Source organism: Passer montanus, unplaced genomic scaffold, assembly GCF_014805655.1.
Source record: "Passer montanus isolate IOZ18808 unplaced genomic scaffold, ASM1480565v1 scaffold82, whole genome shotgun sequence".
NCBI lineage: Eukaryota > Metazoa > Chordata > Aves > Passeriformes > Passeridae > Passer > Passer montanus.
The window spans coordinates 2,701,694-2,762,809 of record NW_024373479.1 but is presented as its reverse complement, the minus strand read 5'-3'; the positions used below and the strand labels follow the sequence as shown (position 1 = coordinate 2,762,809).

The 61,116-nt window shown below is 41.1% G+C and overlaps 1 protein-coding gene across 2 annotated transcripts; it reads left to right on the top strand.

The window, feature by feature from the left end:
- Positions 1 to 24,644: 24,644 nt before the first annotated feature.
- PPM1A (protein phosphatase, Mg2+/Mn2+ dependent 1A) lies at positions 24,645 to 45,177 on the top strand. 2 transcript variants are annotated; one of them, XM_039733082.1, is made up of 5 exons: positions 24,645 to 25,496; positions 27,226 to 27,343; positions 32,328 to 32,436; positions 35,170 to 35,227; positions 37,551 to 45,177. In XM_039733082.1, the coding sequence occupies exons 1-5, from the start codon at positions 24,663 to 24,665 to the stop codon at positions 37,578 to 37,580; spliced, it is 1,149 nt and encodes a 382-aa protein (XP_039589016.1). In that variant the 5' UTR covers positions 24,645 to 24,662; the 3' UTR covers positions 37,581 to 45,177. The 2 variants fall into 2 exon arrangements, with proteins under 2 accessions (XP_039589016.1, XP_039589015.1); XM_039733081.1 differs by having other exon boundaries at positions 37,479 to 45,177.
- Positions 45,178 to 61,116: the final 15,939 nt, after the last annotated feature.

The following is a 61,116-nucleotide window of genomic DNA, read 5'->3' as shown; positions in this document are numbered from 1 at the left end:
AAAACTTTCTCTCTTGCAACATTGAATATTGAGAGTGAGGGGCAGGAGGAGAAAAAGGAGTATTTCCAACAGGCTGATTCTTCAGAGTGTTGACTCACTGGCCACCTGCAATAGTCAGCAGAAAAAAACTCCATCGTGGAGTTCCCCGGGGTGGCCAGGGAACATAATCTGGGAGCCTCCTCTGAATCCTGCACTGAAAGAAGTTTTCTTCCTCCATCTCCTGACACGGTGATGGAGTAACTTAAGGAGTTGCTTGTGGAGAGAATGTCTTCCAAAAAAAGATACTTCAAGGAATCAGTCCTTTAGTAGCTCTTAGCCAATGACAGAATCATATAATTAAAATTTCTTTCCTGACTGCCATTTTTTTTTCCTTAATAATTAGTACTACTTTTTGGACAGCCTCTTAATAGTTCCTAAGACAGTTACTGTCCCTTCCTTTTCATAGGTGTATTCTGCTTCGGTTTTAATAGATAAGTAAAATAAAGTGGGCTGTTTTGGGTTTTTTATACTGATATTGTTCACAACTCCAGCACAAATCTGGGACGGGGTTTGCTCTCTGGCTTAGGCCCCCTCTGCTGGTCTTCCCAAAGCAAAACACAAAATACCAGGGATTTTTCATTACCAATGAACCTTTTTAAGAGAAAATTCCAGATTTCTCTTTCTTAACCTTTTACTATCAGAGATTAAATCACAAAGAAGATCAGCTTTGGGGCTGTGAACTCAGCATAGGGGCAGTTTTTAAAATTAATTCAAGAAAATAATTGCATAATCAAGCATGTGAACCTGTGGAATTTCTCAGTCAAAAAGTCCAAAAGTGAACATGGCCTAAAAAGCTGATCCCAGCCTGATCTGGCTCTTAGCAGCACCCTGTGATTGGCATTTTAATGAAGATATTATGTAAGGAGCTCAAGAAGCATAGGCTGCTGGGGATGGGGTTTTGCTGTGCACCTCAGCTAACAAAATCCAGAGGCTGCAGTCCTGCTTGGACAGCAATATTTGAAGGAGATAAACAGGTAAGGAGGTGGCAAAATATTAGCACCCACTCCAGCAGCACTGTAAAACAGAGATGTGATTATCTGGGGAAATCCCTGGATCTCAGAGAAGTGAATTGAAGCTCAGTGCTTTCTTAACCAGGTGAAGGGCAGGACACGCTGGCACTGGGACAAGGGAAGTTTGGTGCACCTGGTGTTCTAGGAGTTCCTTTCTGCTACCCAAAACTAAGAAAAAGAAGCTCCAAGACTGCTGTAACTAGTACCAACACCTAAAAATGTTTCCTGCATTGCCCAGGATCAGGCAGAAAAGGGTGGTAGCACAGGTGTCAACCCAAAGATGTTCAGAAGAGTCACAAAAGACAGTAAGGTTTATTTTGCATGGGTTTGCAGGATTTTTAATTATGTTTAAAAGCATTTCACATGTCACAGCAACAGCCAAGACCCTGGCCACGGGTATTTAAATCAAAGCTCTTTAAGCAGCCTCCTGTTACCTGCCCTGGGTAAGTAAATTCATTAAAGTATTGGAGAAAGTGCAGTGGAGGCCAGCCAAGGTGGAGAGACTTAGAGAGCTGTCGTTGCTCAGCTGTAAGGGCAGAGGGACAAGGCAAGGTTTTATTGCTGCCTTCAATCACAGACTCTTGTCAGAGATACATAATGATAAGAGACAACACAAATTATAACACAGGAAATTCTGGTGGGAAACAAAAACAAATGCCCAGTCAGGTGAGATTTCCATTCTCAGAGATATTTGGGTTGGATGTTAGGAAAAGGTTCTTCATCCAGAGGGTGGCTGGCACTGAACAGGCTCCCCAGGGCAGTGGTCACAGCACCAAGACTGACAGAGATCAAGGAGGGTTTGGACAATGCTCTCAGACACCGGGTGGGATTCCTGGGGTTGTTCTGTGCAGGGTCAGGATGTGGATTCCATGATCCTCCCAACCCAGGATATGCCAAGATTCTATGGCTCAGCTGGACAAAAACCTAAGCAACTCCTCACTGGACCCGCTTTGAGCCAGGAATTGAACCAGGTGACTCCAGAAGTTCCTTCCAACCAAAAATATTCCATGATTTTATGGTAAGTGACTACTGGATCATTAATCCAGCTTAACCTGATGGAAGTTACTTTGACAGTTCTAATGAGTGAATAAGAAATTTAAACCCAATCCAGACTCGCTGAAGTCAGTGGGAATCTTGTGCTTAACTTGAAAAGCACTGGATCAACTTCAATGCTTTTAGAATTCATGTTCAGAAAAGATACTAAACTTTAGCTTTGTAGGTGACACTAGAAATTGCTGCTTTTTTTTTAACTATGAGTTTCTCAATAGGATGTCTCTGCAGTTAGATGAGAACTGCCCTCCTTTGAGAAGTCACAAATCCTGCCCAGAGGGTCACCAGCAGAGCAGGAGTTTGCTCAGTGTTCTGTGTGGGTGTAACTCCACTTTTCAGTTTTGCACTTGCAGGAAAATTCCCATTTGCCAGGTGTTATTGGTAATGAGCCTCTTGTCTAACGTGGGTTCAGCTCAGGTCAACTGCTGCTTTCATGTTGAGACACTGTCTATAATAATTGAAATTTATGTCATAGAATGGCAATCCTGTGACCTCTGTAGAGTGAGCTAATGGTTCCAATCCTTTTTTCAGCAGACTGCTGTGAATTAACATGGCCACTGCTTTCCCTTTTTCACCTCATCATTTTTCTTTGTAAGACAAGCTTTTCCACTCTTCCTTCCTTATCTTGTCTCTTACAAGAGATCCTATTATTTATCTTCAACATGAAACAGAGGAAAAAACACAAGGGAGTAATTACAACACAATAAATGTCAAGTACTAGCCAATTATTTTGATTATTCCTATGAAGGTTAAAAATTCTTATGAAAGAAAAAAAGGCCAATGACTTTGTAAAAACATAGTGAATGCCTTTACACACACAAAGATAATGGAAACATAGATTTATCTTAATAAATATGGGAGCCATATACTACAAAGACAGAAAACAAGCAAGGAAACATACTTGTTTCAAATCCTTAAAAGAAATCGCATTCACAATCCCTCAAGAAGAAGCTGTCCTAATCCCTTGGATTAACTGAAATTTCCTGAGAAGGAAGGATACTTTTCTGGTTAGGGTGGAGACTTGGATTATCTCCAAGTAGCATCCATGTTTTGAGCAATCCTCTGATATGAAGCTGCACCTCAAATGTTCTCCAAAAGAATGTATGCTAATGTGACCTGCAATACGGATCTTCCTTTCCTGATACCTCTGGGATTAAAATGCACAACAAGCACTTTCTTTTCATAATGGCCCCTGTTGTTTTGCTAATATTTTGTTATGCACCACCCCCAGCAAAACAGAACACCGTCACTGCAGGGTGAGGGTTGTCATAAAATGCTAAGAATCTAAGCTGCTGCTTGTTTTGCTTTCCTAAGAAAGCCAACACATGGAACTTGTGATCTCATATCCATTTTTACCATGTCCCTTATGCCAACAAACATGAAACAATGTCTTTACTTCTTAGTCATACCCTTTCAGCACCTATGTAATGAAACTAAATTTAAACTTTGGTTATCCTGTCAAATAAAAAAAAAAAAAAGTCATAGGTGGCAAAAATCCAGCTCCAGACCAGGATTATCCTGTCAATCTGGGACTCTCCAGAATCCTTGGCACTGCGGAAAACTTATTTTTCAAAATACTGAGTAATGTTTAGATTTTAAACATCTCCCTGCCTTGGTTATTTGACTCGGAGATGTTGCTTTTAGCTTAATTTAACTGTTTAATTGACACCAAAAAAACCCAAAACATCTGCTCAGCTGTGTCCCAGCTCCTTAAAAGAGACAACTGATTAAAGGCATTTATGTGAATGAACGTAGCAAAGCATAAATCGTGTGTGGCTGTACAAAAAAGATGGCTACATATTAAGAGAAGAAAAGGACTAGTAAGACAAAAGGGGAAAAAAGGGAGTTTACAGAATATAAATCTTATCCTTTCATCCAAACTAATCTCCCTCACATCTGGAAATTTTAATCTTTATCAAATTTCAGAGTCTCTTGCCTGGATGTTAATAATCATAAACCCCTTAAGAGCATCATAAGACTCTCGATGACTCAGGATGAAGTATTCTTACGCATCGTCAGTCTCTCATGTAATTTCAGCTGTGATTGCTAAGCTAATTCTTAGGTTAAACAACCGGCAATTGTGGGCAGGCCCATTACAACCGGCTGGCTAAGAGTGGTTTTACAACGCGCTAATGACTGGGGATTGATCCTGCGACGCCGAGGTCAGTGGCAGCTTTGTCACCCTGCACGGACCAGGAGCAAACAAAACCAGAAACTTCTCTCACATTTTGGAAAGAGAAGAGAGTCTAATAAACAGAACAGGCGAAAGCCTGGCTGATAAAGTGCTCTGGGTGTTCTCCACAACTGTAGCAAAAGAAGGTCTTGTCAAGAGAATCAGACTTTGAGAAATGGAATTCCAAGGCATAGGCATTTCTGGGTGTCCAGTGATGAAGATTAAATGAAGTGTATCCCTGCATGCTGGAAGGAACTGTGGAAGGTATCCCTGCTGGAGCCCTGGTGTGTACTAATCTGCCCCAGCCTTTTAAATACTTCAAATCAACTTATGCTGCCTCCTAATGTGGCTTTAAGCTGATTGATGGTTTCTGTGCTGCGGAGGAGCACAGATGGTCCCAGAGAGACCATATGCATTGTACTGCTGAGAAACTGGTGGAGAGCTCAGCGACAGGGGCCAGGATGGATTGGCACAGCCAGCCAAGCCATGCCAGCACTTCTTCAGACATCAAACGTGGTTATTTTGTCCCTTTCTCCATAACAAGTTCAGGACACACAGGCTTTCTAGCAAGGCTTTTCTATTTCAACTACCAAGGCAGTAGAGATTCTAAAGGGAGGGAGGGGGAAAAAGGCTTTCTAGCAAGGCTTTTCTATTTCAACTACCAAGGCAGTAGAGATTCTAAAGGTGGGGGGGGGAAGGAAATCACTGTTTAAAACTTTTTCTTCTTTCCCCCCATTTTTAATTTTCTTTAAAATTCCTGTAGACTGTCCTGATATTCTTTTTTAATTTCCCCATGTCACAGGAAAAGCAAATTTTCCTAGGCACTGGGTCTTCAGTGACATTTTGCTACAGATAGAAGGAACCATGTGAAATGCAGGTGATTTGCAGATGAGCTCTGAAAACCTCCATAAACTGCATTTCTCTTTCTGAGCTGCCTGGATTTTTGTCATCTTTGGGCTTTTGAAGAAATTGGGAGATGCCATGCTTTCCCCATATTTCATATACAAAAAAGAGAAAAATGGAGGGATGAGCCTTCCCCAATATTTTAGAATATTAATAATATTTTATATACTAATTTACATTAATGGTAAATATATTACCTTTATTCTCCTTTTAACATTTTACTAATTTATAATATAAATTTTATATGCTTGCATTTTATATTATTTATTTTGTATTATGCTTATGTTTATTATGCTTTATATTTTTATTGTGATTATTTTACAAGCTTTGTATTTTTATTATGTTTCTATATTAAATATGTTTTATACTAATTTTCAGCATAAAAGGATTTTGCTTCTGCTGATATTTTGCTCTTTACTGTACTTTGCTTTTGCTGCTTTTCTTGAATTATAGGTTACACCCATCAGCAAATTCTCCCTGGAAAAATAAAACTCATGACTGAGCATCACTTGCTTTCTCTTACAGCTAAAATAAGAAAACCACATTGTGATGCCCTAATGACTTTGTACCTAATTTTGTAGTTTGAAAATTACCAGCATTTGGCTTTTAAATGAGGTCATAACTGTTGTTTTTAAAAGCGATCAGCAGAGCATGGATCTGGTCTCAGAGGCAACAAAGTATGGCAGCTTGGGAAGCACTTTTCAAAAGCCCAGCAGAAAGAGAATTAAATCAAAAGTGCTGCATTTCAGGAATGCAAAATGTTTGTATGTGATGACCAAAATCTTTGTGACATCCTTCAGATCAGTTCAGGTTGGATGCAGGATCCACCCTAGGTGTGTGCTTTTGATGATTTAAACATCATGTGATTATTAATCATCACCACAGTGCCAGCATTTTCTGGAGTTCCCAAAGGCACAGCTGCCTGAGCAGATCCCTACGGGTGCCATCACACCAGGGTGCTGCAGGAATAGCACCAGCAAGATGGAAAGCCTGCAGGGTAATCCAAAAATAGGTGCAGCCCCCTGGAGAAGGGATGGGGAAGGTCACCAGTACTTCCCAAGCCAAACATAAAGTTATGGCAACATGCCACTATTACAGGTCACACATATCATTATTATGAAGATTTCTGTAGATGACCTCTAAGCATCTCTAAGATTGAAGGTAATTAATTAATTTTAGCTATCTAAAAATTAAGGATCAAGTCTAAGTAGTCATCTCGGCTTCTTCTGAACTCACAGAAACTACAGAAGAGAAAAAAGTTACCTTCAAAGGACTCACCCAACCTGCTCCAGGCACTGGCAAAAACATGACAGTAATGATCACCTGTCTCCTTCCACCAAACCAAGGCAACCTGGACAACAGCTTGATTATACAGCTAATATTTAGATGAGTATTACCAGGTGATACAAATCCTTGTCCAAACAAAACCCCACAGTTTACCAACTTTTTAGGCTGCAGAGTAATTTGAAATGTATTATTTCCCACCTACATCAGATATTCATGGCAGACCATAAAAGAGAGGAGGAAGGGGGATAGTAAGTAAGGGAAGCTGAAATTAAGGTTTCAGATGAGAGAAGTTCAGTTTTTTTTCTCTGAGAAAATGGTGCAATAAAACAGTTCACAGTTACAACAGTGATCCTCCACCTCTACTCTGCCTTAGTGAGGCCACATGTGGAGGATGAGTATTACCAGGTGATACAAATCCTTTTCCAAACAAAACCCCTGTGTTCAATTCTGGTCTCCCCAGTTCAAGAAAGACAAGAAGCTACTGGAGAGGGTCCAGCAGAGGCCACAAAGATGATCAAGATCCTGGAGCATCCCTCTTATGAGGAGAGATGAGGGAGCTGGGCCTGTTTAGTTCAGAGGAGACTGAGAGGGGATCTCATCAATGCATACAAATATCTCAAAGGTGGATGCCATGAGGATGGTACCAGATTCTTTTTGGTGGTGCCCAGAGACAGGATGAGGAGAAAAGACCATGAACAACAAGGCTCACCACCACATGAGGAAGAACTTCTCACACTGACAGCGGCAGAGCACTGGAGCAAGCTGCCCAGGAAGGTTGTGGAGTGTCCCTCTCTGGAGACATTCCAGCCCACCTGGATGCATTCCTGTGTCACTGCTCCAGGGGACCCTGCCTTGGCAGGAGGTTGGACTGGCTGATCTTCAGAGGTTCTTTCCAACCTGGCTGTTCCATGATTCTGTAATCCTGTGATTCTGTGATATTGGTATTTCAAGTCCCTTGTTTGAGGAAAACAGACAAAACTGTGATATTTCATTAAACACCTTACAATAAAAGAAGTTTAATCACTGGTATTAAACAAGGAAGAGTTAAAAGAAGTGTTGGGCAATGGAGCAGGCAGAGATTACAGCAGGCTCGTACAGAATACGGCCCCTGCAATGGAAGCTGATTCCAAAGTGCAGTTACACTGCCACGTGACCCCAGTAGCAACTGTGGTCCCATTTTCTCTTTTTATGGGAAATGATGTCATTGGGAACAGCTTCATTGGGCTAAGTGTGGAATTTTCTAAATCGAGTTTTAAGGAATAGACAGGACAAAGTCATCTTCCTGCCTGCAATAACTGAGTGTGCACTGGTGACAAAAAGCTGTTTATTTAGATACACAGGGGTTTATGGGTTTTTTTTTAGAAATACTCTTGGCTATTACCATCCATCTAAAGACTTTTAAAAAGCTGTAACAGGAAACAGAATTAAAATTGTCCAAAATAATATTTTCCAAAAATAGGCTGGGGAGCAGCATATCATTTTAAATATGACTATAATGCTAAAAGAATTTTCTTGTTCCAAACAGTGAAATATAATCCTTCTCAATAACTCATAAATGATTTATGATACAGAGTTGAGTTTCACAATGGTTCTTGTTACTGTGGTGCTAATGAGTGTGGTGACTACAGGTCCCAGCCATCTGTATCACAACTTGATGTACAGCTAAAGAGAAAATAAATAGTTGTATGCTGGGAGATATAGTCTTATCAACTACAAATACATTTAGTAGAGGGATATTATATACACAGATGTTTTATCCTAATTACAAGTGATGCTTGAATTTCTTGCAAATACTTATATTATCATTGGCAATGCAACTAAATAAAAGTTATGCTTTAAGACAATGTTGTAGTAATTTGACTTAGTCCAATTTCCCCTGAAAAGTGTATAAATAGCAAATGAGAGCAGCAAACTCTCTGCTGTCATTACATTCTTGCAGCTCAAAATGAGGGCATCGCCAAAAAGATACGGGTCCATGTTTTCATTCAGTTTTATTTAAAAAAAAACAAACAAACACTCAAAACGCAGATGTAGGTAACATGGAATCTAAATGAAAACCATGACTGTATATAATTTGAAGTGCTAGGAGAGCTTTATTAAAGTGGAAAAGAGGGGTGAAAAATTAAATGGAAAGGGTAAAGAAACATGGCACATGCCTGCAGGAACAATTCTGCAATCTTGGGAAGGGTTAGAGCTTGCATTTAAATGTCTCTAAAGGTCTGTTTCCACCAACAAATTTCATTTAACTATAAAGGCCTGAAATTTCTAAACTAAAGGCCCTTAATAGTTACCAGAAGACTGAGCAGTGCTTGGTATCATGATAAGGATCATGATTAGGCTGAATACATTGAGATTGGGTCCAAACATTCCATCCAGCCACAGGCAGCAATGGGAAATGGAGATTCTGCAATCATACCGAAACATGGTCAGTTTATCTGGCACAGGAAAGCCATTTGGTTGTATTTTTCACAACTCTTCTATCTCTCTTGGGAGGGTTTTGCTGTAAACTGCCCTGAGTCACTGATGAACTGCTCTAATGGTTGTCAACAGTAGGAACACAACCTGCAATTGGAGGCCTCTCCAAATTGGAGGTCCCCCCCTCCTTGCCCTCTCCAAATGTTCGGTTTAGGGAATGCTTTGGTTTGGAAAGGACCTTAAAGACCATCCAGTTCAACCTCCTGCCATGAGCAGGGACACCTTCCACTACACCAGGTTTATTCAAACCCCATCCAGCCTGGTCTGGGACACTTGCAGGAATGGGGCAGCCACAGTTTCTGTGGGCAACCTGTGCCATGGCCTCAGCACCCTCACAGTAAAGAATTTCTTCATAATTTCCGATCTGAAACTACTCTCATTTTAAAGCCATTAACATATGGCTGTTTACTGTGATTACTGTTCAAGATGGAAACTAGCTGGACAACCTTGCCAAGCACTCACTTCACCTTTCCCAGTCCTCAGCATCTCTGCCTCTGTGTTCAATTCCTCCTTCACATCCTCAGAGCTACCTAATGTGGATTCCTAATCCTCCCCTTGAAGCACTCCTCCTGGCACCCACTCCCCCTCAGAAATCCCCAGCCACAAGGTTTAACCCTGGCTTGCTGGAATCAGCCATGCCTCCCAGAATCAGCCCCTCTCATCGCAGCCTCCTCGAGGTCTTCCTCCCCTCCTTGAGACAAGAGGGGTTTGTCTAAAAGCTTCTCCTCTCCATTTGCTCCCCGCAGGCTGATGGGGGAGTCGCTTCATGAACACACTCCCGTGTTGTTCATGTCTTTTGTCCACAGGCCAGCGTTGATCAAAGGGGGCTGAAACCCGCAGGATTATTAAACCCATTATGCGTTCATTGCTGGTAATCCGCTGCTGGTTTCGACAGCAGTTGTGCTTCCAGCGGGAAATCCCGCGGGGATTCTGTGTGAGTCCCTCAGGAGCAGAGGACAGGGTCGCAGGCTCTGCCAGGTTGGACATCATGAGGGATTTCTTCACATAAAGGGTGATTAGACATTGGAACGGGCTGCCCAGGGAGGTGGTGGAATCGCCGTCCCTGGAGGTGTTTAGGGAACGACTGGACACGGCACTCAGTGGCTGACACGGTGGTGTTGGACTCGATGGTCCCAGAGAGCTTTTCCAACCGAAATGATTCTGTGATTCAGGGAGAGAAGCTGATCCCGCCAGCGCCTCGGGACCCATTGTGCGCGCCATCATCCTCAGGTGGGCTGAGCTGCTGCCGCCACCGCACCGGGATCCGGATTGGAACCGGAACAGGACCGGCATGGGGATGCGGATCGAGATGTGGATCGAGATGTGGATCGCGATTTGGATCGCGATTTGGATCGGGAGGGGAGCACTCCCCACAGCTCTCGCGCCAGCCTCTCGCCCTCAGGGGCCGGGGCGGGGCCGATGACGTCACCGCCCCGCGCGGCGCGGCGCGGGACCCGGGGCGGAGGGTGATGTAATACCCGTAACGGCCCTGCTCCGTCCGACATCCGGGTACCCTGCCGGGGTGCTGCTTTTTTTTTTTTTTTCCGCCTTATTTATTTTTTTAACTTTTTCTCTTTTTTTTAATCTGAAAAGCTCAATTTTCCGCGTTTTTGGGCTGTTTTAATTATTTGAGGGGGTTTTTTTTGCTGTCTTTTTTTTTTTTTTTTCCAAACGGGGGAGGGAGGCGGCGGGGAGGGAAAGGGCGCGGGGGCGCGCGCGCGCGCTCCCGCCTCCCCTCCCCTGCGGCGTGCGCGCCTGCGCAGAGGGGCGGCGGCTGAGGGGGCGGCGGGGCCGGGGCGCTGCGCGGCCCCGGGGGCTGTAAACAACCGGGGGCGGCGGAGCGCGGGAGCTCGGCGCCATCCCCGGCGGCACGGCTGCGAGCGGGTCGGGCGGCCGGAGGGAGGGAGATGGATGGGGAATGGGGAAGGGGACGCGGGGAGCGATCCCACTGGGATGCCGCTGCCGGGAGCCCCCCGCATTGCAGGCGCCTGCTGAGGGCGGGGGTGTCCCCGCAGCCCCCCGGGCACGGCGGGAGGAGGGTGAGCAGGGCCTGGCTCAGGTAGGAGCAGCAGCTTTCCCTTTCTCCCTGCCCCCCCCCCGCTTTCCTCGCCCAGAGTTCATTTAATAAAGGCTATAAACAGCCTCCTCTCCCATCGCCACCCTATCGCTCGGGGCACGGCGCTGCCTGGGAGGGGAAAAAAATAAAACCAAAAGAAAAAAAAAACAACAACACGCATCTATTTATAAAGCACCCCACCCTGGTGAGGGTCGGAGCATCAAGCGCTCCCCAAATAGTGACATTGTGAGGCAGCGGGCGGCTTTCCCTCGCCAACGCCTTTCGGGCGTTTAAAGTTTGTGAGAGATTTCGGTGCCTTTGAAAACAATGTCGTGAGCAAAGGTTGCGCTGACGATCTGTGATCTGTCACGGCCTGCGTGGTAAAAGTCCCTGGAAGAAAATGCTGTCCTCGGTGAGAAAGTTGTGCGGCGATGTGCTGGGTAATTGGTGTGAAATGCCAGAGGTTCTAACCTTTTTGTTACCTTAGATTGTGTTCTAGTAGCTGTGATACAACAGCTTGACGGTTTCAGGAGAATTGATTTTGCAGACATCTGTTCGATATGTGTTTGTATTTATTTGGTACGATTAAAATATTTCTTAGTGTTGCCATGTGGATGGCAAAATTTTGTGGGTTCAGAACTAATGTTTAAGTTTACAGTAGCACTTGGGCAAAGCTAAATTTTTTGGAGCTATATCTTCTGTCAAATGGAAAAGTGCTGTGCACTGGCGTGGCCTCTGTAGTAACCTTAAAGTTTCAGGTCCTTAAGGTATTTCATCCAAAGGAAATTTTTATTTTGTTAAGCAGAAGGCAGTTTTAGATCATGAGCGCAGTAGCTGGAAAGAAGGTAGGTGATATGTTTTCCTTAGACTGTGATATTTAGCATCAGGGTAAGCAGAATCAATGTATGAAGTAGAAGTTCTAACTCTTGTGATTCTAGGAAATGAATTTCCAAATAGGAGCCCTTGTAGCACTTTGCTGAGCCGTTTCAGTGATTAGGTGGCTGGAGCAGATTTTGTGAAGTACTGGTGGAATTAGGGCTGCATGGCTGCTGTTACTCAGGACCCTGAGTGCATTGCCAAATGACCAAGAATTGTGCAATTTCTACCCACATTTCTTCTCTGATAGCTTCCAATCTGTTGCTATTCATAGTTTCTTCTGTGAATAACATCAGAGAAAACGTGGGCCAGGGAAGTTTTGCACTCTACCCCTCCAGTCACAGCAGTGTTCAAAGGGAAGGTGTTACAGGACAGCAGCATTAGCTGCTCCTAAGGTTTTCACTCCCAGGCCTTTCTGGGTCTCCCTTTTGTACATAAGACTGGGCTACAAGACTTGCTGATGCATTTTGCCAGTTATTAATGTTTTCCTCACAGGGATCTTTGTTAAAATCCTGGGATGAACATGGAGGGAGTTTGTCTGTCTGGCTCTCCTCTGGCACAGCCATGTTCTTCTCATACACAAGCAAGGCCTGGCTCTGGTTTGCAGGTCTAGTCCTCTGCTCCTCGGTGGTTGTCAGGTAAATCTCTCCCCTGGAGGTACAGTAGAAAACTTTACCTGTTTTCCAAGTATTTCCTTAACTGTCTCCAGGTATGCTCAGGATACTTTTGTTGAAAGCGAGGAGAGATGGAAATGCCAAATGACTGGTGAAGCTTGCAGGTCCAAACAAGCAGAACTCACTCAGAGCAATTTGAATTAAAGCAGAATACTAAAAAGTTGGTTTTGGTTTTTGGGTTTTTTTGTTTGTTTGGTTTTTTTTCCTATAAAATCAAGCTGGTTGCTTCTTATCTGGAGTGCAGCTTATACAGTGGAGTTGAGTCATTCTTGCTGAGATAGCATTTTGAGAACTGTCGTTAAAATGCTTAGATATTTAACTCTGGCACAGTATAATTTGCAAACTTATGTAACTGGTATGTTTTTGAATGCAGCTGTCAATAAGAGATCTTGCACTTTTCGTTTTTAGTGGAACTAGGGAATCTAAAGCAGCTGCTTTTACAAGATGACCTAAATATAAATAATTCAAGAATAGCGTATTTCTTACTAAAATGTTGACATTGCTGTTGGCTTAATTTTTATGTGTTCAGGTCAATTCTGATGTACAAAATACTTACGTAATTGGCTAAGCAGAACAGCATTGCAATTAAGTGATGGAATGATGCAGGTTGTGCTAATAAATAAACAAGTTTTAGAATGGGAAGTACTGTAAAATAACTGCTTTCATTTTACCTTTGCAAACCAGAGGCATTTTAAAGACTTGAATAGTAGTAATGTTTGAAGTCAAGACAATAGTGGTTTATCATAGTTAAATCTGAGCCAAACTGCATTTATTCTTACTGTAGCATATGGACCTTTGTAATTTTTCCTCCTCTTTTCTCATAAATCGTACTTGAGTTGTAGTTTTTTATTTAAAAAGTTTATGTATCATCTGTTTCTTTCTAAATGACGCAGCTTGTAGTTTTATTTGTTATTTTGGAAATTAGTCTGGTTTTGGATAATACTTGGTTGCTGAACTCTTACTGATCTCTGTACTTTTAATCACATGATCCAAATTTCAGTTTAGAATAGTAGGATAAGAAATAAACTTCTGTTACATTTACACATGCTTAACTACAGTCCTCTTCATTCAATGAGTGGCAAATGCAAAGTATCAAGTCTGTGTATACAATATGTAATCCCTGAAAAAATGACAGCATTCTTAGGATATTTGGAAGATCTAGGGAACGTGCATAAATGTACATTTTATGGCATTTTATGTGCATTCCATTCACCAGCGCGAAAAAATATTTTTAAGGGAGGATTCATATATTTGAGCCATGATGTGGTGCAGATCACAGTGGAGATAACGTTTCCTGCTTGGAGCTTCCTTATGTTGCTCTCTGTCTGTGAAGGAACAATTTAGCATTTAATAAGATTTAGTATTTCTAGAGTAAATCACTTGACTCTTAAGACTGGGAAGAATGTTTAGGCCAAGGGAGTTGTAATCAGGGCAGGAGGAGAAAGCAAGGGTGATGCCATGGGAGTGAACAGGCTGATTTTTGTTCCTGGGTAGAGGCAGTAACCACTGGGTGTTCCTGGTGTTAAGCTACTGCTGCAAGGTCTGCTTTTCTGTATTTGTGTGCTAAACTCTGGTCTGTGTTAAGCCACATACTGAGTTACAGATTTCTGTCAAGTTGCTATCTTTTTTCTTATTTATTTTGTTTGCGTTTAAACACAAATACCAGTACAATTCACTAATGGATATTTCAGCTGCCTGTTGGAGTCTGCAGAACAGAGTGTGTTTATAAATACATGAAACAGTTGCTCAGATTTTTTTTTAACAGCTCTTCTCGAAAGGTGTTTATATGTGACTGAAACAACAGAATAAAAACTTCTTTCACTGTCAGACAGTTCCAATGAAGTACACTTCTACTGTTTGGAGTGTAAACTTTATAGCAGTTTATATGTATCTATATGTATCAAAAGAGCATCTAAGTGTGCCATGAAGGAAAAAGCAAAACTGGCTAACCATGTTTCAATACTGAAACATAGAGAAATGCAGCTTACAGAGAGAGGAAAAAGTACATTAGCCTCTTCATTGCTAGCAGGTTAATTCTCAAAAGTAAGAATATTTTAGTAGATAACAAAGTCTCTAAAGTCTTCTAAGATAATAATTTACAAACCTAACAAACTCAAGTGTGACATGACTTGTATTTTGATAGCTGCAGTTTAAATAAAGCAAAGCACTTCAGTGTGCTTGTGGTGATACACCATGTGCAGCTGAATTATGTGGGACTACTCAGATTTGTGATGTTGCTCTCATCTTCAATGCCTTGCTGGATTGTGACCTAGAGAATGAAATGTACTCTCATGTTTGGGTCTCAGCTGTAATGTGAAGGATTTTCTGTATCTATGTGTACAATTCATTTTTACTGCCAACTGTCCTTGTCATCTGAAATTCAAATGGCAGCCTGTATTCTTCTTGACCATATGTCATAGCTATTTGTCCATTAAGTTCTGTGGCATTTTTTCCTTAGAAGTGCTCTAAAATGCAGTAGCTACGAGAACTGTGTAAACTGTGCCTGAGCTCTTTGTGTTTGGAGATGAGTTTAAGGAATTCTCCAGCTGTTAAGTAAAACCCAGTCTTTGGAAAGGAGTGCAGAATGTGGAAAAATGTGGGCGGTTAAGCAGCTAGCATTAAATTGTAGGAAAATTTAATGAAGAAAGAATCAGTTGCTGTCAGTAAATAATTTTCTAGTTCCCTCAGTCAATTACAGTAAGTATTTGGACAGACCCTTGTTAAAAATCAACTGCTGCTGCTCTCTGTAAAAAGCCATTCTGAGGCTGCAGAGCAAGGCCCTGTAAGCTTAGGAAACGCTGGCATTAGCCCTGCTTTGATTTTTGAAGAGCAGGTGAATTCAACATTGTCCTCATTAAGTGACCAGGATGTTTAGAGCTGTCACGAACTCTGGTTTGGAGTGAGAGGAGCACCTTTACTCCTTGTTTATCATGGGCAAATCACCTCTCTGCTGGTAGTGATAGAAGTGAACTTGGCAATCAGTGTGCCCTCAGAGGAAAGCTTCTGTCTGCATAAGAGGCTAAGGACAAGGGTTGTTTTTTTCAGTGGTTTCTTTTTTATATTTTATGTAGTCTTGAGTGAAAAATCTATTTTATTGCAGCAGTCATCCTCTGTCCTTGTTCTTTTAATGAGATAGGAATGCTGGGGACGTGAGGGCAAAATAGCTTTGTAAATAAAAGCTCTGTGTGTGTACAAGTGAGCAAACTCCAGCTTTTCCTAAGCTTTGAGGATTTAACTTCCAGGTCTTAATGTGCTTCTGGCATAGTTTTGATGTCATTTCCTTGCAAGCAAAGCCAGGTTCCAGCTGTAACTTCAGAACATTTCCTATTTTATTGCCATTTTAGTCCCGTGTGTAGTCATCAGGTTTCAAGTCTCTGCTGTATGCTGCTTTTCCTATATCCTTACCAGAATAGTGTTAATGTTGCTGAGATTAGAACCCCACAAATGTTTTCATGTGAAGTGAAGGGTCTGGGAAATTGCTTGTGTCTTGTTTCATAATATTGAGTGCTTGACTAAACAGGAAGTTTTGGGGCCTCCATGCAAACATCATCTTCTAATTATTGGGCACACGCATACTGGTTGTGTTTTCTCAAAATCGTTTATTTTTATTTTACTCCCAAGCTCTGTCTGTATAAATTTTATTTTCACTTGGGTTTCATTCAGCCATATTGTTAAAATAAATTGCTCATAAGACAAACCATAAACAGTTGATTGGTGCTTCTTGTTGAAGTTAGGAAGATCTGAAGTTGGAAAGCTTTAAATAATTAGTTTTTAAAAGGAGCAGTGACATTGGTGAGCAACTGGAAACAGAGGAGAAATTAAGGAGTAGATAGAGGAATCATTCCATGTGTTCAGTTTTCTTGAACTCTTTAGGACTGTATTAACTAAATTGTTAAGATGTTTGTGGTGAGGTTATCAGTGAAACCATACAGCAGAGGGATGGTGGGGTTCTGTAAAAATTTGTACACATTGCCACAGGCAACAAACAATACCAACTGTTAAAAAATGGCAGTTTCCTGAACTGAGAGTGGCTGTGTGAGTATAATTTTTTCCCTATATTTCAGGAATAGTTCAGTTAATACAGTTGCTGTTTTGTTGTTTTTTAAATTATTGTTATCCGAGCCTCCCTTTGTTTTTGGAGTCTCAGACAATAATCCCACTGGGACCTTTTTCCATGGAGCATCTTTTTCCTGGATTATTTTAACACTTAGCTAAAACACTGACAAAGACAAATGGGCAGTAGCTTGACTTCAGGTGCATTTGAACAACCAGAACAATCATGGACAAAACCCATTCTGGTCTAGAGGCTTTTTACCCAATATCTTCACACTTTTGGGTGGGGGCAGGATGGGCTAGGACTCCCCAGTTGTCTTGATCTTTCTGAATAGATTTAGTTGAACTTGATAAAAAAAAGTAAATGCTTTTTGTTTGGTTAGGTTTGGTTTTTTCCTTTGACACAGAAATGGCAGTGGAATTATGTGAGCCTTCCTCTAAAGAAAACATTACTCTGTGAATCTTTAACTTTCTTTTTTGTGGCAGGTATTGTTTGATTGGTAAAACTGACAGTAAATGAAGATATTGAGGCTTCAAGCTGTAAATAAAATATTTTAAAAAAATTAGAGAAAAGGAGGATTTTAGCTATTATTTGAATAATTTGATATGTTCAGATTTGTTAAATTCTTGCACTCTGAGTGGCTTGTACTCAAATAGGAATTTTCAGTTAGGCCCACAGTGTTTAGGAGTGGGGAAATGATCTGCAGCGATGAGAAATGACAGTGGCAGGGCACTCGTGGTATTACAAATACTGGAAAAAATTGTAATTCAACTTTTATGACTTACTATAGCTCCATTCTTCTGGGTTGTCTCTTTCTGTTTCCTTCTCACCCATGTTTTCTTTGTGGTGAAACTTGCTGTGTGCAGTTCTGTTGGAATGACTGGGTAGCACTGTGTACTCCTTCTGTCATGAGCAGCTTGGTTGGAATCCTTAAATTCACTTGTTTGCCTTGGTCTTTCAAAAAATTTGAATCTTACTGCATCTCATTGATATAGGAACTGAAGCAAGGCCTTTCTTTCTCCCAAATTCTGCCTACACAGACTGCAGCTTCCTTGGATCTTCCAGTTCTTTTTTTCTGTTGTTTCAGTGGGGCTCTGAATTTTGGCTGGAGCCTGCAGGAATTTCTGCACTGTTAACAAAGCAGTTGTCTAAGCTTTTTGTCTAAAATGGGTGCCTTTTGTTTATATTCCAACACTTCTAAGTAAGAATTCTTTGGAAAATGAAGTATAACCAGAGAGGTGCTGAACTCAGCAGCAGCATGGACATGTTTTCTGCTTATTAATGCTTTCAAGCAAGGACCTTGGCGTTTTCATTCTCATGCTGTTCAGACAGCAGCACATGAATTTATGCAGAGCTACCTCATTGATTTTCATAGTTCTTGTTAGTGCCATTTTGGTTGTCTACATAGTTTTTCATAGTGATTGGGCTGCTCATACTTTGATGCTGCTGTGGTTTTTTCTCTTATGCCTTCCCACTTCTAATTTGTAGTACAGATAATTAGAAAGAAGCAAGAATTCTGTCTGGGCCAATAAATACTCACTTAATGGTGTTCTGAGGGTGCCAGTCGTGTTAGGATCCTGATGAGTGACTGGCACTCACGAGTGAAAATTGTATCTCCTCTCAGAATCAGTGTAGTGAATTTTCATTCCCAGCAGTGCTCTTGGTGATTCTGGAAAGAACATTTCTTCCATAACTGACCAGATTACAAAATTAACTCCATAAAGAATTCTTGAAATTACATCACCATCTTTCAAACTTCTGAAGGAACAATTTGTTAGAGGTGAATTATCTGTTTCAATGTCCAAGGCTTCCTTTTGCAAAAATCAGATTACACGTGTCTCTGCTGGAGAGAGTTTGAACCTCAGCCAAAATACACTCATATTGAGAAGCTTCTCATTTAACCTTGGAACAGGTTTAGTTGTCTGCAGGAAAGGTAGGTAGAAGCAGAAAATAATGTTTTAAGAAGAAGCTGAAACATGTTGTTGGAGGGAGGGTGTTAACTCAGAAATGGTTACCTTCTGTGTTCCAGAAGGCTTTAATAATCCTCTCCTAAATCCTACCTGCCCTGCCATACTCACGTGGGATAAAATATTTTGCTGCTTAGTACAGGGAGGCATTTGGAAAGGCTGTCAGCTCCTAGCAAGGAGAAGGGATTTTAAGCAGAAGTTGTGTTTAAAAAAAACAATTCTCCAAACAACTTAGCTCAGTGAAATGGCAGTGCCTGTGGACCAGCTGTTAAGAGGTCAGAGCTCATAGATGTTTGTATCAGAGGTGCAGTGATTTAGTATTTTCTGCTGCGCTGTGAAGTTGTAATAGCCATCACTGTTGCATATTAATTCCTAGAAGAGAAGGAGGGTAACTTGGGGAAATTTGGAATAGTTCATACTTTCCTTCATACACACAGTTAACTTGCTTCCCCTGTTGTTTTGGTTTTTGGTTGTTTTTTTATTTTTAGTCTGCCACAAGCCATACCTCCTACATCTGTTCTAAACCAAAAGTTCTTAATGTTATTAAAAATTTTCTTACCCATATGGGTAGTTTATGTTCTTCCTTTTGCAGTTGTCTTACTGAAATAGAACACACACTATAGGTGCATCCCCAAGAAACAAATGTTCTGGTGGGGAAATGGTGGGTTAGTCTGTGTTTATTGAAATAGCCCCAGTTCTGTATTTTATTTTACTTCTTTTACATAAACGGTTCATGTCTCCTAGCTGCCATATATTCCTGTGTCTGAAAGTACACGTTCAGAAACATCAACTGTAATTTTTTGGTGTTTTATTAATGTTTCAAAGCATGAGTGCCAGAACTCAGTCATATAGCCTCCAATAGCTTTTAAATAGTTTCATTGGCAAGAAGCTTTTTCATGACTTCATTCAGCCCATGACTGTGGTGTAATTATGTCTCCTCATCTGCGTGTTCTGTTTTATTTTAGTCATTCTTCCGATCCCTGGGATGTTCTCTGACATGTTGTTTGTTAAAATTAATTGATTTGGGGCATCCAGTATGTACTGTCAGTTTTTCATTCACCAGGCTGTAACTTCTGAAAATGTTTCCACGTTTGCACAATTACTTGCTGTCTGCTACTGCATCCAGCCTGCTTAAGGCAGAGGGAAAAGTACTGCAGATCAGGCTGGAGTTGAAGTGAACAAACACCCTTTTTCTAGTCAGCAGCAGTCTGTATAATTTGGTGACTTGCTCTGTGTCCTGTAGTTCAAGTAAAGGTTGTAATCTTTCTCTATGGTCTTCATTACAACACACAGGGTGTAGTGTCACTGAGAGAATTGTTCCAGGAAATTGGAGTGTGGGGGTATTTCTCAACTCAGAGCAAGTGCCTGTGACTTCAGTGTGGTTCATGTAAGCAGCTTATCCTAGTGGAAGGAATACAGCTTGAACATTGTTTAAAAAGGATTATTAATTTATGTATTGTTCAAGTGAAAGTTTCACATGGGGGTGGTTACTTTTCTGGGACAAAATGATCAAATCTTTGTCCAAATTCCTTGGAAAAATAAATTTGTGTTTCTGTAGGGGTATGTGGAATTGCATTAGCTGTCTTTTGTGAACAATTTAGGGCTTATCTTCGTTTGAACCTTCAGGCAAATGAACATGCAAATAGCAAACCAGTAAAATTTATTTTCCTGTGTAGCAGAAAGCATTACAGTTGTGCTGCCTGGATAGCACAATTTGAGGAACAAATGAAGGGGCAAAGAGATTTCATGCATTCCAGTGGTGTATCTGTGGTTGTCCCTGGTTGTCCATGGCCTGGTATACTAATTACCCTCTTTTTTCTTTGCCTCTCTGTTCTCCAGTTGCATCTACTTTCAAGGAGTTTAGAGTTTAGCTACTGACTCTTTGGCATGCTCCATTCATTATTTCAGTTTTGTTTCTAATGCTGCAGTCCTTTGAATTTTGGCACTCTTTGTGTTTTATCCAAGACCTTGTTATTTGTGTTGATTTTTCTAGGCTGTGTACAGTATTCTTACTTTTCTGTCTGGAAACTTAACTTGAGTTTTCTGTGCACTTGCTGGAGAGGCTGTCCTTCAGTTTGACCTCCACAAAATCAGTGCTTCAGAAATTGTGGCTAAAATGCACTTGTAGATGCAGAGATGCACCCCCTGCACATTCATTTCTGTTCACAGGGGTCCATTTTCACATCTAGTTTTGTTCAGATGCCTCTCTTCTTCAGAGCCAAAACTCAGAAACTTTGACTGCAGAAAGCTCTTGTCTTTGGGGACCTAAAACTAATGGAAGTCACTGATTTGGAAATGGTGATCCAAGAATCATCTTAGATTAAAATTGAAGCTTGCTCAGCTGATGGCTGTGCAGTTGTAGCACCAGATGATGTGTGAGAATCACCATTTATGAAAAAGATGTTGCACCTCTGACCTTTTTACAAGGCAGCACCCTTACAGTCCTGTTCAGAATGGTCCTACTTTAAGGGGAAAAAAAAGGTGGTGTATTTTGCCCCTAAACTTCATGATTAAAGTGCCTTTTCTCTTACTTTGCCTTTAATAGGAAGAATGTCTGTCTCCTTCAGTACTTACGTGCATCATTCAAGCATTCCAAAAGTTGAGGCTTCCAGGATAGAGGACTGGTTCTGTCTCCTGCCATGAGACTGCATTTTTCTGACATGGTTGTAGAAGTGTGTGACTGGATTAATTCTTTGGAGAATAAAGATCATAAAATGAGGGCTTCTCTTAAGAAAGATGAGTAAAGACATGAAGAAAGGCTGAGTTAAGCCGTGTTCAGGATCTGGTTTTTGTGTTGCACTCATTGCACGCAGTGTGTTCTGGGTCTGTGTTTTTACATAACAAAGTCATGCTGTAACTTGGGCACTTACACTGCTATAGGTTAATCAGATTTGCATACAGAGTTATGTGCTTAACCAAAGGTGTCATTCCAACTCAGTCACTGTAGTGCACAAAGCACCTCATCAAAGAATGACAAATGTGCTCATAATTTAGGTAGACACCGGTGTGTGAAAGATGTTTCCATAGATATGAACTCAAAAACAGGTCTGAAAGGTATTTTTAGCAGGAAGGAGGAAGGGCTTTCTTATGTCAGCATTTCTCTGTGTGTCCATACCTTCTTGTAAACCTTAAAATTCTTTTTGTTCATAGCTAAGACTCATGAAATTCTTTAGGTTTTAATTACACATTAAGGATATGGGGGGAGAAGTAGCAGGTAGTCTCCAATTCATCAGAATTCATAGATGGGTGAGTTGTAACTGAAACTTTCTGAATGAGAAGGGGAATTCTGGAAAAAAACCTAAAGATCTGGCACATTGATCCTATCCACAAGTAAACAATGCTTTTTCTGCAGATACAGTGAGGGTTTGGAAAACCTGGCCTATTCTCCAGGTTTACACTGCTATTCTGGTAAAAGTCTGGTTAGCTGGAATATGGCAGGGAAGACAAGTGCAGTCTGTTATTGCAGTTTTCAGAGGGGGATCACTTCCTGCTGTGATTTCTGAAGGAGTTGTTCCATGGCCACTGTGGTTTTCCTTTTGCCCAGCTGTATTCTCATCCATGGTGGGCAGCTCTCACTCCTGAAGAATCCTGGATCAACATCTCACTGCAAAGCTTAGCTTCAAAGACCTCCAGCTTCCAGGTTGCCTTCTGGGAAGGGATAAGGCAATTTGGTACTTCAATGGAGAGTGATTTGTTAACTCAGAAGGTGTGCTGGCAGTTCTGTAGTTGTTAGAACTTCACACAGATTGTCTGTACATATTTCTAATTTGCATGATAAACTACTGAGCAGTACAAACAGTTTACAAAGCACAGCTCTGAATGTTGTGTGCATACTAAGGTGAGAGATTAGGAGAAAAATGGCCCTTTTTAGTCCAGATTTCGACAGTGTTTGTGGTCAGTGTAACTGTACCCTGCTCTTAATGTTTTTCTGTTTTATTTTAAATACAGCAATAATGTCAAATATTTTACAGAAGTATATTTGCTAGGGCAGTTTCTGCTTTTTGAACTTTAAATTAAGGTGAAAAAGTTGAATATCTGCATTCTGTTTAATGATTTCCTCAACAAAAAGAACATTCACTGTTAAACTCTGCTCCTATCATAGAATGAATAAAAAGTGTTATTCAGCAAAATAATTACCCACGTAATTTATAGCAGCATTCTGTAATTATTTTGATCACTCTGACTTCACTAGAGTTGCATGTGAAGATAAAAAAGTCTTAAGTCGTATTTTTTTCCTAGCAACTGCAGTAATGTGAACCTCCTGCATATGCTTGGGACACAGGACACACGGTGCACACTCTGTTTTGTTGGTTAGTTACAGCTTGCTTGGGCATCAATATTTTGTGTTCACTTGAGAAGAGACAGAACTCCAGAGCAGGGTTTAGGGCGAGGGGAAGCAGAGGTGAATTGCTGCTGCCATCCCCCTACAGCTGAAGTATGTGTTTTGTTTTTGTTAGCAAAGCATGTGAGCCAAAGAGTGCATAACCAGTCCCCATGCCTCACATTTGAATCACTGTTGTGGTGAGATCAAATATAAACATTTCTTGACTGTTTATTTTAACACAGATGTTTCAGAAAGGTTGACAGTGGCTGGAAGAGACAGTGTGAAGAGCTTTGTTGGATATATGGTGTCACTAATGGCTGGTGCTGTACTGCAATAAAAGCATGTTATAAAAATGTGATGTTGTCACTTAGAAAACTGGTCAAATATTCCATGGTCATGCTAAACATGTCTGAAACCCCTGGTGTACTGAAACCCCTGGTGTACTGATTTTTCTGCTAGTGCAGCTGTTAGTTGGGGCCTCAGGTAAAATCTGTTTCTGAGGTTCTTTTCACAGCTGATTTTTGTTCATAGTCTTCAAACAGAAAAGCTCATAGTTTTGTTCCATTACTTTGTATTGTATAACAGTGATTTGCAGACTCTTTTGATGCTTCCCAAGGCATAATTTGCAAGTATGCAAAATGTGTGTGACCCATTTTGTATGATTTTTTAATAATGAATGCACAAATACAGTGATGTGGATTAGAAGGGTGGGTTGGATGGTTAGGGTGTGAAAGCCATGAAGATAAACCAGTCAGTTTACACCGCCTGCAAATACAACTCTTACTCTCTTAAGCATGAATATTTGCTGCATCACATCCCAAGGAGGAGGTGAAGGAGGAGAGGTGCAGTGTATGGGTCTGGCTTGAATCTTGATTCACACAAGCACATACAATACATGTGATGTTATTTCCAAACAGATTTCCTCAGACTTGTCAGGGGCAGTTGTCTTTCAGTGAAGCATGAATACATGAGGGTTTTAAGTACATCTGCAGCACAGACATCTGAGAAGCTGCTGCGTAATTTAACCGAAAAATCTAAGGATGAGCTTTCACAAGATGGCTGAGCCAAACTAATGGCTTGCTGCTGCCTAAAGGGACAGCTGCTCTGTTCCTTCCCAGTCCTGCTGCTAGTTTATCCATGTTGCTTTTTCCTTTATGCAGACTCTGGCATCCTCTTGGTCATTCTTATAATTTATCTGTGTAAAAAAAGCCAAATAACAACCGAACCCAAAAAACCCTGAAATCCTCTTCTTAAAAAAAAACCCAAACGAATCAGTTTGCTTTCATTTCCCCATCACTCCCAGAAAAGCAATGTTAGCAGGAATTTGTGGCCAGCAGGTAGGGATCTAGGGAATGCCAGTGTCCTGGAAACATTGAACTCTTTCATGGCTCAGTAGTTGCAGGGAACAGCCATTCAGATGTGTGCCAGTTAACAAGTCCTCTTTGAAACTGGTTTCATACATAGTTCTATTAGAGGCTTTTGTCAGAACCATGAATGACAGTGAACATAAATTTTTCAAGTAAAACAGCTGAAAATACAAAAATATGAAAAATGCAGTTCAGCTAGTAGTAGTGTCCTTGTTTCAGATAGATGAAAGCAATGCAAATTTGACTGGAGACACAGAAAAATCAGCTTTATAGCTGTGTATTTTGGGCATCTTAACACGACTTGTACCATTATTTAATATCTTCCAACAGGATATTTAGACTGGGCATTTAAGAAATATCTTAATAATCCTTGTTTTTTTCCTTTGTAGAACTGAAGGAAGGTCACCATGGGAGCATTTTTAGACAAGCCAAAGATGGAGAAGCATAACGCCCAGGGGCAGGGGAACGGGCTGCGTTACGGGCTGAGCAGCATGCAGGGCTGGCGCGTGGAAATGGAGGATGCACACACGGCTGTGATTGGTTTGCCAAATGGACTTGATGGATGGTCCTTTTTTGCTGTCTATGATGGGCACGCTGGATCCCAGGTTGCCAAGTACTGCTGTGAGCATTTATTAGATCACATCACGAGCAACCAGGATTTTAAAGGGCCAGATGGGCCACCATCTGTGGAAAGTGTAAAGAGCGGCATCAGAACAGGTTTTCTGCAAATTGATGAACACATGAGAGTCATCTCCGAGAAGAAGCATGGCGCAGACAGAAGTGGGTCAACAGCTGTGGGTGTCATGATTTCTCCCCAACACACGTACTTCATCAACTGTGGAGACTCGAGAGGTTTGCTCTGTCGAAACAGGAAGGTTCACTTCTTCACACAGGATCACAAACCAAGTAACCCGCTGGAGAAGGAGCGTATACAGAATGCAGGTGGCTCCGTAATGATTCAGCGTGTGAATGGCTCCCTTGCTGTTTCAAGGGCACTTGGGGACTTTGATTACAAATGTGTCCATGGGAAAGGTCCTACAGAACAGCTGGTCTCACCCGAGCCTGAAGTTTATGAAATTGAGAGATCAGAAGAAGATGATCAGTTCATCATCCTGGCGTGCGACGGTATCTGGGATGTTATGGGAAATGAAGAGCTGTGTGACTTTGTAAGATCCAGACTTGAAGTCACTGATGACCTTGAGAAAGTTTGCAATGAGATAGTTGACACCTGCTTGTACAAGGTAGCCAGACTTGAGAGAAGGAGTTTACTGTGCTTTCCCTATTAGAAGTTTATGAGCAAGCTAATAATAACTTTGCTTCCAGTCTATAAATATTCAGTGGTTTATGGTAACATGACTTTGACAGTGATGACCATGTTTCCTACAAAAATGGTGATAGAAGGGAAGGAAAACACAACAGAAACAATGCTTTTCTGGGTGGTTTTGGTTAATTAAGAGGTTATAATCATGTACAAGTACACTGTGATCAGTGGAAAACTAGAAGCTAATGGGAATTTATGGGCAAGCTAAAGACAATAAGTGCCCTTTTCTGTTTCATAATGTACTTTACAAAACCTCAGCTCTTAAGATTTAATCAGGCTAGAGAGTATATTTCCCCTTCCTAATCTTTCCCTGCTTCCTTGGGCACATAGTATTAACATTACTGTCATATTTACATCAAGATACATGCAGAATCAATGAATCTTGACTTCATATTTTGAAGACCTGGCTTCCTAAGTTAGTTTTTATTTTGGTTTAATTACTGTATTTCTTACTCACTGTTGTGTGATACAGCTCTGAAATCAGCTCTAGTAGATGAACATGAGACTATTTGGTTTTACAAAACTATGTAACTTTGTCTGCATTAACTTCTACTTTGTATTAATAAGTTGCAGTGTGATGCAGTTACTGAGTTGCAGAGCTTGATACTTATTTTGCAAAGGTAAACTGGAAGTCATAAAGCAAAAAAGCCAACTTTTTTCTAAAGAAACAAGGCAACATCCCTGCTCTTCCCACGTGGCTAACAGGATCTTTTCCCTTCTAGAAAATTGTAATTCCTTTCCAACACCTTGGCAGATTGATAATGGTTATATTTTTGTTTACTATTTTTCTTTGGCAGTCCTAAAAGCAAATACCAGGAAAGGAACAGTGGCTTGTGAATGCTGTGAGCTTTGCAGGAGCCAACTGTCAGCACCTCCCCATACCCATATACTGCTGTTTTGCACACTGGCTTGTTCTTGATCTTGCTGACATGAGTGGAGTTAATTAGTGTTAAAAGTTAAGCCTGTGGATGCATGTTTGTAGGCCAAAGCACAGGGGTATTGAAAGTAAACCAAACAGTTACTTTGCGTAAGCAGAATGTGTTTGTATTTTTAAATATTCAAGTATTGGGGTTAATTTATTTGGAGTTTTAAATGTAAACATTTTTTGCAAAGATCTGAGTACCTTACAGCTGGTTTTCTAACAAATTCTATCACTTGCAACTTTTCATGTTTTAAATGAAAAGGAGAAGAAAAAACCTAATAGCTGTGATTTTCAGTGGAATTACTGTCTGAATTAAGCACCTTCCTGATTAGTGCTTTTGTGCAGTAATGGTTTTGTTCACCCATTCAGCTGTTTTCCCAAAATGATTGGATGGCACTTAAAAAAGATGGAACACAACTTTGTAATTATATATCACTCATTAATAATGTCAGTTTTTAGATGACAATGGGGTGTCTTTAACTGGCTCCATGTAGTCTTCAGACCATAGAAGTGGAAAAAACTATGACTGAAGAGTTGTACCAAATGAATGGGCCTGGAATTCTGTAAGGGGTACAGGGAGATTAATTCTAATGATAATATTAATCCATTATAGTGAAAGTTGGATTCTGATACCATATGATTTGTGAATTTCTGTATTTCAAATGCTTTGATGTGTGTTTAACCTGGTGTGTATACATTTCTCAAATCATTTTTTCTTTTCCACCAGGGAAGTCGAGACAACATGAGTGTGATATTGATCTGTTTTCCGAATGCACCAAAGGTATCGCCAGAGGCGGTGAAAAGAGAGGCAGAGTTGGACAAGTACCTGGAAAGCAGAGTAGAAGGTGGATCATTTAAAAAAAAATAAGTAACTTTGTTTCTAAACAGACCCCTGGCCCCCTTCCCCTTCCAGCAACTAAACCCTTAACACATACAGGCTTTTTAATAGACCTTCAAGTGCCGTTGGCCATCCTGTGTAGCTCTGAGAAAGGCACTCATATATGTCCTGAAAAAGTTCTGCTACGAAAGTGCAGCAGCCTGTAGCCCTGAAAATTATTCAGGATGGCAGAGAATTCATTTATGCCCAATGTTCTTCCTGAGTCTGTTGACAGCACTAACTTCAGACCAGTGAATCCTGGTTCCTGTTACATGGAGTTAAAGAAAATAATCAGAATGTCTTACAAAGTGTCTGTGAAGATGGTAATTTGAGTGCCATTTATAGTTAAGTACAAATCAGTTAGCTGTGATACTTTATTATCCAGTAATAGTTACAACTTGATTACTTTAATCTTTAAGCACCCGCTTACATATTTACTTATTTGAAAGTACTTCAGAAATTTGTCAAAGCTAATCTTTAAGCATTCATGACAAACAAAAGCTAGGAAATCATCTTACTCTGATAGTAACTTAAAAATTTTTCTTTAAATTTGTATTTCAGGAGTTCTTAAACTTTAAATTGAAACTGCGAGTCTGGGGCTTTTTGGATTACATAAAATATATTTTAAATCAATTAGATTAAAAATAATTTCTGATTAAAACTGCATTTATAGTGCCTTTTGATATTTAAAACCAACTACATCTTGGAGTTTGTTTCTGAAATCTAAGACATGCTGTATGCATTATTTGCATAGGTTAAGTCTATTTTTGAAGTGGGCTCCTCTATGTGTTACAAGTCTAGTTATGTGTGTGTATACTCCCAAGAATCCTTAATAGCACAGGGCACGATAGGCAGAGTTCTCCACAACCATGGTAGCAGTGATTAGTAAGTTAGAGGAGTACATTATGCACTTTTTTCCTCCTTAACTTGCATGATGGTAACACAGTGCAGCTCCAGAAATTTCACAGAGAACTTGCCTGCATGGGAATTTTGGGCTCAGACAAATCCATTTTTAAAGCCCTTACAACTTGTGTAGGTGCTCCTGCAGAAAGTACCACGTTTTTCAAAGGCTTCACTCGCCAGGTCTCAGCAAACTGCATCTGTTCTGCTCCTGAGCAAATGCCCAGGCAGACATTTCTGTGTAGTAATCTCCACACTTGCTGAGAGGAGAGGTTGGTGCACAGTGAGTGCTGGTGTGAATCTCCCTGACAGCGTGGCAGGAATGTCCCAGTGCAGTCACACTGCAGGAGGGAAGTGTCAGCAGAGCAGGGAGCAGGTTTGCACCAGGCCTGTGAGGAGCTCGCTGTGTGTGCCCACCCACAGAGCTGGGGAAGAACAAGTGTGCTGTACATGCACACATTGATTCACAGCGTGGCAATTCTCCTTAGCTGGGCAAGTGCTGCCTTCTTATCTTAGATATTGTGTCTGAGCTCAGACAAACCCACGACCTAGAATATGAAAATATGATGAAGCCAAGGCTGCATCTTCAGCTGGCCTCATGGTACCCCAGGAATGTTACAGTGAGGAAAGCTGGCATTTTTGTACAGCTGCCTCATTTTGTAAAGGAACAGCCTAAACACTGGACCTGCACGTGGTTATGGTACATACAAGGAATTTGGCTGCTGGTACTTTGCATTTATACAAATAGGAAATTTTCAGGAATGATCAAAGTGTGATAATTGCATAGAGGCAGAAGGATTCTGTATGTAGTTATAAAAGACTTTAATACTAATTGAATGGGATGATGTCTGAACAACTTGAGGAAATATATTGTACTTCCTCTCAAGGGTCTTTGCTTAATATCTAGAGTTATCCTCAACCTTTTGTCTGTTGTTGCACAAAAATATTATTTAAATGAATGAATATTTAGTAAACACTACTCAACCCAGCAGTGATATGTATCAGCTGTTTGCAGAATTTGGCCTTTTAGGACTTATGCATGAGGAAAGTTGAAAGGCCTGAACTAAGACAGAATTTCAAGAACAGGAGTTGATAACTTTGTTATATTTAATATATAATTCATTAATTAATGTGCCATTGCATTGTTTCTGAAGTAAGTGGATAATGCCTTATTGACTAGTAAGGTAGGACTGCTGCAGCATCTGAAACTTTACACACTACAGTGAATAATCTTTCTCTTATATTAGGATACTATAAGAGTGGCAGTGCTTAACTTTAAAAGCCTGATTTTTGGCTGAAGGAACTAAAAAACATAAAGAGTACTTTTAGAATGATCTTACTAATCTGTATTATCAATTTAATTTAAAATTAATTAAATGGAAACTTGGTCAAAATGCATATTACATATTTTTATGCACTTCAGTACTCAGTGAAGTCCAGCAGATAATGAGAGTCGATCCTTTCTAATGTGCTTTTTTTCTGGTTGTATTTTTATCCCCTTGGCCCAGAATATACCTTTATACTGTTAAAAACTAGTGCAAATTTTAAAACCAAATAGGATTTAATAACAATGGTCATCTTGAATAAGGAGAGATGATTCAGATCTTAAAAAATGTAGAAACTTTTCTACTTACTATGTCACTTAAGACTCTCCTGATGTCTTTGTGGTCCAGATTGGTAGCTGCAACAAATAATGGAAGAAGCAGCAAGTGTGGAGAAGCATCCTTGTGCCAATACTTGCAATAAATCAATGTTACTTCTAAAGTATCATGTGAACTTCATGGTAGAAGTAATCAGTCATTCCAAAATGTGTTGCTATTATTTGCACTAATATGTGTTATCAATGTGTTGACTCTAAAAAGAAACTTGTCTAAGCTTTTTTTTTCTGTTCTCTTTTTTTTTTTTTACGTAAAACCATTCCGTAATAGGTATTCCCTGCAATATTTATACCTATGTAGAGATAAATAATTTTAAGTTAGCTGTTATATGTTCCTTCCCTAATTTTCACATAAACAAAGTTCTGGCTTTTTCTTAAACTTTGTATGGAATTCCCATTTTTGAATCCTTTCTTTTAGGGTTGTAAGTACATTTTTCCAGTACTTGATGCCATGAAAATGTGTAGAAGGTTTAAAAGTAAATTAAAGACTGGGGGGAGGGTCAAGGTGTATTGAAACAAGATAATTCCAATAAATTAAACACAGCTAGCAGACCGACTCCATTTGTTGTGTCTTCAGTGTTCATTCAGTCTGTATCTCTAGTTTTATCAAAATATAAATGTATTCATTTAGTGGAGACTGTATGTTAAATGTACTGCAGTTACAGGTTGTGAAACTGTGTAGTATAGGTCAACTATAAATTCCTTATTTTTGTACAGCAGAACTTTAGAACTAGCACAATGTAGCATATTCTAGATGTTCAAAATTGCACAATAAAGGAACTTGGCAAACCAAATCTGAGATCTTGGCTTCTTATTCAGATTTAAGATTCATAGATTATTTCTTTGCTAAATGTAAGATGGTAAAATGAACTTTGGCTGTAGATTTTGAGGAAATGGCAAGTTTTTGAGGTGTCTCTGGTGTGCAGTGTCGTGTGTTCAAAATTTAGGTTTTGAAGTGAACAGCTTAAAGTTTTGTGCTGCAGAGTTTTGATTCTGGTTGAGGACTAGGCAGTGTTTCCACTATACCTTGCAAATAATTTACACAGCCTGACTGCAAAACAGAGCTGATGGTTTTTGTAAACACACACAGCCCTGAAAAACCATTACATACACAAAAAGTAATTCACAATTGTTTTTTAGGTTTTGTTTTGTTTTGACTTGACTAAAAAGGACTGGATACATTTTGGTTTTAAAAACTTTCAATGTGCCTTATCTCATAAATTATAAAATGGAAACTTGGTATGTTCTTCTGGAATTTAGGGCAAAATCTGAATGCTTGAGTATTTTGCAAAAGTGGTACTGATGAATTCCAAACTGTGTAAATGCTTTATTACATGAAGAGTAGTGTGCATGTACATACATGCATGTATAGATGTGCACATATGTACACATTATTGTATGCATGTTGCAGTATTCACTTGAGGATGAAAAGCACCAGGTCTTAATAATTCACATTTTCTGCAACTTCTGAGAGGTCATGTTTACAGAGAAATGAATGAGATGCATTTTAAAAAATGTTCTTGTTCTTTAAATTTCATTAAATACCTACTTAAGGAGTGACTCTTCAGGGGTGGTATGATCTTTAATGTCTTGAATTCAAATAAAACTGTGTGCTTTTGACTTGAGGAGAAAAGTGAAAAAAGCAAACACAAAAAAAAACCTCATAAAAACCACCAAACCAACCAGGCCTAAGAACAAAATTAAAGGATTAATGTCTTGACAAATGTGCTGTGGCTACAATATAGATGCTCTTCACCCAGAAGCTGGAGTGGATCAGCTTTAAGTTTCTGCCCTGAACTGAAATATCTCCTGAGTTGAGAATGAAGCTGTCAATTAGATGTGATGTCCCTGGCTTTTAATTAATGTGTAATAGTCCTTAAAATTTGCATGTTGATGTAATGCAGTGAGGTACAAGTATTGGTTAATACACATACAGCCAAGGGAATTACTTCTGACATGTCTAACCTTTTATTTCTTGAAAATACTGTGTTTTCTGTGATGGCAATAGTATTTTATCTTGTGTTGCAGTGATAAAACTGGTGTTAATATCTGCCCCATGCCTTGGGCATATTGTGGGAAGATATTACATCTTCTGTCTAATGTATAGCAGGAAAGCCATTAAAGATTTTTTTTCCCCACTGTTACTAGATAGCTGTGTATTTCTAAAACCAAGTCAGCATGTGAACAGCAGTAAATCTGTGTCAAATGTGTTACAGGTTTTTACTTATGGAACCAAAATTAACAATTACCATGTTGAGTACGGTCTGTCGCTTTAATTTTTTTTTAAAATTTATTTATTTTTAATGTTAAGCTGCCTTTTTATAAAACTGAGTGTTTCAATCTTTTGAAGTTAAATTTGGACTGCACTTACAAAAAAAGTACTTCTGATTCCCAGAGATCATAAAGAAGCAGGGTGAAGGAGTGCCAGACTTAGTCCACGTGATGCGTACGTTAGCAACTGAGAGCATCCCAAACCTCCCGCCGGGGGGGGAGTTGGCAAGCAAGTGAGTTCACATCAGTGTCCGTGTGGGGTTTGATTTAAATCACATTTAACTGCAAGGCCACTCTTAAAAAAGTTGGGGGGCAGGGAGGGAGGAAGGGCACAGGACAAAAGGTGATGATTTGTTCTCCAGTTCTTATTACTCAGTTGTTCTGGATGAAAAGGACAAGCCTAAGAATGGAGTTGACTATGAATCATTGCAAAAATTAAATGTCAAACTGTAGTTTTGGGAAGGAATGAGGGGTTTTTAAGGGTGGCCTGAATGTCTGTTTTTCGTAATTAACTGGGGTTTCTGGGGGGATGTTACATTTGAACATGTGGAAATAATGCCCTGACTTTAATTACTTGGGTTGAAGTGTTGCACATTACAACAAGAAGTGATATGCATAAAATGTTTTGCTTGGCAGCTTTCTTTTCTTGTCTGTAGCCATGTTGTAATTGCTTAAAAATTTGCTTTTGTTCCTCTCTGCTTGTGACAAATCTGAAAGCAAGATAGAAATCTATCAAAAAAGAAAAGTGGGAAGTCAAATTTGTAGCTTTATACAGCTGACTTTGTCCTTGAAGGGTTCAGTGGTGATGCTCTGTGGTTTCCCAAATACTCAGTCTTTTAAGGAAGCAATGTGCTCAGTTTATTTGCACCCCAAAAGATGTTCTTTTTGATTCAAAAGATTGTTCATGAGCCTGTGCTGTGTTAAAAAGGATTGGGCACATATGATAGAGTATTTTTGACCTTTCAGAGTCTGATTTTTGTATGTTACACCAAAGCATCAGGACTTTAGACACAAAACTGAATAAATTATAAAATTAAAAATTGAATAAATTATGAAGGGATAAATTGAATAAATTATAAAGAGATAACTGTAAAGATGGCTTCTAGAAAACAGTATTGTTCTTATAGGAGCTGTTTGACTAGGAGAAGAAGAGATGGCAATTTAAAGTATAATAGCATCTATTTAGGATGGGCTGCTGTACTGTTGGAGTATGAGTGAGTCAGTTACTCATGAAATGCAGCATACAAATTGATTTTTCTTCATCTCCTTTGGCTGGAAGTAGCATCATGGCTGTGAAGAAATGCTGAAGTGATGTGACTTCAGGATTCTGTGTCTCAGTGATGCTAGTTTGAATAGGGACATAGAGAAATATTGATTTAATTGGATGTTTATGTAACTTAAAGCACTATTGCCAATTTGGAAGGAAAATAATGCTTTTCAAGAAACCTGCCTGTATTTAGAATCAGAGATACCTGTTTCTTGAAAGATATGGGAAACTTTCCAATCCTTCTATGTAATGTACCTTGTGTGTAATTGCTTGATTTTATTGCTTTAAATCCAACCTCTTCTTTCATGCCCTATAACCATTCACTCTGATGTTTATACATGGTTGTTCCTGACTCTTCAGTGTTGCAGGATGATTACAAAGCCTGTCATCTGCTTTTTCCTTCTCTTGCACTCCTTTGTGATTGCTCTGCATGCATTCATCAGCAGTTTAAAGGTTGCCCTTTGTAGTTTGTTTTGCATCACAATCTGCTGCTTCATCTTGGTTCTGCAGAATGGGATCCAAAAGAAAGTTGCATTTAAAGTCCAATATGTAATTTCTATTTTTTACTTCCCTCTTTCCTTCCTGTTCTCCCTTCAAAGTTTTTTCCTTATATACTGGGAAAGGCATAGGCATCTTCCTTCAACCTCACATTTGCTTGTGTTTTGTTTTTTGGGGTTTTTTTCTTTCCTTCCTGTTCTCCCTTCAAAGTTTTTTCCTTATATACTGGGAAAGGCATAGGCAGCTTCTTACTTCGATCTCACATTGGCCTGTTTTGTTTTTTGGGGTTTTTAATTACCTGTTTTCAAGAGGTTTTTTGACTCTCAGCTTTTCACCCTATGTTAAAAGAAATAAATAAAAATAATGTTGCTCATTTGCATGTTGATTGCAAATGTATTCATATTTTATCAATCTATTTCTTATCAATTTTCTATCACTATTAGAAAAGTCAAGAATCTCAGAGATGAAGGTTCATTTCAAGCTATCTTAAATATCCTAAGCAGGGGCCTTTTAAAAAGGAGGTGACTGTCAAAATGCTTGAATAGATTTTTTTGTATTTTTTACCAGACAAAATTTATCTCATTCTGAAGACACAGTACACAAACCTGCAAATTTCTTTTTTTGTTGTTGTTGTTGGTTTTTTTGAGGAAAAAATTGCAGGAAAGTATTGGCCATGTCACTGTAGAAGAGTACTGTTCTAGAACTATTTTTTTCATGTTTGCACATGGAAAGTACATTTTAGGACGTAACACAAACAAAAATGTACTTCAGAATATAATTTTTTTTTGTCCAGAAAATAACACAACACTGTTCCCCTATGGAAGTAATACATAATACATGCCATAGTGCATGAGGCACTACTGCAGTGGTTTTTGGGCACACGAATGACAAGGACATTCAGTGTCCACTGAGGTTTCTGCTGCCCTTTTTGAAAGGGAAGACCTGACTGTCAGGTTGTGCTCTTGTCCTGCTGAACTCCAAGGGATATTCAGCCTTGTTTGTCTTGAGCCTAAAGGTTTTTAAGGATTTTTAATTTTTTTTTAAAGGTTTTAAAGTGCTAACTTACAGTAAAAATGTTTCTCTGAATTTGGAATCTTCTAAAGTTTGCATTTAAAATAAAATTGGGAATTTGACTTGGGGGGAAAAAAAAAGAAAAACACAGCCTTAAAATCTTGTGGGTTTTTTGTTTTTTTTGCTCTAGACGGAGTGTGATTGAAGCTGTGTATAACAGGCTGAACCCCTACAGGAATGATGATGCTGTGAGTATCTTTTCTCTTACATTCTCTTTCTCCCCACCCCAATTATTTGAGCTGTTTTGTAAAGAAAGATATTGTAAATTTCTGTTAAAGATCCTTTCCCCCAAGAAAGGAATAACAGTATTGTGCTTTTTGGACTGTGTTTTGTAATTGTTTTCTGCTGATCATCATCTCAACCCTCAGTAGGGTTGATTCATTTGTCCTCTGGAATTTCATTATTTCAGTCCTGCTTGGGTTTCCAAGTGCTGCCAAATGGTGGAAAGAGTCATGGGGGGCTTTTTTTCCCCTTCTTTATGGGAGACATTTTCTTCTAAATATCAAGGCAAAAAATGCTATATCTAAAGGTTAAATGGATGTGTTAAGAATATATTAGTTTACCAAATGGACTGTGTAAACACTTTTATTCTTAAGCATAGAACATCTTACAGCAAGCAAACACTTTGGGTTCTTATATGTCAGTGCTGAAAGAGACATAAATCCACTGTCAGGTTGAGGGGAAGAAAAACCAAACAGTGAGCATGAGCATGATCCCAGTGGCAGTTTGATCACCAGAAACAACATTCTGTCACTGAAAATAATGTCTCATAGAGCAGTTAAACTGATCCTTTAAGTATCAGCAGAAATTTCTTCCGTGCTTGGATGTGACAGAAGTGAAATGCAGCCAGACATAAAGATTGTGCATTGGCCTTACAACTGTGCACTAGTTTTATTTGACAGCCTTCATTCTATTTTTAGCATTAAAATTCCTAAATAGGGGCTGAAAGAGGATGCTTTACCTTCAAAATACATTCTGTAGTATGTTACTGTTCTACAAACCTATAGTACACAAACTTTGTGATCATGTTGGCAACTGGGATACAGAAATTTGCATATGGAATAGTTGGCAAGCAGCTCCTGCATTTTTACTCATGCTGCTTTTAGTTTTCATTCTTGAAACAACCATTTTGCTCTTTCATATAATTGCTCTCCTTTGCTACTTCTGGTCTTGAAGGAAAAGCTGGAGGTGGTACTTTTGCAAAGGGCAATCTCAGTTTGTGGTTTTTTTAAGTACACCTCCGTGCCAACTGTTCCTCTCTGGTTTGCAATGGATTCTGTGTGCAAGTTTGAATGAAGGGTGCATATCTTCAGTGCTAAGAAATTATCATGTGTGGCATTGCTAGAGACTTAATTAGCTTCTTTCCTCTCCAAGGAGTCACTAAGTCAGTGCTTTTCAACAGAAGTAATATTTCTACCTCCTGCAGCCTCAGTAATGATGGGGAGGTGTAGCTGTGGAAGCACCAGGATGAGCTGTTGTAAAAGCCCATCCTGCCCCTTAATTGCTTATGGAAAAGGAGCAGATGATGCTGAAACAACCAGAAGTGGTGCACAGGAGCAGTTTGCTCTGCCTCTGTGCTGCTGATCGAGCTGTTACTTCAGCTGCAGAGCTGTGGCCCCACTTGCTCATGGTTAACCTGTGAGCCCACTTGATGAGGTGGAGAAAGCTGAATGCAGAGCAGTGTAAGCAAGGGAAAAGGAAACAGGCTGACACAAAGGCAAATGGATTAAAAAACACTTGGTAAAATTAAATACTGGTTAAACCAGGGATTGGGTAAACATTTGTCTGGCTTGTGGTAGTTATACAAAATCTGCTGTTGCCTGTGGGTCTAAATGGGATGAATTTTTGGGACAGTCAGGTATTGGATAGGTTGAAATACCAAGTAGAGTGACCATACAATTATGATTTGGAGCACAGCATGTCTCTACTTTCAGTTTTTTTGTTACATACATTTATTTTTTCCCCCTTGCAGTTTTATTACCATCCAAAATTACGATTTCCTTCAGTTGCCTAAACTACACTTCTGTAACCTTAAATTAAAAGTGTTAAAATAGCTGTGAGTTATAACAGGGTGTCACTTGATGTCTGTATCTTCCCATGCAGCAAGGGAGGGCTGAGAAAACAAAAGATGATAATGGTGATAACACATGACATGAGCACATCCTGCTCTTTTCTCACACCTGTGAGCTGAGAGTATCCATTTTGTATTATTTCTAACTACTCAGGAAATAGCTAGAAAGGCTCTGGAAATGCTTTTGAGTAACATGCCTAGGATCTTATTTTCAGGATTGATTAAACACTTGGTCATATTTTGAAATTTCTTGATTCTGATGTTTTGTTAATTAAGAATATGTGGGGTTTAGATACTTTTTAAAAGCTGTTTCTGAAAGGGGAGAGAAAAGAGACTCCTGAAATGATTTAAGTCTTTACCCTTTTCAGTCTGGATTATCCAGAAACTGCCGCAAGGATGGGCACTCCAGACTTTAAAGGGTTCCTTCTTTTTTCTTTAAGGATTCTGCCTCAACTGATGATATGTGGTAAAACTGCTCATCTAGCTGTGGAGTTCACGTTTCATCCTGCAAATGAAAGTGCAGCCCAACCTCAGTGACCCTTCTTAACATCCATCCTCAACCTTAATTAAAGAAGGGAATATGATGTGTTGGTGAGAGTGACTACAGCAGTACAACATCTAGCCCAGGAACTGATCTTTTTTGTAAAACAGACTTCTGTAAACGTGATTTCAAACCATAAATTCATGTTGTAAATCAGACTCCAGCAATTTATGTTGTATGATTTTGTTTTTGTAAAGTGCAATTGTCTTTGTACAAATGCTCATATTTAATTATGAACCGCTTTAAATCACTATAAAGGTTAGAAGAAATGTTTTGGCTTGTGTGATGCAACAATATATATCCCTTTTAAAAATCATGTTGTGGTTTTGGATTGCAAGGAGCAGCAGCCTAGCCAGCTAGGTGCTCAAGAGGTGCACAAAACTGTTAAAGATAACTTTTTGGTTTATATGAAAGCTGAACTCATGGGCAACCTACCAGAAATTGCAGTGTGTGAATTTCGCTTGGCAATGGAAAAATAACTTAGGAGTAGTGCACATTCTTCAACAAGCAGACATAGTTTTCTTGGATGCACTCCTGCTGTCACGTTGAGTTGAAGGGATTTGTGATTTTGAGTTCAGTGGGACTTAAATCATGCCCTATTAACAGTATCCTGTTCATACATGTACCAATCTTGGAATTAGAACCTTGGTTCTTTGCACCTCTTTTTTCATTAACCCTTACCTGAAACTACTAATCACTGAGCATGAAGACAACTTTCTACATAAAGTAGGAGTCTGCAGCATTTTTACAATCCTGATTGGCTGGGTCTGCTGCTGTTCCAAGAAAAATACTCTTGAATTCCATTTTATCAATAAAGCTTGATTTAACAAACAAGACATTTACCCATAAATGTGTAATTCCTTCTTTTCCTGCCTTTTAAAATGTCAGTGCCATTGTAAATGATATTTTACTTGTGGAAGAATATTTTTCTTAATTGGTAGCCCATTTTTAAAATGGGAAGGATTTTGATTATTGCCCAAGACATAGCCATATGCTAGAGGATGATGTGGGATTAATCCGTTACCCTATTTTTTACAAATGTGGGTTTTTTCAGGCTTTTTGGTGTTGGTTTTTTTTTTTCCCCTCCCTACTGAAAATGTGCATTGGTTTGAATTTGCCTACTGTTTGATAAAAATACATTTGTCAAAGCCTGACAATCTTTAACATTTTATGGTGTGTGTTTTTAATTGACCCACTTACTTAGAATGAGAGACTAGTGGTTAAACAGTACTTGTGATTTGAGGTATAGCATGTTGACAATATTTAACTGTTTGTTGTTTAAAATTCTAATTTAAAATTTTATAAGATAATAAACTAATTTGATTTAAGCTTAGCTTTCTCCCATTGAGCATACGAAAATTAAGTTTTCAAGTCAGTCGTGTTTGCAAAACTGCTGTTTTGTGCACCTTGTATTGTCTTTTTGGTTGAGAATATTGTATTTAATATGTAGTTTACTCATTTAGTAGGCAGATTCCTCAAAAGGAAAATCAGTAAAACAAGTAGATTGTAACATTTACTGCAGTTAAACAGAATCAGAACTTGGTGTATAATTACTTTTTGATAGGAAAATGTAGTACAATGCATTTTGCTATATTTGTCTTTCCCTAACTTTGACATATACATATTTGTATATATAGCCTTAAAACTAATGCAGAGTTAGGGAACACTGAACAGTGAAAAAGTAACTTATAGTGTCTTGGAACTAAGTATAGTATATACCAGCAAACTTTTCTTTTATCCCTCTTGTCTATGTGGGGTGCTTAAACGTAACTTCATTGTATTCAGTTTGTAATCTGTTCAAGCATGAATGAAGAAAACATAAGCACTATTTGTATTTATAAATTTATAGCAATTTTTGGTTAAAGAACCAGTTCCTTACCTACCTATGAATAAATGCTTAAAATGTCTAATTTTGTTGTAGAGTGCAAAACTATAATGATGTTAAGTTATAGCTTCACAGGCACCTAATTAACGAGCATATTTAATAATACATGGCGTATTAGTGCAAAAAGCTAAACTTAATTTAGGACTAGGCAGATAAAGTTCTGTCTTTTTTTTTCATAGAGACTAAAGTTTAGTTTTGGAAACTGCAAAACCTTGAACTGGACTGTGGAACCTTTGAGTTTTAAACTTTAAAAATCGGAAGCAAAACTGTGGTGTGAAAAGCCATACTTCAAACCATAATCACTTAAACTGTCTCAGTGACAAAGGAGATTTTTGAAGCCTCTTCTGACGAGGTCTCCTGAAGGTTAGAAAGGAAAGAATTCTGCTGTTGCTACAGGCAATGTGAGTAGGTTTGAGGGTAGTGGCAGAAAGCCCGTTTCAGGCCTTTCTCTCTCCCGCCTACGTTCAGCATTGTGGTGAGCTCAGAGCACTGAATTATGATGTATGCATAAACACTGCCATTTTAGATACAGACTTTGATTACAGAATAAACGAGTTGAGTATATAAAGCATCCTAGAAAAGAGGCAAGCTGTACTTTTTTCACTGCTCTGAAAAGAAAAAAGGCACTTTTGCACCTTTGTGCATCTCCTTCTTGCACCAGAAACTTTTTTTTTTAAATGCTAAAAACATTAGCACCTCAGGGGCAAGGCAGCAATTTTTATTTTGAAATATTGTGTGCTATTTATTTCCCTCTTGGAAAAAGATTCATGTGTGACAAAAATGAAAATTGTGTGATGTTAACATATGTATTTTTAAATACATGTTCAAATAGGATGGTCCCGATTTGCTTGTTTTTAAAAGGAAATGACATTTGTAAAGCTACTTTGCTTCGTATGCCATGCAACTTTGTTTTCCTTCTACATTTGACAGCTTCACTGGCTACAGTTTCTGTGAGTTTTGTTATAGTCAGATTAAATGTTTGGCTGATCGTTCTGGGAGAATACCTGTAACTGCTTTATAGACAACTGTTCCAAATAATTCTCACTAATTCAGCATTGAAAATATGTTCAAGACAGAGGCTTCTAAAATGTGCTTTAAACCAATGTTGGGTGAACTCAATGCAGTGACATGAAGTAGGATCCTAGCTTTGCAAGGCTTTGTAAATCCTTTGTATCCATAGAGTCCCCAGTACTCGTGCTGGGGCAGGAACAGAGCCTGAGCCTTTCAGCTGGGCTTGCTCTCAGCTGGCCCAGGAGCAGCAGCACCACAGCCTCGAGGCACAGCCATCACTCAGTTAAAATCTGAGCTGGAGTCAGAATGGGAGAGAGGAATTTCATCAGCCGTGGTTGCAGTGCTCTGAACTGCGGCAGGCGTAGGTTGTGGCAGCGAGGTGCCTGGTGAATACTGAGCAGCAGATGAGTCATGGGAGCACTTACTTGAGAGATCCTGAGTTCCTGCAGGTGCCAAAGCTGATCTTTTCAACATTCATTTGTAGCAAACTGACTTCAATGTCCATTACATTATGTATTGCAAAGCTGGTGCTGTCACTAGATAGGTTCGTGTCTGAGCCATTTTGCTCAGTTCAAGAGTTGGAAGCTTGAGATGATGTAACAAAATTAGGGATCAGTTTTCACTTCAGTTGATTCCCTGATAAGAATCCCGCCTTAATTTTATACACTGGGATAGGAGACACTTCCTATTGCATTCCATTTTTAGTAGTTTATGGTCTGAGGATGTGGTTTCATGATCTTAGGCCAAGACTAAACCATTGCTCCTAGTTTGCCCCTACTGCCTTTTTTTGTGCCAGTGCTTGTCCTTAAGTGGGTGTGCAATTAGGAGGAAAAAAAACTATTTTCTTGAGCTGGGTGAATTGATATCCAGCTGTGGGCTGCTGGTGCTAGGGAAAAATCAAGAGTGGGGAGACAGGACTGAGAGCAAAGGAATGCTTGCCCAACCCCTCCTGCCACAGTTTGGGAAACCACACCCAGATAAATGATGGCTCTGTAGGGAGCATCGAAGCCTTTGCAGATCTTTCCCCACTTGAGACAAACATTTTACTTTGATAAACATTTCTTTTCTTTAAACTGGAACCATCAAACTTCAGTCTCAATGTCTTGTGAGTGAGTTCTGTGCTGACAACCTTCCTCTGTGTTTGCATTCTCTGGAGGTTTGGAGCTCTGTCCTGTGGGAGAGACAGCATGGCTGCCACAATTAGGTTAATGATATGGTTCTTAGAGCTTACCTTAGTTCAATGTACGTCAGGATTTCATCATGCAAAGATGTTCACCTCCATTTCTGCCTGCACCTTCTTGAACTGCTTTTGTGCACCAATGACTTGGTGTGTTTCAGTTCCTTGGGATTTAAACTTGGCCATGTCTGAAAGGGGCTCACCTTTAGGAAAGCCAGTGCCCTTTTCCTCATCCTTTGGCAAATGCAGTATTTGATCCAAACCTGAGACAGCAAAAGTGTAGAGCTACAGGGCTGTACCTGACCTTCTTGTGTAGAAAATGAATTGTTGCTTGGTGCCAAGCTTTACCAGCTGTGAAAATAATGTCTCCTAGATGATGAGTGTGGCTCCTTGTTGCTACAAGTACCCGTGTCTGAGGTGATCATACCTGAGCCTTTATACCCAGTTCAGGGTGTAAACTCCCCATCTGGCTAGAGAGGTTTTTTGACTCTCTAAGTGGTGAAAAGAGGCTCCAGACGTGAATTTCCAGGATGCTGTAGCACAAATAAATGCATGTGATTCCTGCTATAAGCTGTAAGAAAGGAGCAGAATTTAAAAGTATCAATCTGTGGCTAAATAATTTTGACTGACCTGTCTGATATACTGATCAGAGACTCCAGTCTTTTGTGAGCTTTTTCTCTGGAGTGCTTGCACAGTCTGCAGCTTTTGCAGACCCAGGTGTGCACATCTGAAGCACTCTGTGGCCTTATTTTGCTTTATAACATTGCTTTATAAATGAGGTAGCAGCCACCTGGGCTGTGGCACATGTTTTACGGAGGTCAGGAAGCTGGAGGAAAACTTGAAGCTTCTCTTTAATGTCATGGACCACTAAATGCATTCAAGTAGAAAAAAAATAGACATGTTAAAAGTTGAGTTTACATTGTCTCCCATTGACAATTTGTTTCTAGAAAAATGACAAGTGTTTTCACCATTTGCTTAATATGTGAAAAAAATGTCTGGAGCTTTAATCTCCTGATTGTGTCAGAGTTGTTGACTTGTAGTTACTTGGGCTTTGTGCATATCCCTCATTTTCTCTGTGTTTTTGTTTGGTGTTCCTTTTGAGCAGCAGTAATACAGATCTTTCTTTTCCCCATCTCTTGTACACATTCTTCTAAAGTCTTTGCTTCCAGGCTAAGGGGACAGGAGTAATACTGATGTCTTAGGAAAGTCTTTTGGGAGAGGTTTGCTTTAAATGCAGTGACCACAAAACCCCCCAACTTTTGCACCACAGAAGCTGGGGAAGTGGGCTTAACTTAAAAAATGCCTTTTATAGAACAAAAAAAATCTGAAAGTGTCAAAATTTGGGTAGAAGTGGGATGACAGGTCAGATTTCTAGAGTGGTTTATGCATAGCCAGATTTTTACACATAATTTGAACTGATTCCTGCCCAAGTACTTTAAAAAATATCGCTAGGCACCTGCTTTCTTATTTTTTCTTTTTTTTTTTTTTTCCAAAATGGGATGGATAAAACCAATGGTGCTCACTACTGTGTGACCAGCCATTTCTCTGAGGGGTGGGTGCTGTGTCAGGCAGTACCACTTTCCTTCAGGACCACGACTTCAGCACTTCTCAGCTTGCTCAGTAACACCCAGGCAAAGCTGAAATTCCTTTTTGCTTCCTTGAAGTGTTGGCTCTGAAGAGCTTGGTGGGAATGTGGGGTTTTTCCAGGTGGACAGGACTCCCCATGTGTGTTGTGAGGAGGCCTCTGAGTTGAAGGAGCTGCCATTGTTATTTATTTTGAGAAGTACCTTCAGGAATAATGGGGAAACACACTGGCAGGTCCTCAAACATTCAATACTTTTATTCTGTTGATGCCTGTAGAGCAAGGTCCAGAGTTTCAATTCAGCTGTTACTGAATTCCAGCCAGTCTGAGCAGTGCAAATACTGGGTACCCAGTTTCATTTTCAGTTGGGATTTCAGGCTGGATCACAACTGTTCACACTGCAGGGGAAAATTAGAGTCAGATAGGCTTGGGAAAGTCAGGCACAAACTTAACTTTACATCCTGCTGACGCTGATGGAGCTTTTGCTCACAACATACAAATTCTGCACGTGTTGTTGGAGCCTTGACTATCCCACTTCTCTTGTTATGAAAAACAAATGTAATCTTTATTCAGTTTAGGTTTTGAAAAATCTTTCAAAGCCAAAGGGAAGACAGTGGTAGTGTTAAAGCAAAATGTTTGGTTAATCTGAGATAATTTCTTAATTCTTTAGATATCTAAGAATTTTTGTTTTTAAAACCTCAGAAGAGCACAGTTTAAGAGGTTTGGTCTTTGATGCAGTGCTTTTAGCTGCAAACAAATGAAATCCAAAATGATGTATCCAGGATGGAAAGACAATGAGACCTTGAAAATGTAGGAATAAATGTCCTGAATTTACATAGAATTATATCCATGTCCAGTGATGGACTCCTGAAAGGTTGGAACTAGATGATCTTTAAGGCTCTTCCAACCCAGACCGTTCAATGGACCATTCTGTGAAAGGATCTTTGACAGTGTTTATAGGGGAACTTTTTATTCTGAGTGAGTGATGCCAGACTGAGAAGTCTGCTGCAATTTGGAATTTCCAGCCCCTTAAATTGGAAACTGGGCAATTGCACACCAGTGCTGGGATGCTGTTACCCCACGTTCCCCAGGTTAATGCCCTGCAGCCTGTGGAGTTGGGGCTTCCCAGCCTGTTCTCGCTGATGACCTTGGGCACCAAGAGTTAAATTGTATTTATTAACCAGATCTAACTCTTCAGTGCCAGGAATCCACTTTTTGGAGTAAGTGCTGAATTATGCAAATGTTCTTGGCAAATGGTGCCAGGTATTTCACTGCTTGGAAAACTCAATTACTCGTGACCAAGAGTTGATAGGAGACAAAAGCCGAGGTTCTCCCAGCCAGGGAGTGCTGCATATCTGAAAAGTGTGACCTTTGACTTCCAGGACCAGCTGTTTGATAAATCTTTATAAGCAGAGATGTTGGGCTCTAGCATCTGTCTTGTTCCTAAGACCACGTACAAACATGCTGAATTAGAGAGTTTTCACCTGTCTTCTCACAGAATTGACTCCACACCCTACCATAAGAGTCTCGTTTGTAGTGACATGCTGTGCCTGTCTTTTTAGAAAATTCATGACCTCTTTATATCTATTTTGTGGAAAGTGTAACTTTTTTCATTGATGACCTGTATAAATGTGTGTTACGAATGGAGAGATTTAAGCTTGAAAAGCATGTTTGCAGATTACACAGCTTCATTATGGAATTTATAAATTTAACAGAGTAATATACAAGAGCATAACTATTTTCCTTAAGTAGAATGTATAACAATATATAATAAATTATTCTCCACGTAGTTCACCCACTATTTACAGTTTTACACAATTCAAACTGTGTGTTTACAGAAAGTTCAATAAATGTATATTTTGTACTATGTACAGATTCCTGGTCCCAAAGAAAATGTGTGAACTTAGTTTCTAACTTAACTTTTGAGATTTTTCTTTTTTTTTTTTTTTTTTTTCTTTTCTTTTTTTTTTCTTTTTTTTTTGGTTTGGAATCAGTTGAACAAACTGCGTTATGCCTGTCGATGGTGGAGGCTTGCATTGGAGTAAACGGGAATTGGAAATATTTCTAATCTACAAAAGTGATTCCACTAAATAAAACAGGCAATTACATCGTGTGTGTGTATTTGAGTGCTACATCAACCATCCTCACATCTCTTTTATTGTCCCTGATTTACAAACTTTCCAGGCCTCCTTCAGTTTTCTGGCTCAAAGGAGTTAGATTAGAATGAAATACTGAGGGCTTATCGTGATCACTTTTTAGTTACAATTATTAAACTCCCTCCTTTTTGCTGTTTTTTCCCTTTCATGTTGAAATTCCAAGATAAAGCTGCATGTGCTTGGCTCCAGCCCCAGCATTCCCCAGAGGCCACCTGGTTTGGGACTTTCAAGAGAACTAGGGATGGATTAGGATGCCCAACTTCTGGAATAATACATGACACAAAATACATTTGTATCTTTTGCCCTGATTCAGATTCAGTACTGTAAAATAAAAGCTAGACCTTTGTAATATCATTTCTAAGAATTCAAGGATGCTAAAGGCTAATATAAATATGGTTTTAGCCTTTATGATTTGAAGGAAAAATGAGCCTGGATGTAACAGCTCACATTTGTCATCTGTGGAAATCTTTATAGACAGAGCTGGCAGGATTTTGATGTGGATTAAATAAATTAAACCTGGGGAGGGGGCAGGAGGGGATTCTGCTGTCACCTGAGACCTGGAGCAAACTTGTCTATTAAAGGAACTTAAAGATTCAGCCCCATTCCTTTAAGGATTAAAACTCAGAACCACTGCATTGTCTAGCAAAAGAAAAGAGTATTTTCTGTGGATTAAAAAAAATGGAATTGCAATGATAAGATTGACTATGAGCCTTGGTTCACATTAATGGAGCAGACATGGGAGACAAAATATATCCCAATGTTTTCTCAGAGTGTATAAAAAGACTGGTTTGTTTATCCTATCTAACTTAAAATATGCATTTTAATATATTTTTCCTCAAAGCCAAAGAATAATATACCTCTGAATAGCATTGTTAGTTTGTTTAAATGGGTTTTTTCAGTCCTGACATGTAATAATAAATTTGAATGCCGTCCAGGCTGTTTAGATAGAAATATTAGCCAACTGCAGATGTTCATCATGGCTGAATTTCATGAGGCTGCATTTATGTGAGCTAATTTAAAAGAGGAAGACCCCTGAAGCCTGGTTAAGTCATTTAACTTCAGTTTTAGTCTTCAGCAATTTTTAAGAATATAGGAGATTATTCTAACAACTTCTGAAGGAACAGAGGCGAATTTAGCAAAAAGTAGAAGATCTTACATTTCCTGAAGGTTTGACTCGATCTCAGAGGTCTTTTCCAACCTTCATAATTTCTGTGATAGAAATGACTAAGACAATTATCCCTGCAAATACACACACCCAGGAGAGGCTCTGGGCCTTGGGTGAACGTGGTGCTGGGCTCTCATTTGTGATCTTGCAGGGCTGGAAGTTCACCGATATAATGAGAATTCCTATATTGATGAAGTTAATTTGTACATACCAATTTTAGTGCAAATTTTCCAGTGTTTTTACAGGAAGTGGGAGAGCTTAAAATTATCTGCAGCCTTTCAAAGGTCCTGCTTAGCCACAGCTGTGGGAGAGATTTATTCTCTTTTCACAATTAGCTGCTTTTTTTCTGGGGTATGTGCTCTACCTGCCTACTACAGGTTTTTAATCTTATTAAACAGGACTGAAAACTTTGTGACCTACAACTTACTTGTCTGGAATTAAGGGTTTGCTGAACAGACATTTGAAACAGGGAGTTTATTTGAACAGTAGGGCAGACATGAAGGAAATAGAATTATCTCTGTGTTTTCTTGTCCTTACCTCTGCTCCTTTGCAACAGAAGTGTTTGTGACACTGTCCAGTGTCCTGCTGATCTCTTTATAGGTTTCACCTTGCTGAAGGTGCACCAGGGCTCTTCCCTCTGACTCTGGACAGAACACCAGAGTTTGTCTGGCCCGTGAGCACCAAGTGGAACTCAGTGAGAGCACTCACCTTCCTCTGAAATTTGAGTCCTGTCCCATACTATAAGAAAGTAGCAAAACAATTCAAGGTATATTACAAGCATGCAATAAAACATTTTTTAAAAGCTTTTAAGGAAACAAAACATTTTCTGGTCTGTTTTTAAAACAACCTGTGGAGTCTCTGGGGCAAGAGGAATAGGATTATTTGAACAAGTCTATCTTCCAAGTCTTTTTAGCTGTGGGGCTTTTTTTTCCCCTGCATTTCCCTCTTATCCAAATTATCTTTTCCAAAATGCCAGAAGCCTTTTGAAGTATTATTTTAAAAGAGTAATTTCTTCTTCTGGTGACCATCCCTGCCAGGGCTGCAGGAGGAGTCTGTTACCTGAAGAATATGAAGTGACACCGTCAGCTTAAATCAGCCTTAATCCTGAGAATGTTTTAGCTCATGTAAGTATCTGGAAGTGTGCACTTCAGAGTGGGTTTTGGATCTTTGTATTTCTAGTTGTTACAAAGTTGTTTTGGTGTTTTTTTATTTGTGAGTTTTTAATGCTCACCTGCAGCTGTCTTAGCAGACTTTATATGACTGGAATAGGAAAGCAAGTGAAGCCACCCCCCAGCTGGTTGTTGTTAACTCCCAGTAAAGAACTGGAGACCGGTCAGATGTCAGGAATCAGTTTCAGGGAGAAAATAAAACCAAAGCAGAAGGCTGATTTAGAAGGCTTTTAGCGATAGTAATGTCAATTAAATGTGTATCATGAATTAAAATAATGTAAATATTTAATTGCAGAAATGTATTAACTTAATGCTTCTACACTCTTAAAGCTCATGGGAATTTCAGTATGAAAACTTTATTGTTCTGTAAGGAAATACTGACAGATGCCAGCCCAATGGGCCCTGTTTCAGATATTGGGCTGAGAGTCTCAGTTTGCCTGCACCCAAAAACCTCAGCATGGGCATGAGTTCAGTGCCAGAATAAACCTGCCCCAGGCCACAGCCCAGCTTTTATTGTCAAATAGCCAATACAGAGCTTTCATGTTAGCATTTGATAAGGGGTGTACTCACCTTATCACCTGGCTTCTAGATAGACTGTAGCCTTTAGCCTGATTTTTATATTTCCTTTACCCAGGGATCAGCTGGGTCTTGTCCTGTGGCCAGAGCCTCTTGTCTGTGGCAGAGCCTCTTGCCCTGCATGCAGTGAAGCACGTTCCTCTTGCCACCTCTCCTGTGCAGCTGACCCCTTTGATTTTTTCCCCTTGTCCATCTCTTTTTGGCCTGAAGCTGCCAGACTATTCTGTAAAAGCCTGAAAATCCCCTCCCTGTTGGGAACTGTGTTCCTTCTTGATCTTCTCTGCATTTTTTAGGGATATAAATAGTTCTAGGAATAGCATCACCCTGGCTGCACCCTCCCTCAGGTGGCTGTGGAGAGTGAGAATGTTCTCCCCTGTTCTCTGCAGGCTGGACCCTCTCTCTCAGGCTTTGAGGCACAGCTAAAAAGCCAAACTGAGTTTCCTGCAGGCAGGTATCTCTCACCATGGTGTGAGCACCCCTCCCAGCCGTGTGGGCAGGCTGTGCCCGTTCCCCTGGCTGGATCCCTGCTGGCAGAGCCCTGCGGTGTGGGCTGAGCATCCATCCCCAGCTGGGCCAGGCAGCTCCTCGCGTGCTCAGGAGTAAAACCCTTCAGATGTTTGTGTGCCACGGAGCTCACAACTCATTTCCTCTGCTGCTTCTGCCGCTCTGGGGGATTTTCTGAGAGAAAAAAGAGAAACAACAGAAGACACAGTTGCACAGTCTGTGTTAGCTGACGCAAAAAAAGATTAATGGAGCTGCTTCTGACCCTTTTTGATTTTTTTTTTTAATTTTAGCACTGCTTGACTTCAAAAGTTTTTTGCACAACTTCCTGGAAAATGTTTGTCTGGTGAACTGGTGCTGCTGTATCATGTTCTCAGTGTTTGAAGAGTGTGTGGTTTTCAGTGATGTAATCCCTGTGCTCCAATTTACGAGTTCTGTGGAAGTAATGCTCTCCAACCTGGTTCTCAATTCATTGGATCATAGAATCATTTACATTGGAAAAGATCTCTAAGATCATCAAGTCCAGCTGTTAACCCAGCACTGCCAAGGCCACCACTAACCCATGTCCCCAAGTGCCACATCACACATCTTTTAAACACCCCTGGTGTTGGTGACTCCACTCCTTCCCTGGGCAGCCAAATTTAAATCTCACCTGGCACAACTTGAGGCCATTTCCCCTTGTCCTGTCCCTTGTTCCCTGGGAGCAGAGCCTGAGCCCCACCTGGCTCCAAACTCCTGTCAGGAGCTGTGCAGAGCCAGAAGGTCCCTCCTGAGCCTCCTTTTCTCCAGGCTGAGCCCCTTCAGTGCCCTCAGCTGCTCCTCATCAGATTTGTGTTCCAGACTCTTCCCCAGCTCTGTTCCCTTCCCTGGACAAACTCCAGCCCCTCAATGTCCTTCTTGTCCTGAAGGGGCCCAAAAGTGACCCAAGGATTTGAGGTGCAGCACTGATGGAGAGAGCAGCTTCAATGCAGGGCACTGAACCAAAAACTTCACCAGTTCTCTCTCTAATGAGGATGATGGAAGCAATTATCAGAAGCGGAGTATCTGCCCACCAGTAACTCAACTAAACTCATTTTTCTGTGTCTGTTGGGAGCATCAAGAGTCTGAGAGTTGCCACTTCTTTGCTACCATTCTATTCTGCCCAGAGGATGATTCTGGGTCTCTCCTGTGTCCGACTGTTCTGCTCCCTGGCACCAAACCTCATCTGAGTGTGCTGGTCACAGCTTTCACTGGCTGAGCAGAGCAGCTGTAACTGGGCAGGAGTCACAAATCCTCTAAGTGTAAAAAAGCAGACAGGAAATTGGGCATACCAGCTGAAACTCACCCCATTTCACCAGCCCCAGTTCTCCTGTACTTGTAGCCAGAGAAAACCTTAAGACAATGGCACAGGACAGCCCAAGCCTTCAGGCCAGCTGTCTCTTTTGACATGTATTTCACTAGGCAGTTGTAGTTCCCGAATTAAACACATTCTTTGTCTATTACATCCTGACCCCCAGCACAGCTGGTGATGTTTTCCCAAAGGAGAAGAGGAAAACTGGGGTTCATCTATTTTGATCTCATGGAAATGGAATACTTTTGCAAAGAAAGCCCATGTTTTCATCTCCTGTCTGAGGAAGAGTGGCTGGGAGGGGCTGTTCCCATCGTTGTCCCCTTTTCCTTGCCACCACGAGGATCTTGGGCTGGGACCCCTGCTCTGTAGGAGCTCAGGGGAGACGTGGCTGTTTTCTGTTGCCGTGCAGGGAGAGGGTCATTGACTCCATTCAGCTGAAGGCCTTCTGTAATCGATTTTCAAAACAGTCTGAGGTCGTTGCGCACTGTGCCCTACGGCGTCGCAAGGATTTGTACATTGTGTGCTTTGACCTGATTCTTTTTCCCCTCTCTCCCAGCATCCTGAGGTAGATCTGCCTTGCTTTGTTGTCCCTAGCACGCGTCTGGAGGGGGTGGGGTGGCAGTGATTTGATTTGATTTTTTAATTAATGCCTAGAAATGTGCATGCAGCATCAGCTTTTGACTTTCCACCGCCCAGCCTTTGGTGTCATTGCCCTGAAGTGCAGCCCTGGTGGAGCCTTTTGCTCAATGTCTGGGCCTGCTCTGGAGCACATTGACAACAAATATTTATGAAGCCACAAGCCATGGGTTTCTAAGATTTAAAAAACATATAAATTTCGAGTCATGCTGCTAAGTTCATTGCAAGACCCAGAGATACATCTTTGTTTTGTGTAGATCCTTGGTCTCAGCCAATTAACTGAGCCTCCAGGAGAGCTTTCTTTGTCATTGCAGTCAGGTCAGAATATTTTAATTTGATACCTGGAGCAGTTAAAATCTTTATATGGATCTGCCCATACATGTGGCTGGTGCTGTACAGTCAGGCATAAACAGGAGATACCAACCCCAGCAGAAATTTAGAAACAAAAGAACTTCACTCAACATTAAGTCTAGGGAAAAATTTGTGGTGAAAAGCACCTTAGAGCAGCAAAACATGATGTTATTTCTCTAGATTAAATGTTAATTCGTTAGATTAATATTTGCACATATTGCATACTTATGGCTAATATTTTATTAAAGCATGAAAGTAGGATAAATACTGCTTTTAATAAAGTTTGGCAAACAAGCTCAGCCCTGTATAAATGTCAAATACAGTCTGTGTTTAAATGAAGTCACTGCTGTCAAAAACAGACATAAAAAGTCTCAAGACATTACCCAAGCAAATCCATGCCTACGTTCCAGCCTCATTTAGGAGCACAATCTCTAATTGCAGAAGTGCTTTTGAAAACTGTATTAGGAATTTTCTCCACTGGCAAATCAGCGATTTTCTTTGCAGAAGCAAACAATGGAGAAGTGACCTAAATACACACAATTATGCAGGAGATTTTGCTTTGGGGCACAAAATGGAATTGTAGGCCGGGTATGAAAGTTAATTTGAATTTCAGAGTGAGTCCCAACTGTTGCAGAAGGGAGAGTCAAAGGAAACTATATTTGAGGGGTTTTTCCAGCCAGCTGTGAACGCTGAACTTCCCTGCAGTAATCTCCTGTGTATAAACTTGTAAATGCTTGTGGAGCAGCCTCTCTCTCACTGCTGAAGTTTTCTCACCCCTTTCCCTCTGTGTGCTCTCAGGGAGGTGTCCTAGAAGAGGATGGCCTCGTTCTCCTGGTTAGTGGGGAATGCTGGATCTGGGATGCTGCCACAAAGTCTGGCTGCTGCAGAACTGAGCAGTAGAAAAAGCAGCTGATGTGAAGTCAAGGTCCAGACATCTCAGCAGTAGAAAACTGCAGAGAAATCCGAGGGTCAGGATGCTGTTCTTGCCTTCTCTTTCTCTTTGCAGACAGGATATGATTTCCAGAAAAAAAAAAGAGAGAAAAGGCAATGAAAACCAAAACAGTCCTGTGTAATCAATGGGAAGAGGCCAGAACTGTCTGTTCATCTCAGCTGATTATAAAGCAGAAAAGTAGCAGAGGAAATGAAACAGAAAATTGAAATAGAAAAACTAACAGAAAAATTATAGAAAAACAGATAGAATTAATAAAAATTAATAGAAAATCAAATGTAATAAATAAAAAATTAATAGACAATCCAAAGCTGGTGGTCTCCTATTTTTATGCAGGCTAAACCTGTAGGCTCTGATAAAAAAAAAAAAACCACCTTGCATTTTCAGTGTTCTCAGAAAATCAGCATGTTGCAATATGGTAAAGACACACCTGTGGTCTGCAGTGCTTCTTACTGAGCAAATTCCTTCACTCAGAGATGTCAAAGCCTTTCCATGGGAACCATGTCTCCAATTCTGCTCCTGGGCTGGAAAAATCCTCTTCTGGGAGAGCCAGGCAGAGCAAGGCAGTGGGGTGGGACAAGCAGACAGGCTGTTTTCATGTCTGGGATCCAGGTGAACCTGCAAACTCCAGGAATGCTGCAGTGCAGCCTCTTACCCATTTCTGTGCTTAGGAAAACCTCCAAGGGTCATTGTGGGCTGAGCTGGGCAATCCATGGAGAAATGGGCAAAAACCTGGTGGGGGCTTCCTGCAGCTTTGGAGGGAGGAGGTGGAGGTGGAGGAAGGAGGGACAGATCTTTATTTGGCCCAGAGAGAAACCAAACTGGGAAGATTCCCATATTGGGGTCTCCACTGTGCATGTGCTCATGCCTTAATTTCTTTAGGAGTAATTACACTTGGCTCCACTTTGTCCTACAGTTCATACAGATGGGGAATATAAAAAAGTGGTGATGTAATGTCTCCTTTAAAAATATCTGCCCACTTCCTCCTCCAGCCCATGGGTCAGAGGGAGCCATGGAAAAGAGGACATTCCTCCTGCCTCTGTCTGATTCTGGCCTTGATAGGGCTCAGACCAATGTTGCTTCAATTAATTTATTTTCTTTTATAACACATGTTTCAGAGCACTTCAAAAGCTGGATTCCCTAATCTTTGGGAGATCAGCATGAGTCAGAAGCATCTGCAGGAGGAGCAGGAAGGTGCCTGAGCTGAGTTTTCCAGAGCCAGCAGCAGGCACGCTCCTGTCAGGGGGAGCAGAGCTCTGGCAGGGGTAACTCAGGGGCTGTAGGAGGAGGCTGTGCTGGGATCTGCAGAGCCCAGAGCTGCTCTCCTCCTCTGCTGTGAGCTGCTGCCTCAGGGACATTCCGAGAAAGCAGCTTCAGCACTGCTGCCCTCCCCTGGATCACAGCACCATGGAATTACCAGATGGTTTGGCTTGGAAGGGACCTTAAAGATCATCCAGTTCCACCCCTCCTGTCATGGTCAGGGACACCTTCCACTATCCCAGGCTGCTCCAAGCCCCCCTTGAGCATTCCCAGGGATGGGGCAGCCACAGCTTCTCTGGGCAATCTGTGCCAGGGCCTCTCCACGCTCACAGGGAAGAATTCCTTCCTAATATCCCATGTAAACCTACTGACTTTCAGCTTAAGGCCATTGGGATTTTTGTTGGGATTTTGCTCGGAGGGAAAGACAGGACACACCTTTGATTCAGGTAGGTGCAAAGAAATCTCACATGCAGTGGAATGGCCAGGCTGGGTGGGCCCTGAGCAACCTGGTCTAGTGGAAGATGTCCCTGCCCATGGCAGGGGTTGGAGATGATCTTTGAGGTCCCTTCAACATAAACCACTTGTGATTCTGTGTGCCACAAAGCCAGGGCAAACAGGGGAGCACCTCATCCCTTCACCCCTGGTTCATCCATGCCTGGACTTGCTGCATCAAGCTGCAAGCCTAAATCGTCTCAGTTCTCACTTTCCTGTGATTATCATTGTCACTGTTAATTTGTTTTACAGCAGAGCCCGGGGGCGCCAGTCATGGATCAGCCCTGGCTGAGGAGAGCTCCTGCCACAGAACAAAGGGATGGCTCCTGCCCCGTGTGGGTGCAACAGGCGAATTCCAGAAGCTTCTGTGAAACAAAGAGGGAGCAGGAGGCATCCAGGGAGCACCCAGAGATGGGAAACCCTGCTGGCAGGGGCTGGGGAGGTGTGGGAAATAGTAAAGGTAAAATGATTGGCATGGGTTGGGCTCGATCATCTTTCAGGTCTATTCCAACCTAGTCATTCTATGAATTCTGTGAATTCTGTGAAATCTGTGAATTCTGTGATTTAATAGTAAAGGCAAGATGACAGCGAGGAGGGAGAGGTTCTTTCATTTCATTTTAGTGGCACAATTTTCTTAATCTGGGTCTTCCAACACTGACATCTGAACAGTTAAGAAGGGTTGAGAAACAAATCTCCTCCTTTAAGGGGCACGATTTGTGTCAGATCAGGGAGGTGAACGCTGCCTGGGCTGAACACCCTCCATCAGCAGCACCCTACCAGCCACAAACATCAGAGAGTTATGTCCAAAAAGGAGACAGAGGAGCCCTTTTACTTTATTCCAATAAAGGGAGAGGCCATGGGGCATTCCCGTGGGGGTCTCTTAAATTTTGGAGGACGCAGCCTCCTTTTTTATCCCAATTTCCCAGCTGCATTTCCTTTCTCTCTTTCCCCATTCGCTGAGGTACTTGAGAGGTACAGACTTCCCAATATGCCTCATACTAGAGATTTCCCTCTAATATATAACCTTTTAATTTTATTAACCTTTTAATTTTTAATTCTTATGGAATTTAGGGGTTTTCCCCATTGTTTCTTTCATCTTTCAATGTCTAATTTCATTTATCAGAAAACCTAAAGTTTATTTGTAAAAGCAAATATCTTTTTCCATTCATCAATCAGTGCAATCCTTCCCATTGTTTCTTTTATCTCCCAGTGCTAGTTTTATCTACCAGCAGACTCACAGCTTGTTTGTAGAGACAAATCTGTCTTTCCTCTTGTTATAAATGAATACCCCAATTTAATAATTAAGGAAATGTATTAAATTATCAAAATATAAATTTGGAATAAGCCACAAGCATTTCCACTCTGAGCCAGGCTATCAGAGTCGGGGAGACTCAGGATTTGGCCTCTATTGCACCAAAGTCCCCGTGGGTCTCCAGAGGTAATTTCTAAGGGGTCTGTTTTACACAGGCTTTTTTATACAGTTTTTTGGGCTCTGGAAGGGGTTCTTCTTTAATATATTATTTCGTTTCCCGGAGCCGGATAATTGCTGGAATCCTGTCAGGGATTCCGGGATAAACTTTCCGGGATAAACTCCTGATGAAGCCTATCAAAATGCCTCCTGCTGGGGTCTTGTCAGCCGGGAGAAACCCCTTGGAATATACATCTCTGGAGACAGTGTCTTCCTGGGGTTTGAATCTTTATCACTTGGTTGGTTACTGCTTGTTGCCACCACCGGTTTTAGTACACAAAACGCTGTGGCTTTTCATTTCATTTAGCACAAATTATTTTATAACATATATCACACTCTCGCTACCAGCTGAAATACTCCAGTAATACAATTTTGAGCAGGACTGGCAGTGTTTGCCCGCAGTGATGGCAGGGGGGGCAGTGGTCAGTGAGGTGGCAGGCAGCTGTGGCTGCTGCAGGTGTGGCTGCCTGCCAGCCCTGCTGTCACACTCGGGCTTTTCCCTGTCCCCAGAGATCCTGCAGGCAGCTCTGCGGGTCACCTGGCAGGAGGCGGGGAGCGCTAATTCCCTTTGTTCCCCCGCTAAATTCCATTTCCCTCCCCTTTGTGCCGAGCCCCAGGTCCATGCAGCTCTAGGGACAAAGCCTTGGGGGAGGCTGGCAAATCGCAATCCCTCCGTGGTGAATGGCCACGGGCCGGGATGGGCTGGAGCGATGCACCTGGAGCCGGTAATTACGGGCTTGAGATGCGGGGAAGGGCTGAAGGCGCGCCAGAGGCCAGGTGGTTGCTGTGATGGCAAAGGAAGGACTTTTCCCGCTGGAAGAACAAATGGACCGCTCAGGAGTCTGCTGGTGATGGAATGATTCATCTTTTCTCTTTTCCTCCTCCTTCTTTCCTTGACTTTTGGGGGGTTTTGTTCATCCTCTGCTACCTCCCTCTTTTGTTTGCATTCCTAGAGCAACAGCTGGAGGTAGGAAACCCCACAGTGGCTTATTCCAGCTGAGACTGAATTTCAAACAACCTGTGCCTTAGTTTCCACCCAGACCCCTTTGATCTGCAAACTGGCTGAATGACTGAAGCAGGAATTTGCTTCACCGGCCACCCAAGCTGGATTTCTTGGACCTGCAGCAGCTGTGTGGCACTAAATGAATGCTGTAAGTGATGGTGGTGATCCTCTGCCTGCCAGAGATGTGCAGTGCTGCTGAGCTCACCATGGTCAAAGCTCTCTTTTAGCAATTCTTTGTACTTTCTGCCACTGCAAAAATCAAACGAGCTCGCATGGGTGAAATATGAACTAGAGAAACATCTTGAACTGGGAGAGTAACACTGTGCTCTTCCTTTTGAGAAGGAAAGGAGGGTGGGATTTCTAGGGGGCTCTGCATAAACACTGGGGCTTGGAAATGTTCATCCAAGTTTAGTCTCTCATCCCCACACAGGTGGGAAGAATCAGAGAACTGGGGAATGGTTTGGGTTGGAAGGGACCTTAAAGATGCCCTGGCAGGGGTTGCCAGGGAAGCTGTGGCTGCCCCATTCCTGGGAGAGTTCCAGGCCAGGCTGGGTGGTGCCTGGTTTGGTGGAAGGTGTCCCTGTCCATGGCAGAGGAGTTGGAACAAGATGATGGAATCATCCACAGCTTCTCTGGGCAACCTGTGCCAGGGCCTCACCACCCTCACAGGGAAGAATTTTTTCCCAGCATCCCATCTAACACTGTCTTCTATCAGTGTGAAGCCATTCACTGCTGTCCTACCCCTCCATGCCTTTTAAAATAGTCCCTCTGCAGCTCTCCTGGAGCCAGTTTAGGCACTGGAAGGCATTTAAGGTGTCCCTGGAACATTTTCTTCTCCAGGCTGACCAGCCCCAGCTCCCTCAGCCCGTCTGCAGATCCAGCCCTTGGCTCCCCTTTGTGGCCTCCCTGGACAATGATGTCCCTGTACTCACTGCTCTCCAGTCCTGGGACTTGTGCTGCAGTGAGCAACCCCTCTTCTTCCCAAATGTTGTTTTCAGTCATACCAATTCAATAATACATGCATTAAGAGAAGAATCCTTGGGCAATAATCCTGCATCTCCAGAAGAGACTACAAAGAGCTGTTGGTTTACTTCCATGCTGCTTCCAGCCACAATGATCCAGGGAAAGGCATCCTGAGGCCAAACACAAAAAGCTGGGTTCGTTTCCCAGTGCTGGAATATTGTAAGGGCTGGCAAACAAGTCTCCCTGCATGGATCTTGGGGAAATCTGCTGGTGCTGCTGGCTTTTCAAGGTGGATTTTTTGACCCTGAAATGAGCATGATGGAACAGGTATTGTGGAGATAAGACTGATGATGGGAGGTAACCCAGCCCTTTAGGAGGGATTATTTATAACTCTTTAAACCAGAGAAAGGTAAACTCTGAAATAAACCTCTTAATTTTTTATCTTGTCTTCTTTTCTTCATGTACTTAATTTTCCAAATTTTATTGTAAAGCACCTGAACAACAACAGTCAGTGTACATTTTACCACTGTGTGTGACTTTTTTTGTTTTATCCACTTCTTTATCTATTATAGCTCTTCCCTCTCCCTTCCCCCTTCCCCTCTCCCCCAGTAATCACCATAACTCGAGGGGAAAGAGTCAGGATTCTGGCAAAACCTGTTTCTGACTGAGCAAGTGAAATCCTGCCCCCACTGACACCAGGGGCACATTCACTTTGCCCTTGTTGAGGCCAGAGTTTCAACTCTTGTTTTTGTTGATCATTTTGGAGAGGCCATCGGAGAAGAAAAGAGGAAAAGAAGAATTCGATTAACAGGGACCTCTTGCCCCAGAGCAGGTGTAGGAGCACACACAGGCTGAGGAGTTAAATGTGAGAGAGCAGCTAAACATGAACCATCCGTGGATGCTTTTTGTGACACATCCACCTCCACAATGCTTATTTCAAAAAAAATAGAACTATTTCAAAGGCAAAATAAATCCCATTTAAATGCATTTCATTGCTTTCCACGTGTTAAAAAGTCTGGGGGAGCAGAGGGGCTGGGGGAACCCTGGCCATTTCCCTGCTGCGATGTTATTTAGCTCTTGTCATGCTCTGTTTATTCTCGTGGCCATTACGAGCCTCTAATGCGGCACCACAGCCCGGGCAGGGCTCTCCCCGGGGCTGGGGATCTCATGTCAGGAGGGTACGATCCAATTCACATTCAGATGGAGACATTAAATCTTTTTACTCCCCGCCTTGTCAGGAGAAGCCGATCTCTGCGCGGGGAGAACGCCCCAGCCCATAAACAGCATTTTGTGTGCTCGCTGATACAGAAGGGATTGTCGCTAAACCTTTCAGGCATTGTTGTCAAGGTCAATAATACTGATCTGGTTTAGCACAACAAGGGGGTGGGAAGGGGAATTCTGTCAAGATATGACCTTTAAAAGACCTCGTCTTCGGAGAATCAAAATTTAAAAAAAAAAAAATTGTGGGAAGGATGTTATTTTGGTACCTTTGGGCTTATCTGAGCTGGGAGTAATTATCCACGCTAGCAAGAGAACAGCTTGAGAAATTGCACGATCCATCCAATGAGGCAACCAGGGCACTAATGTGGTGAGTTCACCTAAGGATGTTTAAACTTCATTTTTCCAGTGGTCATTTTTAGCAACATTCATAGAATCATGGAGTAATTAAGGTTGGAAAAGACCTTTAAAATTGTTGAGTCCAACCATTAACACAGCACCACCGTGTTCACCACAAAACCACGTCCCCAAGTGCCACATCCACACATTTTTTGAGCCCTTCCAGGGATGGTGATTCTACCACAGTCTCAAGAACACTGTTCCAATGCCCAACTTCCTTTTCAGTCATAAATTTTTTCCTAACCTGTATTTCAAACCTCCCCTGGTGCAAGCTGAGGCCCCTTCCATCCCTCCTGCCCCTGGTGACCTTTCCCTTTAGTAGGATACAGCAATGGAACATCCAGCTGCCCTCACCCTTCCCTCCTGCCCCAGGTTGCCCTACACTTCAGTTCTGCAGGTTTTGAACCAACCAGCTGCCCTGCACAGCCCCTGGGTCTCCAGTGGTAACATGAAGAATTTGTTGGGGTCACACACAAGTCTGCAAGTTGGACAAAGTCCTCAGCCACAGAGGTGGAAAAGCAGAGGCAAGGCCAGGAGTTGGACTTTGGTGATCCTTGTGGATCTCTTCCAGTTCAGGATACTCTGATCCTGTCATTCTGTGAGATATGGATCAGGACAAGACTTCACAACCTTTCTTTAGGCACACACTTTCCTCACTGCTTTTCCTCCCTTTATCAGAATGATAAATGGGGATGGGTTACATGTCTTAAATCACTTGGCAGTGAATCACACATCCAGCACCTACAAACATTACCAGCAAAAAGATGTGACATGCAAAATTACCAGGCTGGTTATCCTTACCTGGGGAGAGCTGTAGGTAAGAGGAAAACAAATGTGTAGAACAAGCAGTTTTTCCAGCCAGCATAAATAAGTTGTTGCCTACTTTGCTCCAGGGAGCTAATTTTTCATGTGCCACCAACACTGGCTTTTTCACTTGACTTGATCTGTATTGTGGCATATGCACAAGCCCTTCTCCTTTACATTTGTTACATTTGTTTTTGGCCAGTATAAATACATCTCTGGAAGTCTGGGGAGAGTCTAAAGGTGCTTTGTGCATTGTTTGAAAAAGCTGGGTTTGTGTGGAGTGCTCAGAGCCTCCATCCTACAGCCTGCAAGCAGAAATCCCACCTGATCTGGGTTTAGTGTTTACTTCAACAGCAGCCCACCCCATTTGCCTTGGCTGCTCCCTTCCAGGCTCATCCTCAGCAGCAGCAGAGGAAACACAGGTCTCATGTCCCTAGTGACCAGACAGAGGATTAAAGCAGAAGTTCATTTTCAAGGAGTTTCCCAGAGAGGTAGCACACAACACTTTAAACTGACTTTAAATGTGAGCAGTGCTGGGGCTTCAGAAGTGCTGGCAGAATCCATCTAGCAGGAGATGGAATTTTACCATCCCAGAGTTACTGGGAGCAGCTCTGTCTTTGTCTCATCTGCACACAAACTGAGAGAGTTTTTTCTGAGCAGTTCCCCTGTTCTGGCTGTCCCAAGGTCTCCCAAGGTCAGGTGGGGCATGGCTGAGCATGGAACTCCCTCAGAGTGTGAAAATTTGTGCAAAAATGGAGTTTTAGCCAATATTTTGTCTGGAAATTATCAATTTTCTGCCAGTTGTATCTGACATCAGGGATGGCAATGATTTGATTCCTGCTCAGATGACAGGAGCTTTGGGAGACTGAAGCCAGTGAGGACCTTCCCTGTTGCATGAGGAGCAAAGTCCTACTTTGTCAGAGTTCTCCTGAGTGGAGAATTCCCTCCCACTTCCCCATCTCATGGTATAATTGGGAGACACTGAGTATGCAGGGCTCTGCCTGCTGAGAAATTTTGCGTTTTGCACAGTTAGGCAGTACTGAATGTTTCCAGCAAGAAACTGGCTCAAAATCCCTGTGCCATCCCTGAATGTGAGGCTGAATTTAATTTTCATCTCAAGTCCTTTGCTCTTGGTCACTTAAACATCTGGAAAATCTGGACTCAAACTCATTTCTACTTTACAGCTCTTCACCTTGGCTTATCCCAGCAACAAAATCCCTGGCCCAGGACTGTCCCGTGCAAGGTTCAGTTCTGGGCTGTCCTGTGAAATTCCTCTGTCTTACCTTCTGGAGCAGGGCAATGACAGAATTCAATTGGAAAGTATTTCTTGGGTCGCTGAGCTGAACTTTCCACCGTGGGGACCCAAGTCC

Excerpts from the sequence above, each read along its gene's own strand:
- PPM1A (XM_039733081.1), top strand. The coding sequence starts at position 24,663 with ATGGGAGCATTTTTAGACAAGCCAAAGATGGAGAAGCATAACGCCCAG. Across the intron at positions 27,344-32,327 it reads CCTGGAAAGCAGAGTAGAAG|AGATCATAAAGAAGCAGGGT; the intron begins GTGGATCATTTA and ends TCTGATTCCCAG. Across the intron at positions 35,228-37,478 it reads CCTACAGGAATGATGATGCT|TCTGGATTATCCAGAAACTG; the intron begins GTGAGTATCTTT and ends TACCCTTTTCAG.